Genomic DNA, 72089 nt, shown 5'->3' with positions numbered 1-72089 from the left:
CTTTGCATCATTTATCTCATATGCCATGCCATGACCACCTAGCTTCGGATATGCATTGTTTTGGATGTTGTCCATTTTCTCCATATGATGTTTCCAATATTGCTCATGAGGAGACCCCCATAGTTTCCTCATACATTTTAGGAGATTTTGATTCATCCTATCCATTGCATGATCCCAATACTTGTGTGCACAATATGCTTCCCGTGAATAAACATGCTATTGATGTGCCATATACTTCTATGCTAAATTTGCATCCCCATCGTGTCATACACAATAACTATTCTTTCATGATGGATGACATGTTCTTGTACCATGCATCAAATTTCTTTGAGCGATGCTTATCTTGTGCTAACTCACACGTGCACATACACATCATGATGGATGATGTGTACATTTACCACGCGCACAATTTCTTTGGTTTGTGTCTCTTTTGTGTAGGTACCCATGAATACTTGTCAACCTCGCAATCCCATGAGTTGACAAAACGAGCTCTAGAGAGCAATGATGACTTGGGATCCCATGGATTGCCTTTCCCACCGCTCACTTCGCGCAAACACTTCGCGCATTTCTTTTACATGGCCCTCACATGGTTATGGGTTGTTGTCCATTATATATCCTTTGCCCATCTTGCCATGTTCACTTTGCATGATATGCCCATTCCTATGCCTTTGCCATGCATTTGTGACCCATGCTTTGCATTACACATGATGATTGATTCTAGTACTTGTATGTGTATTTGCAAGCGTGGTGGAGATATTGTTCGTTATTGCCATGATTGCTTTGTGCCCCATGCCTATGATGATACTATGATCTTGATTTGTGTTCGTGCTTGCGATATGTCATGTACATTGCCTATGCCTATTCTTTGCTCACATGACATGATTTCCATGATTTCCTCTAGTGTGTTGCATCTTGGCTCCACTAGTTTGCACGACTTGATTACTATTGCTTGCCTTGTTGCATCACCGATGATTTATACTTGCTCACTTCATGCGGTTGATGACAACTATCTACATGCTTTGCACATGATTGTTATTGCTTCTTGTCACATCTCTCCATATGTTGCCTCCCTCATGCTAGATGATTTGCCATGTATTGAGTGCAACAATGCTATTAGTCTTGCTTATGAGTTTGCCCCCATAGCATTCTCACATATATTTGGAGATTTTGACATATTTCTTGTGAAGCATGCTTGTCTTACCTCTTTGCACCATATACCTCGTGCCATGAATATTGCCATTGTTGCATCATATTATTCATGCACTTGTGTTTCTAATGGTTATGTGCAAGAGAAGAGAACCATCATGATGGATGATGTGTTTATCTACCATGCGCATACGTTCTTTGTTTTGTTGTGTGCATGTGTAGGATACTTGGACTTTGTGTCGACTTCCGCTTCACGTGAGTTGACCATTCGAGCTCTTGAGAGCGAACCACCTTCTACCACGACGACTCTACATCACACTTGCTTGTACTTCGGCATTGTGAAGGACGCACAAGGACACGCTTTCACGGTGATATCCTTCTCTTTAGAGAACCCCCAAACCATGATCATGGATATTATGGATCATACTACTTGTGTTGCTTTCCCCATGAGAATTACTGTTCATCTTGGATCACTTGATTGCACACTTGTTAGAGATCTTGCTTCGACTTGTCAATTTAACCATTCCATGCATCATGATATATATGCCTTGTGTGTTGCATCCAATTCTTGGATTATTTGCTCCTCTCATATGTTTGGTTGCAACAATGTCATTCCTTCACATATGCCATGTCTCATTGATTGCTACATGCTTGACTTGATTGCCTCACACATGATGAACAATTGCTCTTTCTATTGTGTTGAGTGCCACACTATATTCACTACACGCCATGCACGTTATGCTTGGATTGTCTTGCACTTGACCCACGTGTTTAGACACTTCATTTTATTTGGTGTTGTGAATGATTCATATGCCTACCATAGACCTTTCATTGAGCAATTTGTGAATACTTGCTATGAACTTGAGGTAGATGCTTATTATCTTGACACACATATTTGCATCTCTACCTCCCATTTACATGCTTGTCCCCATGTATCTTTGCTTGTGCTCAATTAATATGCTTACATGCCATGTCACAATCCTTTGTCAAACCATATGCTTTGCATGATGACAACACTTATTTGGTGAATCACCTCTTGAATGCTTGGTTTTGCACTAACGCTAACCACATTTGTTTTTCCAAGTGTTTGTTGTCCTTACTCCTTTTGAAGGAATCACAAGACGGTGCGACATTGGAGAGTGCCCATTTCGAGCTTCAAGATGACAAGTACTTGGTGAACGTCCACTTCTACATGACGACGCCATCTCTTTCCCATGGTGATTTGGTTTTCGATCCGAGGTCGGATCTTTCCCAAGGGAGGGGAGATGATGCGGAGAATCCTATGGACATCACCATGTCAAGAGTCCGATTGGCAAGTGACACGTGCGACATCTACTTCACATATGCAAAGGCAAATCATCTCCTTTACACGTGCTCACTTGACCCCTTCGAGGATGGTACACTACTTGACACTCCACTCGTGTCCATGCATAGGTATTGTCGGAACACTATGGACGACGAGGAGGAGTGCAAGCGCCAAGGTACAACTACACCATCCGCAAGGGAGGCCTGATAGAGGCAAAGGTGTCCCGTCTTTCGATGAGATGATGGATATCGCTTTGATGGAAGTCGACTTTGACGATCCGACTACGAACGTGCGAGGACGTCGCGCCTTAGCAATCGCTAAACCAACTCCGAGAGGTTACTGACCACGCCGGAGCACGATCAACCTGACCACGAGGGTCTGTTTCCTGCGAGCAAACGAAGAACAAGCAAGAAACTGAGATTGCAATCTGGATATTGCGAATATAATATGAAAGCTTTATTGATCAAGGTGGGGTTCTGTGACGCCTTTGTCTGGTCGTTGAACACAAACGAAGTACGCGAAGTTGCAGCTATGGCGAACTTTTAATCTAAACAAAACCCAAAGTCTAAACGGTGCCCTAAGGGCTGTATATATGGAGGAAAAGGGGGGGGGGGATTTCGTGGCCCTTGGGGAAGGGGTCCGAAACCAACCCTATCTCTTGTTTCCCCACACATACGGACTCTAAAAACAGCCTATACTTATGTATTTCAAAATTACATGGACCTGGCCCAATAATAAGGTGACGCAGCACCTAGAATAGCCTCTGGACGAAATTTATGAAGTGGCACCTTGTATATTTCGTCCAAGGCTTCATTCACTCCTTATGGTGGCTTCAAAGTCCTGAAATCATCACTTGTAACTCCGTTCTTGTCCCCCTTGCGCATGCCATCAACTCCATGCTTGTTCTTGCTCCAATGTTCATCCTTCTCCAAGCTAGGCCCTTCATTTGTAAGCAAAACAAATGTATCCAATTTAGGCAGCATCTTATTCTCATGAACACTAGAATCATTACCAAGAAATGAAAGTACCTGGTAATTTAATTGGCGTGCGCGAGCTCTAGTAATTGGTCCATTATATGTAACAGTAGGGGCTGTGGGTGTAACAATGGTATTGATGTCCTCATCATCCTCCCCTTCTTGAAATGAAGTCGTCCTCGACGGAAGCTCATCTTCCTCACCCAAATAAGGCTTCAAATCTGCAATGTTAAAAGTGGGACTAACCCCAAAATCTGTAGGTAGCTCAAGTTTATATGCATTATCATTTTTTTTCTCTAACACCTGAAAAGGACCATCAGCACGTGGCATTAGCTTTGATTTGCGCAAATTAGGAAATCTATCCTTACGCAAATGTAACCAAACAAGATCTCCAGGTGCAAGCACAACATGTTTTCTACCCTTATCTCCAGCAAGTTTATATTTAGCATTCATACGCTCAATGTTTTCCTTAGTTAACTCATGCATTTTTAAAATCAATTCAGCACGTTCTTTAGCATCAAAATTAACCTTCTCCGAAGATGGAAGAGGCAACAAATCAATTGGTGCATGAGGTAGGAAACCATACACAATTTCAAAAGGGCACATCTTAGTAGTAGAATGCAATGAACGATTATAAGCAAATTCAATATGAGGCAAGCATTCTTCCCACATTTTCTTATTATTCTTCAAAACAGCCCTAAGCATAGTAGACAATGTTCTATTGACTACTTCAATTTGTCCAGCAGTTTGGGGGTGACAAGTAGTACTAAAAAGCAGTTTAGTCCCCAACTTAGCCCATAAACATCTCCAAAAGTGGCTAAGAAATTTAGTATCACGATCTGAAACAATAGTATTTGGCACACCATGCAAGCGAATAATTTCACGAAAGAACAAATCAGCAACATTAACAGCATCATCGCTTTTATGACATGGTATAAAGTGTGCCATTTTTGAGAATCTATCCACGACAACAAATATGCTATCCCTCCCCTTCTTTGTTCGAGGTAAACCTAAAACAAAGTCCATAGATATATCCTCCCAAGGAACACTAGGTACAGGCAAAGGCATATATAAACCATGAGGATTGAGTCGTGACTTAGCTTTTTGACATGTAGTGCACCGAGCAACAAAACGCTCAACATCCCGTCTCATCTTTGGCCAAAAGAAATGTGTAGCAAGTACGTCCTCCGTCTTCATCACGCCAAAGTGTCCCATTAATCCTCCTCCATGCGCCTCCCGCAACAACAAAAGACGAAGAGAGCTAGCTGGAATGCATAGCTTGTTAGCACGAAACACAAATCCATCATTAACGACAAAGTTGTTCCAGGTTCTTCCTTCTTTACAATTCTGCAAAACATCTTTAAAATCAGCAGCATGCACATATTGATCTTTGATGGTCTCCAAACCAAATATTTTGAAGTCAAGTTGTGAAATCATAGTATAACGACGAGACAATGCATCAGCAATAACATTTTCTTTACCCTTCTTGTGTTTGATGACATAAGGGAAAGTCTCAATGAATGCAACCCATTTAGCATGTCTACGGTTCAGTTTTGCTTGACTTTTAATATGTTTCAAAGATTCATGATTAGAATGTGTAACAAATTCTTTAGGCCATAAATAATGTTGCCATGTTTCTAAAGTCTGAACAAGAGCATATAATTCTTTATCATAAGTAGAATAGTTCAGACTAGGCCCACTCAATTTTTCAGAAAAGTATGCAACAGGTTTGCCATTTTGTAATAACACACCTCCTAATCCAATTCCACTAGCATCACATTCAAGCTCAAAAGTCTTATTAAAATCAGGAAGTTGGAGTAAAGGAGCATGTGTCAACTTATCTTTCAATACCGTGAAGGCTTCTTCCTGTGCGGTACCCCAAACAAAAGGCACATCCTTCTTTGTAAGCTCGTGGAGAGGTGCAGCAATGGTGCTAAAATCTCTCACAAAACGCCTATAGAAACCAGCGAGTCCAAGAAAACTCCGCACTTGTGTGACCGTTTTGGGCTGCGGCCAACTCTCAATAGCTTCAATCTTGGCTTTATCAACTTCAATTCCCTGTGGAGTAACAACATAGCCAAGAAAAGATACTCGGTCGGTGCAAAAGGTGCACTTCCCAAGGTTACCAAACAAACGTGCATCACGTAGAGCAATAAAAACAGCACGTAAATGTTCCAAATGTTCTTCCAAAGATTTGCTATAAATCAGTATATCATCAAAATAGACTACCACAAATCGTCCAATGAAAGCACGTAAAACTTCGTTCATTAGTCTCATGAAAGTACTAGGTGCATTAGTTAACCAAAAGGCATGACTAACCACTCATATAAACCGAATTAGTTTTGAATGCGGTTTTCCATTCATCTCCCAATTTCATACGAATTTGATGGTATCCACTACGCAAATCAACTTTGGAGAATATTGTAGAGCCACTCAATTCATCAAGCATATCATCTAGCCTAGGAATAGGATGACGATAACGAATAGTAATGATGAGGACATCAATACAATTATTACACCCACAGTCCCTGCTGCTATACATACTGGACCAATTACTAGAGCTCGCGCACGCCAATTAAATTACCAGGTACTTTCGTTTCTTGCTAATGATTCTAATGTTCATGAGAATATGATGCTGCCTAAATTGGATACATTTGTTTTGCTTACAAATGAAGGGCCTAGCTTTGAGAAGGATGAACATTGGAGCAAGAACAAGCATGGAGATGATGGCATGCGCATGGGGAACAAGAACGGAGTTACAAGTGATGATTTCAGGACGTTGAAGCCACCATAATGCGTGCATGAAGCCTTGGACGAAATATACAAGATGCTACTTCATAACTTTCGTCCAGAGGCTATTCTAGGTGCTGCGTCACCTTATTATTGGGCCAGGCCCATGTAATTTCGAAATACATAAGTATAGGCTGTTTTTAGAGTCCGTATGTGTGGGGAAACAAGAGATAGGGTTGGTTTCGGACCCCTTCCTCAAGGGCCACGAAATTCCCCCCCTCTTCCTCCATATATACAGCCCTTAGGGCGTCGTTTAGACTTTGGGTTTTGTTTAGATTAAAAGTTCGCCATAGCTGCAACTTCGCGTACTTCGTTTGTGTTCAGCGACCAGACAAAGGCGTCACAGAACCCCACCTTGATCAATAAAGCTTTCATCTTATATTCGCAATATCCAGATTGCAATCTCAGTTTCTTGCCTGTTCTTCGTTTGCTCGCAGGAAACAGACCCTCGTGGTCAGGTTGATCGTGCTCCGGCGTGGTCGATAACCTCTCGGAGTTGGTTTAGCGATTGCTAAGGCGCGACGTCCTCGCACGTTCGTAGTCGGATCGTCAAAGTCGACTTCCATCAAAGCGATATTCCTCATCTCATCGAAAGACGGGACACCTTTGCCTCTATCAAGTGGTATCAGATTTCCAGGTTGCTCGGTGAGATTTTACAGTTTTTCGTAGTTTAGATCGAGTCTGTTCTTCATACCTACAGTCCACGAAAAAGCCACAAAAAAAAATTAGGGTTAGTTCATCATATCCGAACCAATCTGAGCCTTTGCATAATCTTTTTAGGGTTTTTGCTTTGTTGAATTTGCGGTTGCATCGTCGTGTCAAGTTGCTGGTCTTAGAGTCTAGTCTTTTAGAGTTTCGAGTTCTGGTCATAAGTTGTCACGCCGCCGCCGCACCATCATCATCGCCTTGCCATCTACCACCATTGCTTATCCGCCACCGCTTTGAATCCGTATCCATATACCACCACCGCTGCCATATACTACCGCCATATATCCACCACCAATCCGAGTTCTTTTCATAGTCGGTTTGTTTTAGAGATCCATATATTTTCCGTTTCGTGTTTCCTTGCCTGAGTAGGTCTCGAAAAAAAGAGTCTGGAGACCCCCGGGCAGTTTTTAGGCCAAAATTTCGGCAACCCAAAATATTTTTTCCTTATCCTATTTTTAGGCCCCGGGTAGTGTTTTGAGACACTCGCCATCATAGTGATTTTTTGTCGCACTTTTTCGTCGTCGCTGCCCTGATTTCCGAAAAAAAAATAGTCAAAAAATTTTGCGCCCATCCTGTCAGTTTGACCTGGGAAGAGTTTTGAGACACTCGCCATTATAGTGATTTTTTCGCAAAAAAAAAAAAAAAGGAGGAGCGCAAAAAAAAAAAAGAGCGCAAAAAAAAAAAAGAGCGAAAAAAAAAATTCCTGAGTGTGCTTTTCCCTTGTTTACGTGCAGCGCCGTGATTTTGTTAGTGTTCTAGGCTCGCGTCTCTAGCACGGTCTAGCCTAGGACCAGCACAGTACCGTCGTTGAGCGTTTATTCAACTTTGCATCTCTGAATTGATTATTGCTTACCATTTTGCTACCATATTATAAGCCTTCCCAGCTCCACATAAGTCTACATCGTGCGTTTGACTCTCCCTGGTAATCGCTATATCCAAGCTTTGAGAGTTTTTGACTACAACGGTTGCCGATCACCACCTGCTGCTGGGTAAGAACTGGTAAGAATTTGAGATTCGCTTGAAGGTTTTGTGACACACCACCATCCCACCACTTCTAGTAGTCTGCAGGATCATATTCTTTTGTGTTTCTATTGCTGCTAACCATGGCAGGTTCACAAGCCGATGAGACTGATTGGGAGAACATGACGAACAAGGAGTTGCATGATAAATTTCAGCAAATGATGAGTGGCCAGGTGGGAGATGTGCTAAACAGATTTGAAGAGGCTATGGAGAAGATAGATGCCATGGAGAAGTCGTTTGAGACAAAGCTGGATGACAAGTTTACTGAATTACTCAAGCGTCTTCCCCAACCACCACCGGCTGCACATGTCGCACCTCTACAACAACAACAACCACATCTCCAACGCCGCCTTCCAAATCAAGTGGGACGGGCACAGCGCGTTCCAATTGAGATTGGTCAAAATTCGGGTGCTGCTGTCCCTACTGTTGATGCTTCTTTGGCTCCTGCTCCTGCGGCGGCTGAGGAGGATGACGATTATGCGGGCGATTATGAGGATGAGGTTGATCAAAATCAGAACTACGTGCAGCCACCAGCACCACCACCAGCAGGTCGACCTCAGGTATATATTCGCAACGGTAGGCCGGCACCACCACCTCAGGTACGAGATCATGACCATCTCCCTAAACTGAAATTGAATATTCCACCATTTGAGGGTAGATATGTTCCTGATATATATCTTACTTGGGAGTTAGAAACTGAACAACGATTTACATGTTTACAATATCCTGAGGAGAGACGTGTTCCTGCTGCTGTTTGTGCTTTCACTAGCTTTGCATGTGTTTGGTGGTCTGAACATTGTAGATTATATCCTGTTCCAGCTACTTGGGCTGCTTTGAAAACTGCTATGCGTACTCGTTGGGTTCCACCATATTATCAACGTGAATTACTTCAAAAATTGCAGCGTTTAAGACAAGGAAAAAATTCTGTAGAAGAATATTATCAGGAATTACAAACTGGCATGATTAGATGTGGTATTGTTGAGGAGAATGAAGCTATGCTTGCACGTTTTATGGGTGGATTAAATAAAGAGATTCAGACCATTCTAGAGTATAAGGATTATAATAATATCACTCGTTTATTCCATCTTGCTTGTAAAGCTGAACGTGAAGTGCAGGATCGACAGCCATTGGCGCGAACTAACTTTTCTGCAGGTCGACCTTCATCATGGACACCGCGTGCATCTTCTACTTCCACTTCACCATCACCTCCATCAGGTGCCACCTCCAGCCGTGATACAAGAAAGCAGGCACAACCACCACTCTCTGCCAAGAGCACACCTGCCGGGCCTGTGCAGAGCTCTTCTTCTTCCATGGCATCGACAGGGCACACAAGTGATATTATTTGTCGTCGTTGTAAGGGAAGAGGACATTTTGCGAGAGAATGCAAATCTCAGCGTGTCATGATTGCTACTGAGGATGGTGGGTATGAGTCCGCTAGTGACTATGATGAGGAGACTTTGGCTCTTATTACACGTGAAGAACATGGTGGAGATGATTCTGAAAATGAGACGCAATACATGGCTCCTGAAGACGCTGACAGGTATGAATGTTTAGTTGCTCAACGTGTTTTGAGTGTGCAGGTCACACAAGCAGAGCAAAATCAGAGGCATAATTTGTTCCATACAAAGGGAGTTGTGAAGGAACGTTCTGTTCGCGTCATCATAGATGGAGGGAGCTGTAACAACTTGGCTAGCATGGAGATGGTGGAGAAGCTATCTCTCACCACAAGACCACATCCACATCCTTACTACATCCAATGGTTCAACAACAGCGGCAAGGTTAAGGTAACACGTACTGTTCGTGTGCATTTTAGTATCTCTACATATGCTGATTATGTTGATTGTGATGTGGTACCCATGCAAGCATGTTCCTTATTACTAGGTAGACCATGGCAATTTGATAAAAATTCTGTACACCATGGTAGAAACAATCAGTATACTCTTGTTCATAAGGATAAAAATATTACTTTGCTTCCTATGACTCCTGATTCCATTTTGAAAGATGACATTAATAGAGCTAATAAAGCAAAACAGGAGAAAAATAAGAGTGAAAATCAGATTGTGGCAAAGGAATTTGAGCAACAAATGAAACCTAATAATAAACCATCTAGTGTTGTTTCTGAAATTAAATTGAAAAGTGCATGTTTACTTGCCACAAAATCTGATATTGATGAACTAGATTTCAGCAAATCTGTTTGCTATGCTTTTGTGTGCAAAGAGGCATTATTTTCATTCGAGGACGTGCCTTCCTCTTTGCCCCCTGCTGTCACTCACATTTTGCAGGAGTTCGCTGACGTCTTCCCACAAGACGTGCCACCGGGATTACCACCTATTCGAGGGATTGAGCATCAAATTGACTTAATTCCCGGTGCATCGCTACCCAACCGTGCACCATACCGTACCAATCCAGAGGAGACGAAGGAGATTATGCGTCAAGTACAGGAGCTGCTCGACAAAGGTTATATACGCGAATCTCTTAGTCCTTGTGCTGTTCCTATTATACTCGTGCCTAAAAAGGATGGTACGTCGCGTATGTGTGTTGATTGTAGAGGCATTAATAATATTACTATTCGTTATCGTCATCCTATTCCTAGGCTCGATGATATGCTTGATGAATTGAGTGGCTCTACAATATTCTCCAAAGTTGATTTGCGTAGTGGATACCATCAAATTCGTATGAAATTGGGAGATGAATGGAAAACTGCATTTAAAACTAAGTTTGGTTTATATGAGTGGTTAGTCATGCCTTTTGGGTTAACTAATGCACCTAGTACTTTCATGAGACTAATGAACGAAGTTTTACGTGCTTTCATTGGACGATTTGTGGTGGTCTATTTTGATGATATACTGATTTATAGCAAATCTTTGGAAGAACATTTGGAACATTTACGTGCTGTTTTTATTGCTCTACGTGATGCACGTTTGTTTGGTAACCTTGGGAAGTGCACCTTTTGCACCGACCGAGTATCTTTTCTTGGCTATGTTGTTACTCCACAGGGAATTGAAGTTGATAAAGCCAAGATTGAAGCTATTGAGAGTTGGCCGCAGCCCAAAACGGTCACACAAGTGCGGAGTTTTCTTGGACTCGCTGGTTTCTATAGGCGTTTTGTGAGAGATTTTAGCACCATTGCTGCACCTCTCAACGAGCTTACAAAGAAGGATGTGCCTTTTGTTTGGGGTACCGCACAGGAAGAAGCCTTCACGGTATTGAAAGATAAGTTGACACATGCTCCTTTACTCCAACTTCCTGATTTTAATAAGACTTTTGAGCTTGAATGTGATGCTAGTGGCATTGGATTAGGAGGTGTGTTATTACAAGATGGCAAACCTGTTGCATACTTTTCTGAAAAATTGAGTGGGCCTAGTCTGAATTATTCTACTTATGATAAAGAACTATATGCTCTTGTTCGGACTTTAGAAACATGGCAACATTATTTATGGCCCAAAGAATTTGTTATACATTCTGATCATGAATCTTTGAAACATATTAAAAGTCAAGCTAAACTGAATCGTAGACATGCTAAATGGGTTGAATTCATTGAAACTTTCCCTTATGTCATTAAACACAAGAAGGGTAAAGAAAATGTTATTGCTGATGCATTGTCTCGTCGCTATACTATGCTTTCACAACTTGACTTCAAAATATTTGGTTTGGAGACCATCAAAGATCAATATGTGCATGATGCTGATTTTAAAGATGTATTGCAGAATTGTAAAGAAGGAAGAACCTGGAACAAGTTTGTCGTTAATGATGGATTTGTGTTCCGTGCTAACAAGCTATGCATTCCAGCTAGCTCTCTTCGTCTTTTGTTGTTGCAGGAGGCGCATGGAGGAGGATTAATGGGACACTTTGGCGTGAAGAAGACGGAGGACGTACTTGCTACACATTTCTTTTGGCCAAAGATGAGACGGGATGTTGAGCGTTTTGTTGCTCGCTGCACTACATGTCAAAAAGCTAAGTCACGACTCAATCCTCATGGTTTATATATGCCTTTGCCTGTACCTAGTGTTCCTTGGGAGGATATATCTATGGACTTTGTTTTAGGTTTACCTCGAACAAAGAAGGGGAGGGATAGCATATTTGTTGTCGTGGATAGATTCTCGAAAATGGCGCACTTTATACCATGTCATAAAAGCGATGATGCTGTTAATGTTGCTGATTTGTTCTTTCGTGAAATTATTCGCTTGCATGGTGTGCCAAATACTATTGTTTCAGATCGTGATACTAAATTTCTTAGCCACTTTTGGAGATGTTTATGGGCTAAGTTGGGGACTAAACTGCTTTTTAGTACTACTTGTCACCCCCAAACTGATGGACAAACTGAAGTAGTCAATAGAACATTGTCTACTATGCTTAGGGCTGTTTTGAAGAATAATAAGAAAATGTGGGAAGACTGCTTGCCTCATATTGAGTTTGCTTATAATCGTTCATTGCATTCTACTACTAAGATGTGCCCTTTTGAAATTGTGTATGGTTTCCTACCTCGTGCACCTATTGATTTGTTGCCTCTTCCATCTTCGGAGAAGGTTAATTTTGATGCTAAACAACGTGCTGAATTGATCTTAAAAATGCATGAGTTAACTAAGGAAAACATTGAGCGTATGAATGCTAAATATAAACTTGCTGGAGATAAGGGTAGAAAACATGTTGTGTTTGCACCTGGAGATCTTGTTTGGTTACATTTGCGTAAGGATAGATTTCCTGATTTGCGCAAATCAAAGCTAATGCCACGTGCTGATGGTCCTTTTAAGGTGTTAGAGAAAATAAATGATAATGCATATAAACTTGAGCTGCCTGCAGATTTTGGGGTTAGTCCCACTTTTAATATTGCAGATTTGAAGCCTTATTTGGGTGAGGAAGATGAGCTTCCGTCGAGGACGACTTCATTTCAAGAAGGGGAGGATGATGAGGACATCAATACAATTATTACACCCACAGTCCCTGCTGCTATACATACTGGACCAATTACTAGAGCTCGCGCACGCCAATTAAATTACCAGGTACTTTCGTTTCTTGGTAATGATTCTAATGTTCATGAGAATATGATGCTGCCTAAATTGGATACATTTGTTTTGCTTACAAATGAAGGGCCTAGCTTTGAGAAGGATGAACATTGGAGCAAGAACAAGCATGGAGATGATGGCATGCGCATGGGGAACAAGAACGGAGTTACAAGTGATGATTTCAGGACGTTGAAGCCACCATAATGCGTGCATGAAGCCTTGGACGAAATATACAAGATGCTACTTCATAACTTTCGTCCAGAGGCTATTCTAGGTGCTGCGTCACCTTATTATTGGGCCAGGCCCATGTAATTTCGAAATACATAAGTATAGGCTGTTTTTAGAGTCCGTATGTGTGGGGAAACAAGAGATAGGGTTGGTTTCGGACCCCTCCCTCAAGGGCCACGAAATTCCCCCCCTCTTCCTCCATATATACAGCCCTTAGGGCGTCGTTTAGACTTTGGGTTTTGTTTAGATTAAAAGTTCGCCATAGCTGCAACTTCGCGTACTTCGTTTGTGTTCAGCGACCAGACAAAGGCGTCACAGAACCCCACCTTGATCAATAAAGCTTTCATCTTATATTCGCAATATCCAGATTGCAATCTCAGTTTCTTGCCTGTTCTTCGTTTGCTCGCAGGAAACAGACCCTCGTGGTCAGGTTGATCGTGCTCCGGCGTGGTCGATAACCTCTCGGAGTTGGTTTAGCGATTGCTAAGGCGCGACGTCCTCGCACGTTCGTAGTCGGATCGTCAAAGTCGACTTCCATCAAAGCGATATTCATCATCTCATCGAAAGACGGGACACCTTTGCCTCTATCAAGTAATATTGGACTGGTGGCGGAGATAAATCTGGTGGAACTCGGACTGGTGGCGGAGACAAATCTGGTGGAACTCGGACTGGTGGCGGAGATGAATCTGGTGGAACTCGGACTGGTGGCGGATATATGTTGCAGGTGGACTCGGATTGGCGTCATGGCGGCGGATATGTGGTGACGTAGATGGACTCGGATTGGCGGTGAATGTGTGGTGGTGGTAAATGGCAGCGGCGATGAAGTTGGTGCGGTGGTGGTATATGGTAGCAGCGATGATGATGATGCGGTGGTGATATATGGCAGCGGCGACGTGACAACCTATGAACAGAACTTGAAACTCTAAAGGACTAGAGGCTAAGACCAGCAACTTGACACGATGATGCAACCGCAAAGTCACCAAAGCAAATACAGAAAAGATTATGCAAAGGCTCAGATTGGTTCGGATAGGATGAACTAACCCTAAATTTTTTTGGCTTTTTCGTGGACTATAGGTATGACGAACAGACTCGATCTAAACTATGAAAAACTGTAAAATCTCACCGAGCAACCTGGAAGTCTGATACCACTTGATAGAGGCAAAGGTGTCCCGTCTTTCGATGAGATGGTGGCTATCGTTTTGGAGGAAGTCGACTTTGACGATCCGACTACGAACGTGCGAGGACGTCGCGCCTTAGCAATCGCTAAACCAACTCCGAGAGGTTATTGCCCACGCCGGAGCACGATCAACCTGACCACGAAGGTCTGTTTCCTGCAGGCAAACGAAGATCTGGATATTGCGAATACAAGAGGAAAGCTTTATTGATCAAGGTGGGGTTCTGTGACGCCTTTGTCTGGTCGTTGAACACAAACGAAATACGCGAAGTTGCGGCTATGGCGAACTTTTAATCTAAACAAAACCCCAAAGTCTAAACGACGCCCTAAGGGCTGTATATATGGAGGAAGAGGGGGGAATTTCTTGGCCCTTGGGGAAGGGGTCCGAAACCAACCCTATCTCTTGTTTCCCCACACATACGGACTCTAAAAACAGCCTATACTCAAGTATTTCGAAATTACATGGGCCCGGCCCAATAATAAGGTGACGCAGCATCTAGAATAGCCTCTAGACGAAAGTTATGAAGTAGCATCTTGTATATTTCGTCCGAGGCTTCATGCACGCATTATGGTGGCTTCAACGTCCTGAAATCATCACTTGTAACTCCGTTCTTGTTCCCCTTGTGCATGCCATCATCTCCATGCTTGTTCTTGCTCCAATGTTCGTCCTTCTCCAAGCTAGGCCCTTCATTTGTAAGCAAAACAAATGTATCCAATTTAGGCAGCATCATATTCTCATGAACATTAGAATCATTACCAAGAAACGAAAGTACCTGGTAATTTAATTGGCGTGCGTGAGCTCTAGTAATTGGTCCAGTATGTATAGCAGCAGGGGCTGTGGGTGTAACAATGGTATTGATGTCCTCATCAGTCATGATCTCGTACCTGAGGGGGAGCCCTAACATTGCCATTATTTGCATGTGGACGACCTGGTGGTTGTGGTGCTGGTGGTTGCACGTAGTTCTGATTTTGATCAACCTCATCCTCGTAATCTCCCGCATAATCATCCTCCTCCACATCAGCAGCAGGAGCCACAGAAGTATCAACAGCAGCACCAGCAGTTTGGCCAGGCTGAAGAGGGATACGGCTCGCTCGGCGGAGGGCTGTTTCCCGACGTGGAGGTAGTCGTTGTTCTTGTTGTTGTTGTTGTAGAGGCGCAGCTGGTGGTGGAAGACGCGCAGGCAGTTCATTAAATCTGTTATCAAGCTTTGTTGCGAACGTCTTCTCAAGGCCAGTGATCTTCTCCATGGCCTCTTCAAAATTGTTCAGCACATCTTGCACCTGTTCAGTCATCATTTGCTGAAACTTATCATGAAGCTCCTTGTTCGTTAAGTGCTCCCAGTCAATCTCGTCGGCTTGTGATCCTGGCATGGTTAGCAGTAATAGAAACACACAAAAATATGATCCTATAGACTACTAACAAGTGGTGGTGGTGGTGGGTGTCACAAATCCGTCAAGCAAATGTCAAATTCTTACCAGTTCTTACCCAGCAACAGGCGATGATCGGCAACCGATGTAGTCAAAACTCTCAAAGCTTGGATAGAGCGATTACCAGGGAGAGTCAAACGCACGATGTAGATGTATGTGGAGCTGGGAAGGCTTATAATATGGTAGCAAAAAGGGTCAGCAATAATCAATTCAGAGATGCAAAGTTGAATAAACGCTCAACGACGGTACTGTGCTGGTCCTAGGCTAGACCGTACTAGAGACGCGAGCCTAGAACACTAACAAAATCACGACGCTGCACGTAAACAGGAGGAGCACACTCTGAATTATTTTTTTCTTTTTTCACTTTTTTTGCACTTTTTTTCCTCTTTTATTTTGCTCCGCAACAATTTTTTTCGAAAAAGTCTACAAATGTCCTAAAAACTGCCTAGCCAGAATTTTCCAGACTTAGTTTTTTTTTAAACTGGAACTATTTTTCTTCTGCGGATGGCTCAGAAGTTGGGGAGTCCTATTCTGTCACGACTCGGAGTATCGCGTGATCTGGAAATCGAGAACAAAGCAATAATTACTGGACTCGGACTAGGACTGGTGGCGGAGATGAATCTGGTGGAAAATCGGACTGGTGGCAGATATTTGCAGGGCGATGGAACACGGACTGATGGCGAATCTGTGATGTAGGTGGACTCGGATTAGCGTGATGGCGGTGGATATGTGGTATATGGTAGCGGTGATGACGATGGTGGTATATGGCAGCGGTGATGACGCTGGTGCGGCGGCGGCGTGACAACTTGTGAACAGAACTCGAAACTCTAAAGTACTAGACGCTAGGACCAGCAACTTGACACGACGATGCAACCGCAAATTCAACAAAGCAAATACATAAAAGATTATGCAAAGGCTCCGATTGGTTCGGATAAGATGAACTAACCCTAATATTTTTTTGGCTTCTTCGTGGACTATAGGTATGAAGAACAGACTCGATCTAAACTACGAAAAACTATAAAATCTCACCGAGCAACCTGGAAATCTGATACCACTTGATAGAGGCAAAGGTGTCCCGTCTTTCGATGAGATGGTGGCTATCGTTTTGGAGGAGGTCGACTTTAACGATCCGACTACGAACGTGCGAGGACGTCGCGCCTTAGCAATCGCTAAACCAACTTCGAGAGGTTACTGACCATACCGGAGCACGATCAACCTGACCACGAAGGTCTGTTTCCTGCAGGCAAACGAAGAACAAGCAAGAAACTAAGATTGCAATCTGGATATTGCGAATATAAGAGGAAAGCTTTATTGATCAAGGTGGGGTTCTGTGACGCCTTTGTCTGATCGTTAAACACAAACGAAGTACGCGAAGTTGCAGCTATGGCGAACTTTTATTCTAAACAAAACCCAAAGTCTAAACGGTGCCCTAAGGGCTGTATATATGGAGGAAGAGGGGGGAATTTCGTGGCCCTTGGGGAAGGGGTCCGAAACCAACCCTATCTCTTGTTTCCCCACACATATGGACTCTAAAAACAGCCTATACTTATGTATTTCGAAATTACATGGGCCTGGCCAAATAATAAGGTGACGCAGCACCTAGAATAGCCTCTGGACGAAATTTATGAAGTGGCATCTTGTATATTTCGTCCAAGGCTTCATTCACTCCTTATGGTGGCTTCAAAGTCCTGAAATCATCACTTGTAACTCCGTTCTTGTTCCCCTTGCGCATGCCATCAACTCCATGCTTGTTCTTGCTCCAATGTTCATCCTTCTCCAAGCTAGGCCCTTCATTTGTAAGCAAAACAAAAGTATCCAATTTAGGCAGCATCATATTCTCATGAACATTAGAATCATTACCAAGAAACGAAAGTACCTGGTAATTTAATTGGCGTGCGCGAGCTCTAGTAATTGGTCCATTATATGTAACAGTAGGGGTTGTGGGTGTAACAATGGTATTGATGTCCTCATCACCTCTCCCCCGGAAATCCGACATCGACGACAGAACGCACCAGAAGCTCGTCCACTTCAGCCCGGACATCCGGCCGAGACCCCGGACGTCCGACTCGTCCCGAAGCCCCGGGCATCCGGCCCCCAGCCCGGACATCCGGCACCTGCGCGTGCACAACCGGGCCAAAGGCCCATGTATCCCCTCTTCACTTACCCCTTCGTGGACTAGCCTATATTTACTCCTTCCCCTTCCTCTAGTTTGGGTTAGCAAAGTGATAGCTCATTTGATAGAGAGCTTTGCTCCTTGTACCACTCTACTCTTGAGAGAGAGAGACTACTACTCCTTATGGAGGCCAAGACCTCCATCTAGGAGAAGATCCTGCGGGATATATCATCAAGACCCCCTCTTGGGCGGCCCCCCCCTTCAAGACCTCCTCATGGAGATGAACTTTACCTTGTATCTTTCCCTTTGTTGTTCATGTACCTTGTGGATCTTGTGTGTTTGATTGTCTAGTGGATGTGTGATTGGACTTGTTCTTGAGTCCCCTTGTGATTTCTCTCCGTTCTTCCCCGTGTTCATCGTGTTCTTCGAGGGAACCCACTCCAATCGTCAAAGATCGGCCTACACCGGGTTAGCCCCGTATCACACGGACGGAGCAGCAGCCGCGCTCGGCCGCTGCCCTACCCATGTCGCCCGGCAAGTTCCAAGCACCAGAGCCGCCGGGCACGCACCACCGGGTCGACACGCTGCCGGCCAACCCCGAACGTCATATCAGGCCTGCCAGCACGCACCACCTACGCCGCCGTACGCACCACCACACTTGCGCCGCCACCTCCACCAGCCAGGACGGCCACGGCAGAGGCGGCCGCCCGCAGTCCGCGCCGCCCACGGCCCGCTTGGCCAGGAGGGCCAGATCCGGCCAAGCTGCCACCGCATCCCGCCCCCAAGCACGCCCCCCCACACGACCGTCATGCCACCATGCCGCCGCGCTACCACGCCCGCCGTCAAGCGGGGCACCCCGATCCGCCAGCCCCGGCCCACCCCGAGATCGACGCGAGAGGGGACAGGGAATCCCCGCCTCCACCGGCGATGACTAGGCTTCGCCTGGCCTCGCCCTCTAGCGGCGGCGAGGGGAGAGGGGGAGAAGGAGGGGGGACCTGGCCGACGGCGGCTAGGGTTTCCTCCCGGTCGCGCGCGGGCGACTAGGGAGGGGAACGAGGAGGGAGCCCCGGCGGCGGATAGGGTTTCTCTTTCCGCCATTTCCAAACCTCTTCGGCACCGTGCATTGCCCTTTCCCACATCAAGAGTCGGTGCAAACTTCGCCGGTGCATCCAAACCCCATGATGTGATACACTCTATCAGCATAAGCCTCCTTATATCTTCCTCGAAACAGCCACCATACCTACCTATCATGGCATTTCCATAGCCATTCTGAGATATATTGCATGCAAATTCCACCGTTCCATTTTTATGACATACACCTTCATTGTCATATTGCTTTGCAAGATCATATAGCTGACATAGTATTTGTGGCTCAGCCACCATTCATCATTATCATACATGTTACGCTAGCATCATTGCACATCCTGGTACACTACCAGAGGCATACATATAGAGTCATATTGTTCTAGTATTAAGTTATAAGTAACTAAAAGTGTGATGATCATCATTATTAGAGCATTGTTCCGGTGAGGAAAGGATGATGGAGACTATGATTCTCTCACAGGTTGGGATGAGGAACCGAACAAAAAAGAAAAAAAGAGGCCAAAAAGGGCCCACCAAAAAGATGAGCCAATAAGGGCCCAACAAAAAATTAAGACAACAAGAGAGAAGGGACAATGTTACTATGCTTTTCCACACTTGTGCTTCAATGTAGCACCATGTTTTTCATATAGAGAGTCTCATATGTTGTCACTTTCATATGCTAGTGGGAATTTTTCATTATAGAACTTGGCTTGTATATTCCGATGATGGGCTTCCTCAAATGCCCGAGGTGATACGGGGTTGCCCGATCTTCACGGAGGATCTTCACTATGATGCGAATCAACGCCACCTGAAGGGTACGAAGGAAACTCTCAATCCCAGCCAACAAAGTTGTCGGGTAAAGGATAACTAGTGCGACCTGACAAGGCCGAAGCCAACTATTGCAAATGCAACAACCAGCGACAAGTATTCGCCCAACCACACTCTTAGTTTCCAATCCACGCAACCACGCACGAAGTTGGAAGCACGAACTGGTCGCTGCCTCAACGGCTACTGTTGTAAAATCACAAAGTGAGTTTACCCTCTCACAAGGCAAGATTACAAGAGCTAAGGAGGAAGTGAACTCTCAAACAAGATTCTGGTTGCACTCAGCTAACCTAAGTGAGTTTACCCTCTCACAAGGCAAGATTACAAGAGCTAAGGAGGAAGTGAACTCTCAAACAAGATTCTGGTTGCACTCAGCTAACCTATGCTGAAATCAAATTGCCAAAGAGTTGCGGATGAAGTGGGGTAAGGAGTATTTATACTAGGAACAACCCTCCTAGTTTAGGTGTGAAACCAGTCCAAACGAGGGGCTCAAATTCGTGCTAACGAACTGGTCAAGGGAGCAAACACATGGTGCCTCGCCCAGCAATTAATGCTCTGGACAGCTTGAATTGGAACTCTCATATCCTTTGACTCACGACTCCAAATGATGTGCCGTTTGATTTTCCTGAAACTAGACTTCATATGTTGTCCATTTTGTACTCCCATACGTGTTGGACACTCATATATTTGTGTTGCATGATGTAGCAAATTCTGGAACAAATTTTGGAACTGCGCAAGCAACAATAGAGTGTTGAGATGGCTTGCTATTCTTCCTTGAGGTGTAACAAGTTGCCCTTGTCACCAAAACATGGTTTACATCAGAGTTGAAACTTGTTCTCTTCAAACTTGTTGTATGGGCTTCAGAACTTGTTTCTTCATGAGTTGAACATGTTTCTTCATGTGCTGAAAGTTGTTGGTTGTCCTCAACATTGTACCTAAGTAAAATCAGCACACAAGATTTAGGTAGGATAAAGTTCTCATGTATAATTGAATTATGATCAGCTAGGAGCGCGTTCACCTATTATTCTATTTGTTTGGCACGGCTCCTTGTCATGGGATCTAAATAGGTGTTCTTTGTAGAAGCTTCATTTGATGGCTAAGATTTATCGTGAGGATAAGATGATAAACGAGGTGAACCTGGGATGTCCTCATCATCCTCCCCCTCTTCAAAAGGAGTCAACCTTGACTCTTGACCCTCTTGATCGATGCATGGAGACAAATCAGTAACACTGAATTTTGGACTCCCAACATAGTCTTCAGGAAGCTCGATCTTGTAAGCATTGTCATTGATCTTGGCCAAGACTTTGAATGGTCCATCTCCATGAGGCATTAGCTTGGATTTGCGCTTCTCTGGGAACCGATCTTTGCACAAATGTATCCAAACCCAGTCTCCAGGCTGAAATGTCACCTTCTTGCGATTTTTGTTTGCCTTAGCTGCATAATACTTGGACTTCCTTTCTATCTCTTCTCTGGTCTTCCCGTGAATCTTCTCACATATGCAGCACGCTTTGAAACCTCCATGTTACATCTCTCTTGCATTGGAAGTGGCAGCAAATCAAATGGTGCAACTGGTTTGAATCCATATACCACCTCAAATGGGCACATGCTTGTGCTAGAGTGGACTACTCTGTTGTAAGCAAACTCCACGTGCGGCAAACACTCTTCCCACTCCTTCAAATTCTTCTTGATCATTGTCCATGGCAAGGCTGAGAGGGTGCGGTTCACCACCTTTGTTTGCCCATCAGTTTGTGGGTGACACGTTGTTGAAAATAGTAGCTTGGTTCCCAACTTTGCACACAATGTTTTCCAAAAGTAGCTCATGAACTTCAAATCTTGTCATGGAAGTGTCACGACAGATGTCCTCATGGAAGGACTTAGTTGTTGAGCCATTGCGACAAGGTTAGCTTAAAGGGGTTAAACAGGATAAAAGGACACGAGGAGTTTATACTGGTTCGGCCCCTTGCGGTGAAGGTAAAAGCCTAATCCAGTCTGAGGTGGAATTGCTAGGGTTTCGATGACCAGGGAGCAAACACGCTTTGCCTGGCTCTCGATCTGATGTTTTCTTGCCCTAAGCCGTTGTCGGGTCGTCCCCTTATATACACGGGTTGACGCCCTGCGGCCTACAGAGTCCCGGACGGCTCATACAACGTGTCCGGCTCGGTGACTCATCTTACATGCCTTACAATACAAGTTTTCATATACATGGCGATTTGTACTTGTGGGCCTTAAGCCGTCTTCGGGTTTGGGCCCTCTAACAAGCCTGTCTATGAACCGCCACTTTAACACATTCTTGGGCTTCATTGAGATAAACCGCCATAGGGATGACCCGGCCCCTCCTGGGCGGGTCATATCCAATAGCCACATCCCCAACATTAGGCCCCAGGTTGATTTGAAATTGTTCATGTCAATCTTCAGCACTTGGGAAAAATCCTTCCTCGTCTTACTGTGAAATATTGTAACCCGCCATGACGTCATCTCCAGAATTTACAATAACCCATCGTGACGTCACCTGCCATTAATGTTTCACAGAACCCAAATCTTAATAAATCTCTTTCTTTACTGTCCTTCCGAAAATCGAGGCGCCCGCGCCGTCGCTTATCCATTTTCTGCACCTGCCGTTTGTCCTTCTAGCCCTATAAATAAGACCTCGGACTCTCCTCTCATTCTCCCCCTTTTCCTTCTCACCTTCTTCTTCCTCCTCGCGACGCACCAACCCGCACGAGCTCTGCCGCCGTCGACCTTCGCCTCCGACCTTAACTCCGGCCGCTGCATCACCCTGAACGGACTAGAAAACCGCGGCGCCTCTCCGCTGTCCCATCAGCATCAGTAAGCCCTCCTTTTCTTCGCCATAGATCTGTCATTAGGGTTTCAGTGTTCATCGGTGTTCGTCGCCGCCCTTCTTTGTTCTTGCTTAGATCCATGGATTAGATCCAAAATCCGCATAAATCTTGTGCAGTAGTAGTTTAGCACCTGTTTTTGATACTAGAGCATATCCTCATCGCGATAGATCTCCTCTGTGGCACCTCCGCTTTTCTGCTGCTGCTCTGTAGGTTTCGAATTTATTCCCTTTTTCTGAACAGTTGCAAATCCAAATTTATAACCTTAATCTGTGAAATCTGTTTGTCCAACACTTAGTAGAATTTTGCTCTTTGTCAAATTTTGAACACCTGTACATAACATGGCGGCTTATACGTCCGGCTTACAATTAAGCAACCATATGTCATTAGTCCTCACTTAAGCCGCCATTCTGAATGTATGCTATAACTGTTAACTTGTGATTTCACCAGCTAACTTGAACCGGCAAAAAAATTCCTTTCCTTTAGGCTTTCTTTCTTTCACAATGCCGCCAAAGATTGACATACATGCAATTGGGTCCCCTCCATCGTCACCGAGGGCACATTTAAGGACTTTTTCAAAACCGATGCATTACCGTGCTCCTGACCGGGCGAAGAAAGACCTCAGCCGAAAGATGGTGAAGTCATCGTTTTTACTGACCACATGAACCGGGGCTTCTCGCCGCCCAGCTCTAAATTCTTCCGAGACATTCTGCACTTTTTCCAGCTCCATCCTCAAGACATTGGACCCAATTCCGTGTCAAACATCTGCAACTTTCAAGTCTTCTGTGAAGTATACCTTCAAGAGGAGCCCAGTGCTGATCTCTTTAGAGAGTATTTTTACTTGAACCGCCAGACTGAGTTCACAAATGGTCTTAGCTTGGAGCTCGGTGGAATATCAATTCAACGCAGAAGAGATGCCATCTTTCCTTATGCCTGCTAGGAAATTGCTCCTACCATTGTGAAAGTCAAGGCTCTGCTAGGAAATGGGCTAACTGGTGTTATTTAGTCAGGTGCTGGGTTTCTTGGCGGATCATTCCCTTAAGTTGCCGCACCGGCTTAATGTGCAATTACACTGGTGGTGAAAAAGATTCACTGCGTCACATCTCTACACCATTAAATGATGCAGTAGTAACTGAAATGGTTAAGTCTCTTCTGAATGAAGATCCGGAAGATTGTGTTAAAGTGGGTCTGGCCCCTTTCTGCAAGCTTAACCCGCCACCAGATGTAAGTCTCTGAACTTACTTATGTTTACCTCATCATCGAATACCTTATTAACTCAACCTTTAATAACCTTTTCAGGCTAAGTCTGACTTTTGGAAAACGGAGTACGATCATGAGGCGGCTAAGAAGGCCAGGGCTGCCAAAAAAGCCGCTAGGAAAGCCGCCAAGAAGACCATCAAGAAAAAGAAGAAACCGAGCGCCTCTGACCTGCTCAAACTGGATGATACCTTTGAGTCAGAGGTAGCCCTTGACTCTCATGGCTCATTTTTGAATCATCTTATTAACACTGACTATTATCAGGCTGACACGGGAGCCAGCCAAGCAGCCGAACAAGAGGTAACTATTATTCCCTCCGGCTTAGACCCTTTGCCAAGACAGAAACTTCGACAAGTAACCCGGAAAGTAAGGTTTTCACACCCCCCTTGGCTTATTTAGATCCTCACTTTCTTTTCAAGCAACAGCAACATGAGAATCAACGTCAGACCCGGACGAGCGGCGTTGAAGAGTTGTCCTCCGGCTTACCCAACACCCCCGTTCCTTGAAAACGGCGAAACGAGGTTCTTTTTAAGTTACCTTTTTGACCCGTTATCAGGTCTTATTTATCTATCACTCAACTCTGTTGATGATCATCTGACCAGGAACTTGCCCGTTCTTCCTCTGGCGACTCATCACAAACTGAATTGCCGACTTTCAAAACTGCCCCTGGGTAATGATAATCACTTCTTACACTGCACCTCTTTATGTTCTGATAACTATACTGATTCATCATAATCCGTACAGGGGACAAGAAAAGCCTAACAAAAAGGCAAAGGCGACCAAGCCAACTGAGGCACCTGAAATCGCTGAGCCGGCGCAGCAAGTCCCTGTGCCCGAAGTCTCTAACAAACAACCGAAAGAAATTGTCACTGACACTCCGCCTGAGATTCCGGATCTCCGTGTTGATAACACTACTATTAATCCTTCAAATCCTGCCCCATCGAGCTCACCTAAGCCGTCAGAGACTCATAATGATGATGTGTTGATTACTGGCACCAACTTTGTTGAACCGGGAAATCCAATAGCCTTAGCTAAACATACTGCCAAGCAAGAGGTTATTGAGAGGCGGAAAATGAAGTTTGACATCTCCCATTATGCGCAACTGAGCAGCAATGAGATCCTCTCTGGTTACCTCAGTCAAGTCCACTCCAGCCGCGACCTTGAAGTTGATATGGTGAAACAGATGCACCAAAAATATGAGGTATGACTTCCGTTTTAAGCAATTTATATACATATCCTACCAGCCCCCAAGTCTACTGGCTATGACAAGATTGAAATAGGTTGTGGACATTTAGAAGAATCCATAAATTTCTGTCCTAGAATCCCTCCTTGTCCGGGTTAAATGTAAACCGGATGTTTATGCAGTATAACTTTGCATCCGTAGTCCCCAAGGGCCGGTTTAATCAGCATGAATGAGCCGGTCCTATTTATCATTTGTAAGAGAAAGAGAACTTAACTGCATAGCCCCCCATGAGTCGGTTGGGACTGTTTATAGCATAGACGGCTCATTATGAAGAAGATACCAGCGGTATGCATTAGCCCCCAAGTGCCAAGTAGCTTTGCTTGCAAAGTGCTTGGGACTTCAGTTATAAGATCTGTTTCCTTGAAAGATTTCTTTGACAGACATTAGCCCCCAAGTGTCAAGTGTTGTTGCTTGCAAAAGACTTGAGACTTATATCAACATTCGAGTCAAGGATGCAAGCACCTAAGTCTCAAAAGAGTGGCGAGGTTTCCTTATGCACAAGTTGTACCTTACAGAACACAAATGGACAAGAGGTAGAACTTATCTGTGTATCTTGCCGGGGATCGCAGTGCTGGGCAATCTTCTCAACTCCTTGTTGAAGCCAAGTTCATGGCAGGAATCTACAGCTTCATGCAAATGAGAATGAATGCAGGATGCGATCCTATCTATATAATATGCAAATGCTCATGAAATGCTTATGCAGTGATCTTGGAATGCTCATGCATGCATGCGATCTTGGTCGGGGGCCCCCTAGCGCTTCTTTATTTTCTCTTGCACGGGGTCATCGCCCTGGCTTTGTACAAGGGGTTACATGCAGCTGAGGCAAGGCCTATACAAAAGGGTGGCTGCCGGGCAGGGCCCCACAGCCGCGCCTTACGGGTAGAACTTGCGGAGATGCTCAATATTCCATGAGTTTTGCAATTTAATGCCATCTCTGGTCTCCAGACGGACTGCCATAGATCTGGTGACTCGCACTACCCGTTAAGGGCCTTCCATTTCGGTGACAACTTGTCTGTACCCTTGGCGGAATGAACGCGCCTAAGGACAAGGTCACCTTCCTCAAAACACCGGGCGAATCCTGCGTGATGAGGACATCAAGACCACTGTTACACCCACAGCCCCTGCTGCTATACATACTGGACCAATTACTAGAGCTCGCGCACGCCAATTAAATTACCAGGTACTTTCGTTTCTTGGTAATGATTCTAATGTTCATGAGAATATGATGCTGCCTAAATTGGATACATTTGTTTTGCTTACAAATGAAGGGCCTAGCTTTGAGAAGGATGAACATTGGAGCAAGAACAAGCATGGAGATGATGGCATGCGCATGGGGAACAAGAACGGAGTTATAAGTGATGATTTCAGGACGTTGAAGCCACCATAATGCGTGCATGAAGCCTTGGACGAAATATACAAGATGCTACTTCATAACTTTCGTCCAGAGGCTATTCTAGGTGCTGCGTCACCTTATTATTGGGCCAGGCCCATGTAATTTCGAAATACTTGAGTATAGGCTGTTTTTAGAGTCCGTATGTGTGGGGAAACAAGAGATAGGGTTGGTTTCGGACCCGTTCCCCAAGGGCCATGAAATTCCCCCCTCTTCCTCCATATATACAGCCCTTAGGGCGTCGTTTAGACTTTGGGTTTTGTTTAGATTAAAAGTTCGCCATAGCTGCAACTTAGCGTACTTCGTTTGTGTTCAACGACCAGACAAAGTGATAGAGGCAAAGGTGTCCCGTATTTCGATGAGATGATGGATACCGCTTTGGCGGAAGTCGACTTTGACGATCTGACTACGAACGTGCGATGACGTCGCGCCTTAGCAATCGCTAAACCAACTCCGAAAGGTTATTGACCACGCCGGAGCTCGATCAACCTGACCACGAGGGTCTGTTTCCTGCGAGCAAACGAAGAACAAGCAAGAAACTGAGATTGCAATCTGGATATTGCGAATATAAGATGAAAGCTTTATTGATCAAGGTGGGGTTCTGTGACACCTTTGTCTGGTCGTTGAACACAAACAAAGTACGCGAAGTTGCAGCTATGGCGAACTTTTAATCTAAACAAAACCCAAAGTCTAAACAACGCCCTAAGGGCAATGGAGGAAGAGGGGGGAATTTCGTGGCCCTTGGGGAAGGGGTCTGAAACCAACCCTATCTCTTGTTTCCCCACACATACGGACTCTAAAAACAGCCTATACTCAAGTATTTCGAAATTACATGGGCCTGGCCCAATAATAAGGTGACGCAGCACCTAGAATAGCCTCTGGACGAAAGTTATGAAGTAGCATCTTGTATATTTCGTCCAAGGCTTCATGCACGCATTATGGTGGCTTCAACGTCCTGAAATCATCACTTGTAACTCCGTTCTTGTTCCCCATGCGCATGCCATCATCTCCATGCTTGTTCTTGCTCCAATGTTCATCCTTCTCAAAGCTAGGCCCTTCATTTGTAAGCAAAACAAATGTATCCAATTTAGGCAGCATCATATCTCATGAACATTAGAATCATTACCAAGAAACGAAAGTACCTGGTAATTTAATTGGCGTGCGTGAGCTCTAGTAATTGGTCCAGTATGTATAGCAGCAGGGGCTGTGGGTGTAACAATGGTATTGATGTCCTCATCATCCTCCCCTTCTTGAAATGAAGTCGTCCTCGACGGAAGCTCATCTCCCTCACCCAAATAAGGCTTCAAATCTGCAATGTTAAAAGTGGGACTAACCCCAAAATCTGCAGGCAGCTCAAGTTTATATGCATTATCATTTATTTTCTCTAACACCTTAAAAGGACCATCAGCACGTGGCATTAGCTTTGATTTGCGCAAATCAGGAAATCTATCCTTACGCAAATGTAACCAAACAAGATCTCCAGGTGCAAACACAACATGTTTTCTACCCTTATCTCCAGCAAGTTTATATTTAGCATTCATACGCTCAATGTTTTCCTTAGTTAACTTATGCATCTTTAAGATCAATTCAGCACGTTGTGTAGTATCAAAATTAACCTTCTCTGAAGATGGAAGAGGCAACAAATCAATAGGTGCACGAGGTAGGAAGGTCACATCTTAGTAGTAGAATGCAATGAACGATTATAAGCAAACTCAATATGAGGCAAGCATTCTTCCCACATTTTCTTATTATTCTTCAAAACAGCCCTAAGCATAGTAGACAATGTTCTATTGACTACTTCAGTTTGTCCATCAGTTTGGGGGTGACAAGTAGTACTAAAAAGCAGTTTAGTCCCCAACTTAGCCCATAAACATCTCCAAAAGTGGCTAAGAAATTTAGTATCACGATCTGAAACAATAGTATTTGGCACACCATGCAAACGAATAATTTCACGGAAGAACAAATCAGCAACATTAACAGCATCATCGCTTTTATGACATGGTATAAAGTGTGCCATTTTTGAGAATCTATCCACGACAACAAATATGCTATCCCTCCCCTTCTTTGTTCGAGGTAAACCTAAAACAAAGTCCATAGATATATCCTCCCAAGGAACACTAGGTACAGGCAAAGGCATATATAAACCATGAGGATTGAGTCGTGACTTAGCTTTTTGACATGTAGTGCAGCGAGCAAGAAACGCTCAACATCCCGTCTCATCTTTGGCCAAAAGAAATGTGTAGCAAGTACGTCCTCCGTCTTCTTCACGCCAAAGTGTCCCATTAATCCTCCTCCATGCGCCTCCTGCAACAACAAAAGACGAAGAGAGCTAGCTGGAATGCATAGCTTGTTAGCACGGAACACAAATCCATCATTAACGACAAACTTGTTCCAGGTTCTTCCTTCTTTACAATTCTGCAAAACATCTTTAAAATCACCATCATGCACATATTGATCTTTGATGGTCTCCAAACCAAATATTTTGAAGTCAAGTTGTGACAGCATAGTATAGCGACGAGACAATGCATCAGCAATAACATTTTCTTTACCCTTCTTGTGTTTAATGACATAAGGGAAAGTTTCAATGAATTCAACCCATTTAGCATGTCTACGATTCAGTTTAGCTTGACTTTTAATATGTTTCAAAGATTCATGATCAGAATGTATAACAAATTCTTTGGGCCATAAATAAAGTTGCCATGTTTCTAAAGTACGAACAAGAGCATATAGTTCTTTATCATAAGAAGAATAATTCAGACTAGGCCCACTCAATTTTTCAGAAAAGTATGCAACAGGTTTACCATCTTGTAATAACACACCTCCTAATCCAATTCCACTAGCATCACATTCAAGCTCGAAAGTCTTATTAAAATCTGGAAGTTGGAGTAAAGGAGCATGTGTCAACTTATCTTTCAATACCGTGAAGGCTTCTTCCTGTGCGGTACCCCAAACAAAAGGCACATCCTTCTTTGTAAGCTCGTGGAGAGGTGCAGCAATGGTGCTAAAATCTCTCACAAAACGCCTATAGAAACCAGCGAGTCCAAGAAAACTCCGCACTTGTGTGACCGTTTTGGGCTGCGGCCCGCTCTCAATAGGTTCAATCTTGGCTTTATCAACTTCAATTCCCTGTGGAGTAACAAGATAGCCAAGAAAAGATACTCGGTCGATGCAAAAGGTGCACTTCCCAAGGTTACCAAACAAACGTGCATCACGTAGAGCAATAAAAACAACACGTAAATGTTCCAAATGTTCTTCCAAAGATTTGCTATAAATCAGTATATCATCAAAATAGACTACCACAAATCGTCCAATGAAAGCACGTAAAACTTCGTTCATTAGTCTCATGAAAGTACTAGGTGCATTAGTTAACCCAAAAGGCATGACTAACCACTCATATAAACCAAACTTAGTTTTAAATGCAGTTTTCCATTCATCTCCCAATTTCATACGAATTTGATGGTATCCACTACGCAAATCAACTTTGGAGAATATTGTAGAGCCACTCAATTCATCAAGCATATCATCTAGCCTAGGAATAGGATGACGATAACGAATAGTAATATTATTAATGCCTCTACAATCAACACACATACGCGACGTACCATCCTTTTTAGGCACTAGTATAATAGGAACAGCACAAGGACTAAGAGATTCGCGTATATAACCTTTGTCGAGCAGCTCCTGTACTTGACGCATAATCTCCTTCGTCTCCTCTGGATTGGTACGGTATGGTGCACGGTTGGGTAGCGATGCACCGGGAATTAAGTCAATTTGATGCTCAATCCCTCGAATAGGTGGTAATCCCGGTGGCACGTCTTGTGGGAAGACGTCAGCGAACTCCTGCAAAATGTTAGTGACAGCGGGGGGCAAACAGGAAGGCACGTCCTCGAATGAAAATAATGCCTCTTTGCACACAAAAGCATAGCAAACAGATTTGCTGAAATCTAGCTCATCAATATCAGATTTTGTGGCAAGTAAACATGCACTTTTCAATTTAATTTCAGAAACAACACTAGATGGTTTATTATTAGGTTTCATTTGTTGCTCAAATTCTTTTGCCACAATCTGATTTTCACTCTTATTTTTCTCCTGTTTTGCTTTATTAGCTCTATTAATGTCATCTTTCAAAATGGAATCAGGAGTCATAGGAAGCAAAGTAATATTTTTATCCTTATGAACAAGAGTATACTGATTGTTTCTACCATGGTGTACCGAATTTTTATCAAATTGCCATGGTCTACCAAGTAATAAGGAACATGCTTGCATGGGTACCACATCACAATCAACATAATCAGCATATGTAGAGATACTAAAATGCACACGAACAGTACGTGTTACCTTAACCTTGCCGCTGTTTTTGAACCATTGGATGTAGTAAGGATGTGGATGTGGTCTTGTGGTGAGAGATAGCTTCTCCACCATCTCCATGCTAGCCAAGTTGTTACAGCTCCCTCCATCTATGATGACGCGAACAGAACGTTCCTTCACAACTCCCTTTGTATGGAACAAATTATGCCTCTGATTTTGCTCTGCTTGTGTGACCTGCACACTCAAAACACGTTGAGCAACTAAACATTCATACCTATCAGCGTCTTCAGGAGCCATGTATTGCGTCTCATTTTCAGAATCATCTCCACCATGTTCTTCACGTGTAATAAGAGCCAAAGTTTCCTCATCATAGTCACTAGCGGACTCATACCCACCATCCTCAGTAGCAATCATTACACGCTGAGATTTGCATTCTCTCGCATAATGTCCTCTTCCCTTACAACGACGATAAATAATATCACTTGTGTGCCCTGTCGACGCCATGGAAGAAGAAGAGCTCTGTGCAGGCCCGGCAGGTGCGCTCTTGGCAGATAGTGGTGGTTGTGCCTGCTTTCTTGTATCACGGCTGGAGGTGGAACCTGATGGAGGTGCTGGTGCTGTGGAAGTAGAAGATGCACGCGGTGTCCATGATGAAGGTCGACCTGCAGAAAAGTTAGTTCGCGCCAATGGCTGTCGATCCTGCACTTCACGTTCAGCTTTACAAGCAAGATGGAATAAAAGAGTGATATTATTATAATCCTTATACTCTAGAATGGTCTGAATCTCTTTATTTAATCCACCCATAAAACGTGCAAGCATAGCTTCATTCTCCTCAACAATACCCACATCTAATCATGCCAGTTTGTAATTCCTGATAATATTCTTCTACAGAATTTTTCCCTTGTCTTAAGTGCTGCAATTTTTGAAGTAATTCACGTTGATAATATGGTGGAACCCGACGAGTACGCATAGCAGTTTTCAAAGCAGCCCAAGTAGCTGGAACAGGATATAATCTACAATGTTCAGACCACCAAACACATGCAAAGCTAGTGAAAGCACAAACAGCAGCAGGAACCCGTCTCTCCTCAGGATATTGTAAACATGTAAATCGTTGTTCAGTTTCTAACTCCCAAGTAAGATATAAATCCGGAACATATCTACCCTCAAATGGTGGAATATTCAATTTCAGTTTAGGGAGATGGTCATGATCTCGTACCTGAGGTGGTGGTGCCGGCCTACCGTTGCGAATATATACCTGAGGTCGACCTGCTGGTGGTGGTGGTGGTGGCTACACGTAGTTCTGATTTTGATCAACCTCATCCTCATAATCGCCCGCATAATCGTCATCCTCCTCAGCCGCCGCAGTAGCAGGAGCCAAAGAAGCATCAACAGTAGGTGCAGCGGCACCCGAATTTTGACCAGTCTCAATTGGAACGCGTTGTGCTCGTCCCACTTGATTTGGAAGGCGGCGTTGGAGATGTGGTTGTTGTTGTTGTAGAGGTGCGACATCTGAAGCCGGTGGTGGTTGGGGAAGACGCTTGAGTAATTCAGTAAACTTGTTATCCAGCTTTGTCTCGAACGACTTCTCCACGGCATCTATCTTCTCCATAGCCTCTTCAAATCTGTTTAGCACATCTCCCACCTGGCCACTCATCATTTGCTGAAATTTATCATGCAACTCCTTGTTCGTCATGTTCTCCCAATCAGTCTCATCGGCTTGTGATCCTGCCATAGTTAGCAGCAATAGAAACACAAAAGAATATGATCCTGCAGACTACTAGGAAGTGGTGGTGATGGTGGTGTGTCACAAAACTTTCAAGCGAATCTCAAATTCTTACCAATTCTTACCCAGCAGTAGGTGGTGATCGGCAACCGTTGTAGTCAAAACTCTCAAAGCTTGGATAGAGCGTTTACCAGGGAGAGTCAAACGCACGATGTAGATGTATGTGGAGCTGGGAAGGCTTATAATATGGTAGCAAAAATGGTCTGCAATAATCAATTCAGAGATGCAAAGTTGAAGAAACGCTCAACGACGGTATGCTGGTCCTAGGCTAGACCGTGCTAGAGATGCGAGCCTAGAACACTAACAAAAATCACGGCGCTGCACGTAAACAAGGGAAAAGCACACTCTGGAAAAAAAAAATTTGCTCTTTTTTTTCGCTCTCTATTTTTTTTTGCGCTCCTTTTTTTTGCGAAAAATCACTATAATGGCGACTGTCTCAAAACTTTTCCCAGGTCAAACTGACAGGATGGGCACAAATTTTTTTTGACTATTTTTTCGGAAATCAGGGCAGCGACGACGAAAAAGTGCGACAAAAAATCACTATGATGGCGAGTGTCTCAAAACACTCCCCGGGACCTAAAAATAGGATAGGGAAAAAATATTTTTGGTTGCCGAAATTTTGGCCTAAAAACTGCCCGGGGGTCTCCAGACTCTTTTTTTCGAGACCTACTCAGGCAAGGAAACACGAAACGGAAAATAGATGGATCTCTAAAACAAACCGAATATGAAAAGAACTCAGATTGGTGGTGGATATATGGTGGTAGGATATGGCAGCGGTGGTGGTATATGGTAGCGGTGGTGGTATATGGATACGGATCGGTGGTGGTATATGGTAGCGGTGGTGGTATATAGATACGGATCGGTGGTGGTATATGGATACGGATTGGTGGTGGTATATGGATACGGATTCAGAGCGGTGGCGGATAAGCAATAGTGGTAGATGGCAAGGCGATGATGATGGTGCGGCGGCGGCGTGACAACTTATGACCAGAACTCGAAACTCTAAAAGACTAGACTCTAAGACCAGCAACTTGACACGACGATGCAACCGCAAATTCAACAAAGCAAAAACCCTAAAAAGATTATGCAAATGCTCAGATTGGTTCGGATATACTGAACTAACCCTAATTTTTTTGTGGCTTTTTGTGGACTGTAGGTATGAAGAACAGACTCGATCTAAACTACGAAAAACTGTGAAATCTCACCGAGCAACCTGGAAATCTGATACCACTTGATAGAGGCAAAGGTGTCCCGTCTTTCGATGAGATGATGGCTATCGCTTTGGTGGAAGTCGACTTTGACGATCCGACTACGAACGTGCGATGACGTCGCGCCTTAGCAATCGCTAAACCAACTCCGATAGGTTATTGACCACGCCGGAGCTCGATCAACCTGACGAGGGTCTGTTTCCTGCGAGCAAACGAAGAACAAGCAAGAAACTGAGATTGCAATCTGGATATTGCGAATATAAGATGAAAGCTTTATTGATCAAGGTGGGGTTCTGTGACGCCTTTGTCTGGTCGTTGAACACAAACGAAGTACGCGAAGTTGCAGCTGTGGTGAACTTTTAATCTAAACAAAACCCAAAGTCTAAACGACGCCCTAAGGGCTGTATATATGGAGGAAGAGGGAGGAATTTCGTGGCCCTTGGGGAAGGGGTCCGAAACCAACCCTATCTCTTGTTTCCCCACACATACGGACTCTAAAAACAGCCTATACTCAAGTATTTCGAAATTACATGGGCCTGGCCCAATAATAAGGTGACGCAGCACCTAGAATAGCCTCTGGACGAAAGTTATGAAGTTGCATCTTGTATATTTCGTCCAAGGCTTCATGCACGCATTATGGTGGCTTCAACGTCCTGAAATCATCACTTGTAACTCCGTTCTTGTTCCCCATGCGCATGCCATCATCTCCATGCTTGTTCTTGCTCTAATGTTCATCCTTCTCAAAGCTAGGCCCTTCATTTGTAAGCAAAACAAATGTATCCAATTTAGGCAGCATCATATTCTCATGAACATTAGAATCATTACCAAGAAACGAAAGTACCTGGTAATTTAATTGGCGTGCGCGAGGTCTAGTAATTGGTCCAGTATGTATAGCAGCAGGGGCTGTGGGTGTAATAATTGTATTGATGTCCTCATCATCCTCCCCTTCTTGAAATGAAGTCGTCCTCGACGGAAGCTCATCTTCCTCACCCAAATAAGGCTTCAAATCTGCAATATTAAAAGTGGGACTAACCCCAAAATCTGCAGGCAGCTCAAGTTTATATGCATTATCATTTATTTTCTCTAACACCTTAAAAGGACCATCAGCACGTGGCATTAGCTTTGATTTGCGCAAATCAGGAAATCTATCCTTACGCAAATGTAACCAAACAAGATCTCCAGGTGCAAACACAACATGTTTTCTACCCTTATCTCCAGCAAGTTTATATTTAGCATTCATACGCTCAATGTTTTCCTTAGTTAACTCATGCATTTTTAAGATCAATTCAGCACGTTGTTTAGCATCAAAATTAACCTTCTCCGAAGATGGAAGAGGCAACAAATCAATAGGTGCACAAGGTAGGAAACCATACACAATTTCAAAAGGGCACATCTTAGTAGTAGAATGCAATGAACGATTATAAGCAAACTCAATATGAGGCAAGCAGTCTTCCCACATTTTCTTATTATTCTTCAAAACAGCCCTAAGCATAGTAGACAATGTTCTATTGACTACTTCAGTTTGTCCATCAGTTTGGGGGTGACAAGTAGTACTAAAAAGCAGTTTAGTCCCCAACTTAGCCCATAAACATCTCCAAAAGTGGCTAAGAAATTTAGTATCACGATCTGAAACAATAGTATTTGGCACACCATGCAAGCGAATAATTTCACGAAAGAACAAATCAGCAACATTAACAGCATCATCGCTTTTATGACATGGTATAAAGTGCGCCATTTTCGAGAATCTATCCACGACAACAAATATGCTATCCCTCCCCTTCTTTGTTCGAGGTAAACCTAAAACAAAGTCCATAGAGATATCCTCCCAAGGAACACTAGGTACAGGCAAAGGCATATATAAACCATGAGGATTGAGTCGTGACTTAGCTTTTTGACATGTAGTGCAGCGAGCAACAAAACGCTCAACATCCCGTCTCATCTTTGGCCAAAAGAAATGTGTAGCAAGTACGTCCTCCGTCTTCTTCACGCCAAAGTGTCCCATTAATCCTCCTCCATGCGCCTCCTGCAACAACAAAAGACGAAGAGAGCTAGCTGGAATGCATAGCTTGTTAGCACGGAACACAAATCCATCATTAACGACAAACTTGTTCCAGGTTCTTCCTTCTTTACAATTCTGCAAAACATCTTTAAAATCACCATCATGCACATATTGATCTTTGATGGTCTCCAAACCAAATATTTTGAAGTCAAGTTGTGACAGCATAGTATAGCGACGAGACAATGCATCAGCAATAACATTTTCTTTACCCTTCTTGTGTTTAATGACATAAGGGAAAGTTTCAATGAATTCAACCCATTTAGCATGTCTACGATTCAGTTTAGCTTGACTTTTAATATGTTTCAAAGATTCATGATCAGAATGTATAACAAATTCTTTGGGCCATAAATAAAGTTGCCATGTTTCTAAAGTACGAACAAGAGCATATAGTTCTTTATCATAAGAAGAATAATTCAGACTAGGCCCACTCAATTTTTCAGAAAAGTATGCAACAGGTTTACCATCTTGTAATAACACACCTCCTAATCCAATTCCACTAGCATCACATTCAAGCTCGAAAGTCTTATTAAAATCTGGAAGTTGGAGTAAAGGAGCATGTGTCAACTTATCTTTCAATACCGTGAAGGCTTCTTCCTGTGCGGTACCCCAAACAAAAGGCACATCCTTCTTTGTAAGCTCGTTGAGAGGTGCAGCAATGGTGCTAAAATCTCTCACAAAACGCCTATAGAAACCAGCGAGTCCAAGAAAACTCCGCACTTGTGTGACCGTTTTGGGCTGCGGCCAACTCTCAATAGCTTCAATCTTGGCTTTATCAACTTCAATTCCCTGTGGAGTAACAACATAGCCAAGAAAAGATACTCGGTCGGTGCAAAAGGTGCACTTCCCAAGGTTACCAAACAAACGTGCATCACGTAGAGCAATAAAAACAGCACGTAAATGTTCCAAATGTTCTTCCAAAGATTTGCTATAAATCAGTATATCATCAAAATAGACCACCACAAATCGTCCAAGGAAAGCACGTAAAACTTCGTTCATTAGTCTCATGAAAGTACTAGGTGCATTAGTTAACCCAAAAGGCATGACTAACCACTCATATAAACCAAACTTAGTTTTAAATGCAGTTTTCCATTCATCTCCCAATTTCATACGAATTTGATGGTATCCACTACGCAAATCAACTTTGGAGAATATTGTAGAGCCACTCAATTCATCAAGCATATCATCGAGCCTAGGAATAGGATGACGATAACGAATAGTAATATTATTAATGCCTCTACAATCAACACACATACGCGACGTACCATCCTTTTTAGGCACGAGTATAATAGGAACAGCACAAGGACTAAGAGATTCGCGTATATAACCTTTGTCGAGCAGCTCCTGTACTTGACGCATAATCTCCTTCGTCTCCTCTGGATTGGTACGGTATGGTGCACGGTTGGGTAGCGATGCACCGGGAATTAAGTCAATTTGATGCTCAATCCCTCGAATAGGTGGTAATCCCGGTGGCACGTCTTGTGGGAAGACGTCAGCGAACTCCTGCAAAATGTGAGTGACAACAGGGGGCAAAGAGGAAGGCACGTCCTCGAATGAAAATAATGCCTCTTTGCACACAAAAGCATAGCAAACAGATTTGCTGAAATCTAGTTCATCAATATCAGATTTTGTGGCAAGTAAACATGCACTTTTCAATTTAATTTCAGAAACAACACTAGATGGTTTATTATTAGGTTTCATTTGTTGCTCAAATTCCTTTGCCACAATCTGATTTTCACTCTTATTTTTCTCCTGTTTTGCTTTATTAGCTCTATTAATGTCATCTTTCAAAATGGAATCAGGAGTCATAGGAAGCAAAGTAATATTTTTATCCTTATGAACAAGAGTATACTGATTGCTTCTACCATGGTGTACAGAATTTTTATCAAATTGCCATGGTCTACCTAGTAATAAGGAACATGCTTGCATGGGTACCACATCACAATCAACATAATCAGCATATGTAGAGATACTAAAATGCACACGAACAGTACGTGTTACCTTAACCTTGCCGCTGTTGTTGAACCATTGGATGTAGTAAGGATGTGGATGTGGTCTTGTGGTGAGAGATAGCTTCTCCACCATCTCCATGCTAGCCAAGTTGTTACAGCTCCCTCCATCTATGATGACGCGAACAGAACGTTCCTTCACAACTCCCTTTGTATGGAACAAATTATGCCTCTGATTTTGCTCTGCTTGTGTGACCTGCACACTCAAAACACGTTGAGCAACTAAACATTCATACCTGTCAGCGTCTTCAGGAGCCATGTATTGCGTCTCATTTTCAGAATCATCTCCACCATGTTCTTCACGTGTAATAAGAGCCAAAGTCTCCTCATCATAGTCACTAGCGGACTCATACCCACCATCCTCAGTAGCAATCATGACACGCTGAGATTTGCATTCTCTCGCAAAATGTCCTCTTCCCTTACAACGACGACAAATAATATCACTTGTGTGCCCTGTCGATGCCATGGAAGAAGAAGAGCTCTGCACAGGCCCGGCAGGTGTGCTCTTGGCAGAGAGTGGTGGTTGTGCCTGCTTTCTTGTATCACGGCTGGAGGTGGCACCTGATGGAGGTGATGGTGAAGTGGAAGTAGAAGATGCACGCGGTGTCCATGATGAAGGTCGACCTGCAGAAAAGTTAGTTCGCGCCAATGGCTGTCGATCCTGCACTTCACGTTCAGCTTTACAAGCAAGATGGAATAAACGAGTGATATTATTATAATCCTTATACTCTAGAATGGTCTGAATCTCTTTATTTAATCCACCCATAAAACGTGCAAGCATAGCTTCATTCTCCTCAACAATACCACATCTAATCATGCCAGTTTGTAATTCCTGATAATATTCTTCTACAGAATTTTTTCCTTGTCTTAAACGCTGCAATTTTTGAAGTAATTCACGTTGATAATATGGTGGAACCCAACGAGTACGCATAGCAGTTTTCAAAGCAGCCCAAGTAGCTGGAACAGGATATAATCTACAATGTTCAGACCACCAAACACATGCAAAGCTAGTGAAAGCACAAACAGCAGCAGGAACACGTCTCTCCTCAGGATATTGTAAACATGTAAATCGTTGTTCAGTTTCTAACTCCCAAGTAAGATATATATCAGGAACATATCTACCCTCAAATGGTGGAATATTCAATTTTAGTTTAGGGAGATGGTCATGATCTCGTACCTGAGGTGGTGGTGCCGGCCTACCGTTGCGAATATATACCTGAGGTCGACCTGCTGGTGGTGGTGCTGGTGGCTGCACGTAGTTCTGATTTTGATCAACCTCATCCTCATAATCGCCCGCATAATCGTCATCCTCCTCAGCCGCCGCAGGAGCAGGAGCCAAAGAAGCATCAACAGTAGGGACAGCAGCACCCGAATTTTGACCAATCTCAATTGGAACGCGCTGTGCCCGTCCCACTTGATTTGGAAGGCGGCGTTGGAGATGTGGTTGTTGTTGTTGTAGAGGTGCGACATGTGCAGCCGGTGGTGGTTGGGGAAGACGCTTTAGTAATTCAGTAAACTTGTTATCCAGCTTTGTCTCAAACGACTTCTCCACGGCATCTATCTTCTCCATAGCCTCTTCAAATCTGTTTAGCACATCTCCCACCTGGCCACTCATCATTTGCTGAAATTTATCATGCAACTCCTTGTTCGTCATGTTCGCCCAATCAGTCTCATCGGCTTGTGAACCTGCCATGGTTAGCAGCAATAGAAACACAAAAGAATATGATCCTGCAGACTACTAGAAGTGGTGGGATGGTGGTGTGTCACAAAACCTTCAAGCGAATCTCAAATTCTTACCAGTTCTTACCCAGCAGCAGGTGGTGATCGGCAACCGTTGTAGTCAAAAACTCTCAAAGCTTGGATATAGCGATTACCAGGGAGAGTCAAACGCACGATGTAGACTTATGTGGAGCTGGGAAGGCTTATAATATGGTAGCAAAATGGTAAGCAATAATCAATTCAGAGATGCAAAGTTGAATAAACGCTCAACGACGGTACTGTGCTGGTCCTAGGCTAGACCGTGCTAGAGACGCGAGCCTAGAACACTAACAAAATCACGGCGCTGCACGTAAACAAGGGAAAAGCACACTCAGGAATTTTTTTTTTCGCTCTTTTTTTTTTTTGCGCTCTTTTTTTTTTTTGCGCTCCTCCTTTTTTTTTTTTTTTGCGAAAAAATCACTATAATGGCGAGTGTCTCAAAACTCTTCCCAGGTCAAACTGACAGGATGGGCGCAAAATTTTTTGACTATTTTTTTTTCGGAAATCAGGGCAGCGACGACGAAAAAGTGCGACAAAAAATCACTATGATGGCGAGTGTCTCAAAACACTACCCGGGGCCTAAAAATAGGATAGGGAAAAAATATTTTGGGTTGCCGAAATTTTGGCCTAAAAACTGCCCGGGGGTCTCCAGACTCTTTTTTTCGAGACCTACTCAGGCAAGGAAACACGAAACGGAAAATATATGGATCTCTAAAACAAACCGACTATGAAAAGAACTCGGATTGGTGGTGGATATATGGCGGTAGTATATGGCAGCGGTGGTGGTATATGGATACGGATTCAAAGCGGTGGCGGATAAGCAATGGTGGTAGATGGCAAGGCGATGATGATGGTGCGGCGGCGGCGTGACAACTTATGACCAGAACTCGAAACTCTAAAAGACTAGACTCTAAGACCAGCAACTTGACACGACGATGCAACCGCAAATTCAACAAAGCAAAAACCCTAAAAAGATTATGCAAAGGCTCAGATTGGTTCGGATATGATGAACTAACCCTAATTTTTTTTTGTGGCTTTTTCGTGGACTGTAGGTATGAAGAACAGACTCGATCTAAACTACGAAAAACTGTAAAATCTCACCGAGCAACCTGGAAATCTGATACCACTTGATAGAGGCAAAGGTGTCCCGTCTTTCGATGAGATGATGAATATCGCTTTGATGGAAGTCGACTTTGACGATCCGACTACGAACGTGCGAGGACGTCGCGCCTTAGCAATCGCTAAACCAACTCCGAGAGGTTATCGACCACGCCGGAGCACGATCAACCTGACCACGAGGGTCTGTTTCCTGCGAGCAAACGAAGAACAGGCAAGAAACTGAGATTGCAATCTGGATATTGCGAATATAAGATGAAAGCTTTATTGATCAAGGTGGGGTTCTGTGACGCCTTTGTCTGGTCGCTGAACACAAACGAAGTACGCGAAGTTGCAGCTATGGCGAACTTTTAATCTAAACAAAACCCAAAGTCTAAACGACGCCCTAAGGGCTGTATATATGGAGGAAGAGGGGGGGAATTTCGTGGCCCTTGAGGAAGGGGTCCGAAACCAACCCTATCTCTTGTTTCCCCACACATACGGACTCTAAAAACAGCCTATACTTATGTATTTCGAAATTACATGGGCCTGGCCCAATAATAAGGTGGCGCAGCACCTAGAATAGCCTCTGGACGAAAGTTATGAAGTAGCATCTTGTATATTTCGTCCAAGGCTTCATGCACGCATTATGGTGGCTTCAACGTCCTGAAATCATCACTTGTAACTCCGTTCTTGTTCCCCATGCGCATGCCATCATCTCCATGCTTGTTCTTGCTCCAATGTTCATCCTTCTCAAAGCTAGGCCCTTCATTTGTAAGCAAAACAAATGTATCCAATTTAGGCAGCATCATATTCTCATGAACATTAGAATCATTAGCAAGAAACGAAAGTACCTGGTAATTTAATTGGCGTGCGCGAGCTCTAGTAATTGGTCCAGTATGTATAGCAGCAGGGACTGTGGGTGTAATAATTGTATTGATGTCCTCATCATGTAACAATGGTATTGATGTCCTCATCACAAAGGCGTCAAAGAACCCCACCTTGATCAATAAAGCTTTCATCTAATATTCGCAATATCCAGATTGCAATCTCAGTTTCTTGCTTGTTCTTCGTTTGCTCGCAGGAAACAGACCCTCGTGGTCAGGTTGATCATGCTCCGGCATGGTCAATAACCTCTCGGAGTTGGTTTAGCGATTGCTAAGGCGTGACGTCATCGCACGTTCATAGTTGGATCGTCAAAGTCGACTTCCACCAAAGCGATATCCATCATCTCATCGAAAGACGGGACACCTTTGCCTCTATCAAGTGGTATCAGATTTCCAGGTTGCTCGGTGAGATTTTACAGTTTTTCGTAGTTTAGATCGAGTTCGTTCTTCATACCTATAGTCCACGAAAAAGCCAAAAAAAATTTAGGGTTAGTTCATCCTATCCGAACCAATCTGAGCCTTTGCATAATCTTTTCTGTGTTTGCTTTGTTGAATTTGCGGTTGCATCATCGTGTCAAGTTGCTGGTCTTAGCGTCTAGTCCTTTAGAGTTTCGAGTTCTGTTCACAGGTTGTCACGTCGCCGCTGCCATATATCACCACCGCATCATCATCATCGCTGCTGCCATATACCACCACCGCACCAACTTCATCGCCGCTGCCATATACCACCACCACATATTCACCGCCAATCCGAGTCCATATACGCCACCACATATCCGCCGCCATCACGCCAATCCGAGTACACCTGCAACATATATCCGCCACCAGTCCGAGTTCCACCAGATTCATCTGCGCCACCAATCCGAGTTCCACCAGATTCATCTACGCCACCAGTCCGAGTTCCACCAGATTCATCTCCGCAACCAGTCCTAGTCCAAGTCCAGTATTTTGTTACTCTGTTTTGGATTTCCAGATCACGCCATACTCCGAGTCATGACAGAGGACTCCCAAACTTTTGTGTTACCCGCAGTAGAAAAATAGTTCTAGTTTCAAAAAAAACTATTTCCGGAAAATTCTGGCTAGGCAGTTTTTAGACCATTTGTAGACTTTTTCGAAAAAAAATTGTTGCGGAGCAAAAAAAAGAGGAAAAAAAGTGAATTTTTTTTCAGAGTGTGCTCCTCCCTTGTTTACGTGCAGCGCCGTGATTTTGTTAGTGTTCTAGGCTCGCGTCTCTAGCACGGTCTAGCCTAGGACCAGCACAGTACCGTCGTTGAGCGTTTATTCAACTTTGCATATCTCAATTGATTATTGCTGACCCTTTTTGCTACCATATTATAAGCCTTCCCAGCTCCACACACATCTACGTCGTGCGTTTGACTCTCCCTGGTAATCGCTCTATCCAAGCTTTGAGAGTTTTTACTACAACGGTTGCCGATCACCACCTGCTGCTGGGTAAGAACTGGTAAGAATTTGAGATTCGCTTGAAGGATTTGTGACACACCACCATCACCACCACTTCCTAGTAGTCTGTAGGATCATATTCTTTTGTGTTTCTATTGCTGCTAACCATGGCAGGATCACAAGCCGATGAGACTGATTGGGAGAACATGATGAACAAGGGGTTGCATGATAAATTTCAGCAAATGATGAGTGGCCAGGTGGGAGATGTGCTAAACAGATTTGAAGAGGCTATGGAGAAGATAGATGCCGTGGAGGAAGTCGTTTGAGACAAAGCTGGATAACAGGTTTAATGAATTGCTCAAGCGTCTTCCCCAACCACCACCGGCTGCACCTGTCGCACCTCTACAACAACAACAACCACATCTCCAACGCCGCCTTCCAAATCAAGTGGGACGAGCACAGCGCGTTCCAATTGAGACTGGTCAAAATTCGGGTGCCGTTGCACCTACTGTTGATGCTTCTTTGGCTCCTGCTGATAGAGGCAAAGGTGTCCCGTCTTTCGATGAGATGATGAATATCGCTTTGATGGAAGTCGACTTTGACGATCCGACTACGAACGTGCGAGGACGTCGCGCCTTAGCAATCGCTAAACCAACTCCGAGAGGTTATCGACCACGCCGGAGCACGATCAACCTGACCACGAGGGTCTGTTTCCTGCGAGCAAACGAAGAACAGGCAAGAAACTGAGATTGCAATCTGGATATTGCGAATATAAGATGAAAGCTTTATTGATCAAGGTGGGGTTCTGTGACGCCTTTGTCTGGTCGCTGAACACAAACGAAGTACGCGAAGTTGCAGCTATGGCGAACTTTTAATCTAAACAAAACCCAAAGTCTAAACGACGCCCTAAGGGCTGTATATATGGAGGAAGGGGGGGGGGGATTTCGTGGCCCTTGAGGAAGGGGTCCGAAACCAACCCTATCTCTTGTTTCCCCACACATACGGACTCTAAAAACAGCCTATACTTATGTATTTCGAAATTACATGGGCCGGCCCAATAATAAGGTGACGCAGCACCTAGAATAGCCTCTGGACGAAAGTTATGAAGTAGCATCTTGTATATTTCGTCCAAGGCTTCATGCACGCATTATGGTGGCTTCAACGTCCTGAAATCATCACTTGTAACTCCGTTCTTGTTCCCCATGCGCATGCCATCATCTCCATGCTTGTTCTTGCTCCAATGTTCATCCTTCTCAAAGCTAGGCCCTTCATTTGTAAGCAAAACAAATGTATCCAATTTAGGCAGCATCATATTCTCATGAACATTAGAATCATTAGCAAGAAACGAAAGTACCTGGTAATTTAATTGGCGTGCGCGAGCTCTAGTAATTGGTCCAGTATGTATAGCAGCAGGGACTGTGGGTGTAATAATTGTATTGATGTCCTCATCATCCTCCCCTTCTTGGAATGAAGTCGTCCTCGACGGAAGCTCATCTTCCTCACCCAAATAAGGCTTCAAATCTGCAATATTAAAAGTGGGACTAACCCCAAAATCTGCAGGCACCTCAAGTTTATATGCATTATCATTTATTTTCTCTAACACCTTAAAAGGACCATCAGCACGTGGCATTAGCTTTGATTTGCGCAAATCAGGAAATCTATCCTTACGCAAATGTAACCAAACAAGATCTCCAGGTGCAAACACAACATGTTTTCTACCCTTATCTCCAGCAAGTTTATATTTAGCATTCATACGCTCAATGTTTTCCTTAGTTAACTCATGCATTTTTAAGATCAATTCAGCACGTTGTTTAGCATCAAAATTAACCTTCTCCGAAGATGGAAGAGGCAACAAATCAATAGGTGCACGAGGTAGGAAACCATACACAATTTCAAAAGGGCACATCTTAGTAGTAGAATGCAATGAACGATTATAAGCAAACTCAATATGAGGCAAGCAGTCTTCCCACATTTTCTTATTATTCTTCAAAACAGCCCTAAGCATAGTAGACAATGTTCTATTGACTACTTCAGTTTGTCCATCAGTTTGGGGGTGACAAGTAGTACTAAAAAGCAGTTTAGTCCCCAACTTAGCCCATAAACATCTCCAAAAGTGGCTAAGAAATTTAGTATCACGATCTGAAACAATAGTATTTGGCACACCATGCAAGCGAATAATTTCACGAAAGAACAAATCAGCAACATTAACAGCATCATCGCTTTTATGACATGGTATAAAGTGCGCCATTTTCGAGAATCTATCCACGACAACAAATATGCTATCCCTCCCCTTCTTTGTTCGAGGTAAACCTAAAACAAAGTCCATAGATATATCCTCCCAAGGAACACTAGGTACAGGCAAAGGCATATATAAACCATGAGGATTGAGTCGTGACTTAGCTTTTTGACATGTAGTGCAGCGAGCAACAAAACGCTCAACATCCCGTCTCATCTTTGGCCAAAAGAAATGTGTAGCAAGTACGTCCTCCGTCTTCTTCACGCCAAAGTGTCCCATTAATCCTCCTCCATGCGCCTCCTGCAACAACAAAAGACGAAGAGAGCTAGCTGGAATGCATAGCTTGTTAGCACGGAACACAAATCCATCATTAACGACAAACTTGTTCCAGGTTCTTCCTTCTTTACAATTCTGCAATACATCTTTAAAATCAGCATCATGCACATATTGATCTTTGATGGTCTCCAAACCAAATATTTTGAAGTCAAGTTGTGAAAGCATAGTATAGCGACGAGACAATGCATCAGCAATAACATTTTCTTTACCCTTCTTGTGTTTAATGACATAAGGGAAAGTTTCAATGAATTCAACCCATTTAGCATGTCTACGATTCAGTTTAGCTTGACTTTTAATATGTTTCAAAGATTCATGATCAGAATGTATAACAAATTCTTTGGGCCATAAATAATGTTGCCATGTTTCTAAAGTCCGAACAAGAGCATATAGTTCTTTATCATAAGTAGAATAATTCAGACTAGGCCCACTCAATTTTTCAGAAAAGTATGCAACAGGTTTGCCATCTTGTAATAACACACCTCCTAATCCAATGCCACTAGCATCACATTCAAGCTCAAAAGTCTTATTAAAATCAGGAAGTTGGAGTAAAGGAGCATGTGTCAACTTATCTTTCAATACCGTGAAGGCTTCTTCCTGTGCGGTACCCCAAACAAAAGGCACATCCTTCTTTGTAAGCTCGTTGAGAGGTGCAGCAATGGTGCTAAAATCTCTCACAAAACGCCTATAGAAACCAGCGAGTCCAAGAAAACTCCGCACTTGTGTGACCGTTTTGGGCTGCGGCCAACTCTCAATAGCTTCAATCTTGGCTTTATCAACTTCAATTCCCTGTGGAGTAACAACATAGCCAAGAAAAGATACTCGGTCGGTGCAAAAGGTGCACTTCCCAAGGTTACCAAACAAACGTGCATCACGTAGAGCAATAAAAACAGCACGTAAATGTTCCAAATGTTCTTCCAAAGATTTGCTATAAATCAGTATATCATCAAAATAGACCACCACAAATCGTCCAATGAAAGCACGTAAAACTTCGTTCATTAGTCTCATGAAAGTACTAGGTGCATTAGTTAACCCAAAAGGCATGACTAACCACTCATATAAACCAAACTTAGTTTTAAATGCAGTTTTCCATTCATCTCCCAATTTCATACGAATTTGATGGTATCCACTACGCAAATCAACTTTGGAGAATATTGTAGAGCCACTCAATTCATCAAGCATATCATCGAGCCTAGGAATAGGATGACGATAACGAATAGTAATATTATTAATGCCTCTACAATCAACACACATACGCGACGTACCATCCTTTTTAGGCACGAGTATAATAGGAACAGCACAAGGACTAAGAGATTCGCGTATATAACCTTTGTCGAGCAGCTCCTGTACTTGACGCATAATCTCCTTCGTCTCCTCTGGATTGGTACGGTATGGTGCACGGTTGGGTAGCGATGCACCGGGAATTAAGTCAATTTGATGCTCAATCCCTCGAATAGGTGGTAATCCCGGTGGCACGTCTTGTGGGAAGACGTCAGCGAACTCCTGCAAAATGTGAGTGACAGCAGGGGGCAAAGAGGAAGGCACGTCCTCGAATGAAAATAATGCCTCTTTGCACACAAAAGCATAGCAAACAGATTTGCTGAAATCTAGTTCATCAATATCAGATTTTGTGGCAAGTAAACATGCACTTTTCAATTTAATTTCAGAAACAACACTAGATGGTTTATTATTAGGTTTCATTTGTTGCTCAAATTCCTTTGCCACAATCTGATTTTCACTCTTATTTTTCTCCTGTTTTGCTTTATTAGCTCTATTAATGTCATCTTTCAAAATGGAATCAGGAGTCATAGGAAGCAAAGTAATATTTTTATCCTTATGAACAAGAGTATACTGATTGTTTCTACCATGGTGTACAGAATTTTTATCAAATTGCCATGGTCTACCTAGTAATAAGGAACATGCTTGCATGGGTACCACATCACAATCAACATAATCAGCATATGTAGAGATACTAAAATGCACACGAACAGTACGTGTTACCTTAACCTTGCCGCTGTTGTTGAACCATTGGATGTAGTAAGGATGTGGATGTGGTCTTGTGGTGAGAGATAGCTTCTCCACCATCTCCATGCTAGCCAAGTTGTTACAGCTCCCTCCATCTATGATGACGCGAACAGAACGTTCCTTCACAACTCCCTTTGTATGGAACAAATTATGCCTCTGATTTTGCTCTGCTTGTGTGACCTGCACACTCAAAACACGTTGAGCAACTAAACATTCATACCTGTCAGCGTCTTCAGGAGCCATGTATTGCGTCTCATTTTCAGAATCATCTCCACCATGTTCTTCACGTGTAATAAGAGCCAAAGTCTCCTCATCATAGTCACTAGCGGACTCATACCCACCATCCTCAGTAGCAATCATGACACGCTGAGATTTGCATTCTCTCGCAAAATGTCCTCTTCCCTTACAACGACGACAAATAATATCACTTGTGTGCCCTGTCGATGCCATGGAAGAAGAAGAGCTCTGCACAGGCCCGGCAGGTGTGCTCTTGGCAGAGAGTGGTGGTTGTGCCTGCTTTCTTGTATCACGGCTGGAGGTGGCACCTGATGGAGGGGATGGTGAAGTGGAAGTAGAAGATGCACGCGGTGTCCATGATGAAGGTCGACCTGCAGAAAAGTTAGTTCGCGCCAATGGCTGTCGATCCTGCACTTCACGTTCAGCTTTACAAGCAAGATGGAATAAACGAGTGATATTATTATAATCCTTATACTCTAGAATGGTCTGAATCTCTTTATTTAATCCACCCATAAAACGTGCAAGCATAGCTTCATTCTCCTCAACAATACCACATCTAATCATGCCAGTTTGTAATTCCTGATAATATTCTTCTACAGAATTTTTTCCTTGTCTTAAACGCTGCAATTTTTGAAGTAATTCACGTTGATAATATGGTGGAACCCAACGAGTACGCATAGCAGTTTTCAAAGCAGCCCAAGTAGCTGGAACAGGATATAATCTACAATGTTCAGACCACCAAACACATGCAAAGCTAGTGAAAGCACAAACAGCAGCAGGAACACGTCTCTCCTCAGGATATTGTAAACATGTAAATCGTTGTTCAGTTTCTAACTCCCAAGTAAGATATATATCAGGAACATATCTACCCTCAAATGGTGGAATATTCAATTTCAGTTTAGGGAGATGGTCATGATCTCGTACCTGAGGTGGTGGTGCCGGCCTACCGTTGCGAATATATACCTGAGGTCGACCTGCTGGTGGTGGTGCTGGTGGCTGCACGTAGTTCTGATTTGGATCAACCTCATCCTCATAATCGCCCGCATAATCGTCATCCTCCTCAGCCGCCGCAGGAGCAGGAGCCAAAGAAGCATCAACAGTAGGGACAGCAGCACCCGAATTTTGACCAATCTCAATTGGAACGCGCTGTGCCCGTCCCACTTGATTTGGAAGGCGGCGTTGGAGATGTGGTTGTTGTTGTTGTAGAGGTGCGACATGTGCAGCCGGTGGTGGTTGGGGAAGACGCTTTAGTAATTCAGTAAACTTGTTATCCAGCTTTGTCTCAAACGACTTCTCCACGGCATCTATCTTCTCCATAGCCTCTTCAAATCTGTTTAGCACATCTCCCACCTGGCCACTCATCATTTGCTGAAATTTATCATGCAACTCCTTGTTCGTCATGTTCGCCCAATCAGTCTCATCGGCTTGTGAACCTGCCATGGTTAGCAGCAATAGAAACACAAAAGAATATGATCCTGCAGACTACTAGAAGTGGTGGGATGGTGGTGTGTCACAAAACCTTCAAGCGAATCTCAAATTCTTACCAGTTCTTACCCAGCAGCAGGTGGTGATCGGCAACCGTTGTAGTCAAAAACTCTCAAAGCTTGGATATAGCGATTACCAGGGAGAGTCAAACGCACGATGTAGACTTATGTGGAGCTGGGAAGGCTTATAATATGGTAGCAAAATGGTAAGCAATAATCAATTCAGAGATGCAAAGTTGAATAAACGCTCAACGACGGTACTGTGCTGGTCCTAGGCTAGACCGTGCTAGAGACGCGAGCCTAGAACACTAACAAAATCACGGCGCTGCACGTAAACAAGGGAAAAGCACACTCAGGAAATTTTTTTTTTCGCTCTTTTTTTTTTGCGCTCTTTTTTTTTTTTTTTTTTGCGCTCCTCTTTTTTTTTTTTTTTTTTTTGCGAAAAAATCACTATAATGGCGAGTGTCTCAAAACTCTTCCCAGGTCAAACTGACAGGATGGGCGCAAAATTTTTTGACTATTTTTTTTTTTCGGAAATCAGGGCAGCGACGACGAAAAAGTGCGACAAAAAATCACTATGATGGCGAGTGTCTCAAAACACTACCCGGGGCCTAAAAATAGGATAGGGAAAAAATATTTTGGGTTGCCGAAATTTTGGCCTAAAAACTGCCCGGGGGTCTCCAGACTCTTTTTTTTTTTTTTTTTTTCCGAGACCTACTCAGGCAAGGAAACACGAAACGGAAAATATATGGATCTCTAAAACAAACCGACTATGAAAAGAACTCGGATTGGTGGTGGTATATGGATACGGATTCAAAGCGGTGGCGGATAAGCAATGGTGGTAGATGGCAAGGCGATGATGATGGTGCGGCGGCGGCGTGACAACTTATGACCAGAACTCGAAACTCTAAAAGACTAGACTCTAAGACCAGCAACTTGACACGACGATGCAACCGCAAATTCAACAAAGCAAAAACCCTAAAAAGATTATGCAAAGGCTCAGATTGGTTCGGATATGATGAACTAACCCTAATTTTTTTTGTGGCTTTTTCGTGGACTGTAGGTATGAAGAACAGACTCGATCTAAACTACGAAAAACTGTAAAATCTCACCGAGCAACCTGGAAATCTGATACCACTTGATAGAGGCAAAGGTGTCCCGTCTTTCGATGAGATGATGAATATCGCTTTGATGGAAGTCGACTTTGACGATCCGACTACGAACGTGCGAGGACGTCGCGCCTTAGCAATCGCTAAACCAACTCCGAGAGGTTATCGACCACGCCGGAGCACGATCAACCTGACCACGAGGGTCTGTTTCCTGCGAGCAAACGAAGAACAGGCAAGAAACTGAGATTGCAATCTGGATATTGCGAATATAAGATGAAAGCTTTATTGATCAAGGTGGGGTTCTGTGACGCCTTTGTCTGGTCGCTGAACACAAACGAAGTACGCGAAGTTGCAGCTATGGCGAACTTTTAATCTAAACAAAACCCAAAGTCTAAACGACGCCCTAAGGGCTGTATATATGGAGGAAGGGGGGGGGAATTTCGTGGCCCTTGAGGAAGGGGTCCGAAACCAACCCTATCTCTTGTTTCCCCACACATACGGACTCTAAAAACAGCCTATACTTATGTATTTCGAAATTACATGGGCCTGGCCCAATAATAAGGTGACGCAGCACCTAGAATAGCCTCTGGACGAAAGTTATGAAGTAGCATCTTGTATATTTCGTCCAAGGCTTCATGCACGCATTATGGTGGCTTCAACGTCCTGAAATCATCACTTGTAACTCCGTTCTTGTTCCCCATGCGCATGCCATCATCTCCATGCTTGTTCTTGCTCCAATGTTCATCCTTCTCAAAGCTAGGCCCTTCATTTGTAAGCAAAACAAATGTATCCAATTTAGGCAGCATCATATTCTCATGAACATTAGAATCATTAGCAAGAAACGAAAGTACCTGGTAATTTAATTGGCGTGCGCGAGCTCTAGTAATTGGTCCAGTATGTATAGCAGCAGGGACTGTGGGTGTAATAATTGTATTGATGTCCTCATCACCTGCTACTGCGGCGGCTGAGGAGGATGACGATTATGCGGGCGATTATGAGGATGAGGTTGATCAAAATCAGAACTACGTGCAGCCACCAGCACCACCTCCAGCAGGTCGACCTCAGGTATATATTCGCAACGGTAGGCCTGCACCACCACCTCAGGTACGAGATCATGACCATGTTCCTAAACTGAAATTGAATATTCCACCGTTTGAGAGTAGATACATTCCTGATGTATATCTTACTTGGGAGTTAGAAACTGAACAACGTTTTACATGTTTACAATATTCCGAGGAGAGACGGGTTGCTGCTGCTGTTTGTGCTTTCACTAGTTTTGCATGTGTATGGTGGTCTGAACATTGTAAATTATATCCTATTCCAGCTACTTGGGCTGCTTTGAAAATTGCTATGCGTACTCGTTGGGTTCCACCATATTATCAACGTGAATTGCTTCAAAAACTGCAGCGTTTACGACAAGGGAAAAATTCTGTAGAAGAATATTATCAGGAATTACAAACTGGCATGATTAGATGTGGTATTGTTGAGGAGAATGAAGCTATGCTTGCACGTTTTATGGGTGGTTTAAATAGAGAGATTCAGACCATTCTAGAGTATAGGAGTATACTAATATCACTCGTTTATTCCATCTTGCTTGTAAAGCTGAACGTGAAGTGCAGGATCGACAAGCATTGGCGCAAACTAACTTTTCTGCAGGTCGACCTTCATCATGGACACCGCGTGCATCTTCTACTTCCACTGCACCAACACCTCCATCAGGTTCCACCTCCAGCCGTGATACAAGAAAGCAGGCACAACCACCACTATCTGCCAAGAGCGCACCTACCGGGCCTGCACAGAGCTCTTCTTCTTCCATGGCATCAACAGGGCACACAAGTGATATTATTTGTCGTCGTTGTAAGGGAAGAGGACATTATGCGAGAGAATGCAAATCTCAGCGTGTAATGATTGCTACTGAGGATGGTGGGTATGAGTCCGCTAGTGACTATGATGAGGAGACTTTGGCTCTTATTACACGTGAAGAACATGGTGGAGATGATTCTGAAAATGAGACGCAATACATGGCTCCTGAAGACGCTGACAGGTATGAATGTTTAGTTGCTCAACGTGTTTTGAGTGTGCAGGTCACACAAGCAGAGCAAAATCAGAGGCATAATTTGTTCCACACAAAGGGAGTTGTGAAGGAACGTTCTGTTCGCGTCATCATAGATGGAGGGAGCTGTAACAACTTGGCTAGCATGGAGATGGTGGAGAAACTATCTCTCACCAAAAGACCACATCCACATCCTTACTACATCCAATGGTTCAACAACAGCGGCAAGGTTAAGACCACATCTACATATGCTGATTATGTTGATTGTGATGTGGTACCCATGCAAGCATGTTCCTTATTACTTGGTAGACCATGGCAATTTGATAAAAACTCTGTACACCATGGTAGAAACAATCAATATACTCTTGTTCATAAGGATAAAAATATTACTTTGCTTCCTATGACTGCTGATTCCATTTTGAAAGATGACATTAATAGAGCTAATAAAGCGAAACAGGAGAAAAATATGAGTGAAAATCAGATTGTGGCAAAAGAATTTGAGCAACAAATTAAACCTAATAATAAACCATCTAGTGTTGTTTCTGAAATTAAATTGAAAAGTGCATGTTTACTTGCCACAAAATCTGATATTGATGAGCTAGATTTCAACAAATCTGTTTGCTATGCTTTTGTGTGCAAAGAGGCATTATTTTCATTCGAGGACGTGCCTACCTCTTTGCCCCCTGCTGTCACTAACATTTTGCAGGAGTTCGCTGACGTCTTTCCACAAGACGTGCCACCGGGATTACCACCTATTCGAGGGATTGAGCGTCAAATTGACTTAATTCCCGGTGCATCGCTACCCAACCGTGCACCATACCGTACCAATCTAGAGGAGACGAAGGAGATTATGCGTCAATTTGATCGAGGCAAAGGTGTCCCGTCTTTCGATGAGATGATGGATATCGCTTTGGTGGAAGTCGACTTTGACGATCCGACTACGAACGTGCGATGACGTCGCGCCTTAGCAATCGCTAAACCAACTCTGAGAGGTTATTGACCACGCCGGAGCACGATCAACCTGACCACGAGGGTCTGTTTCCTGCGAGCAAACGAAGAACAAGCAAGAAACTGAGATTGCAATCTGGATATTGCGAATATAAGATGAAAGCTTTATTGATCAAGGTGGGGTTCTGTGACGCCTTTGTCTGGTCGTTGAACACAAACGAAGTACGCGAAGTTGCAGCTATGGCGAACTTTTAATCTAAACAAAACCCAAAGTCTAAACGACGCCCTAAGGGCTGTATATATGGAGGAAGAGGGCGGAATTTCGTGGCCCTTGGGGAAGGGGTCCGAAACCAACCCTATCTCTTGTTTCCCCACACATACGGACTCTAAAAATAGCCTATACTCAAGTATTTCGAAATTACATGGGCCTGGCCCAATAATAAGGTGACGCAGCACCTAGAATAGCATCTGGACGAAAGTTATGAAGTAGCATCTTGTATATTTCGTCCAAGGCTTCATGCACGCATTATAGTGGCTTCAATGTCCTGAAATCATCACTTGTAACTCCGTTCTTGTCCCCCATGCGCATGCCATCATCTCCATGCTTGTTCTTGCTCCAATGTTCATCCTTCTCAAAGCTAGGCCCTTCATTTGTAAGCAAAACAAATGTATCCAATTTAGGCAGCATCATATTCTCATGAACATTAGAATCATTACCAAGAAACGAAAGTACCTGGTAATTTAATTGGCATGCGCGAGCTCTAGTAATTGGTCCAGTATGTATAGCAGCAGGGGCTGTGGGTGTAACAATGGTATTGATGTCCTCATCACAAGTACAAGAGCTGCTCGAGAAAGGTTATATACGCGAATCTCTTAGTCCTTGTGCTGTTCCTATTATACTTGTGCCTAAAAAGGATGGTACATCGCGTATGTGTGTTGATTGTAGAGGCATTAATAACATTACTATTCGTTATCGTCATCCTATTCCTAGGCTAGATGATATGCTTGATGAATTGAGTGGCTCTACAATATTTTCCAAAGTTGATTTGCGTAGTGGATACCATCAAATTCGTATGAAACTGGGAGATGAATGGAAAACAGCATTTAAAACTAAGTTTGGTTTATATGAGTGGTTAGTCATGCCTTTTGGGTTAACTAATGCACCTAGTACTTTCATGAGACTAATGAACGAAGTTTTACGTGCTTTTATTGGACGATTTGTGGTAGTCCATTTTGATGATATACTGATTTATAGCAAATCTTTGGAAGAACATTTGGAACATTTACGTGCTGTTTTTATTGCTCTACGTGATGCACGTTTGTTTGGTAACCTTGGGAAGTGCACCTTTTGCACCGACCGAGTATCTTTTCTTGGCTATGTTGTTACTCCACAGGGAATTGAAGTTGATAAAGCCAAGATTGAAGCTATTGAGAGTTGGCCGCAGCCCAAAACGGTCACACAAGTGAGGAGTTTCCTTGGCCTCGCTGGTTTCTATAGGCGTTTTGTGAGAGATTTCAGCACCATTGTTGCACCTCTCAACGAGCTTACAAAGAAGGATGTGCCTTTTGTTGGGGTACCGCACAGGAAGAAGCCTTCACGGTATTGAAAGATAAGTTGACACATGCTCCTTTACTCCAACTTCCTGATTTTAATAAGACTTTTGAGCTTGAATGTGATGCTAGTGGAATTGGATTAGGAGGTGTGTTATTACAAGATGGTAAACCTGTTGCATACTTTTCTGAAAAATTGAGTGGGCCTAGTCTGAATTATTCTACTTATGATAAAGAACTATATGCTCTTGTTCGGACTTTAGAAACATGGCAACATTATTTATGGCCCAAAGAATTTGTTATACATTCTGATCATGAATCTTTGAAACATTAAAAGTCAAGCTAAGCTGAATCGTAGACATGCTAAATGGGTTGAATTCATTGAAACTTTCCCTTATGTCATTAAACACGAGAAGGGTAAAGAAAATGTTATTGCTGATGCATTGTCTCGTCGCTATACTATGCTGTCACAACTTGACTTCAAAATATTTGGTTTGGAGACCATCAAAGATCAATATGTGCATGATGGTGATTTTAAAGATGTTTTGCAGAATTGTAAAGAAGGAAGAACCTGGAACAAGTTTGTCGTTAATGATGGATTTGTGTTCCGTGCTAACAAGCTATGCATTCCAGCTAGCTCTCTTCGTCTTTTGTTGTTGCAGGAGGCGCATGGAGGAGGATTAATGGGACACTTTGGCGTGAAGAAGACGGAGGACGTACTTGCTACACATTTCTTTTGGCCAAAGATGAGACGGGATGTTGAGCGTTTTGTTGCTCGCTGCACTACATGTCAAAAAGCTAAGTCACGACTCAATCCTCATGGTTTATATATGCCTTTGCATGTACCTAGTGTTCCTTGGGAGGATATATCTATGGACTTTGTTTTAGGTTTACCTCGAACAAAGAAGGGGAGGGATAGCATATTTGTTGTCGTGGATAGATTCTCAAAAATGGCACAGTTTATACCATGTCATAAAAGCGATGATGCTGTTAATGTTGCTGATTTGTTCTTCCGTGAAATTATTCGTTTGCATGGTGTGCCAAATACTATTGTTTCAGATCGTGATACTAAATTTCTTAGCCACTTTTGGAGATGTTTATGGGCTAAGTTGGGGACTAAACTGCTTTTTAGTACTACTTGTCACCCCCAAACTGATGGACAAACTGAACTAGTCAATAGAACATTGTCTACTATGCTTAGGGCTGTTTTGAAGAATACTAAGAAAATGTGGGAAGAATGCTTGCCTCATATTGAGTTTGCTTATAATCGTTCATTGCATTCTACTACTAAGATGTGCCCTTTTGAAATTGTGTATGGTTTCCTACCTCGTGCACCTATTGATTTGTTGCCTCTTCCATCTTCGGAGAAGGTTAATTTTGATGCTAAACAACGTGCTGAATTGATCTTAAAAATGCATGAGTTAACTAAGGAAAACATTGAGCGTATGAATGCTAAATATAAACTTGCTGGAGATAAGGGTAGAAAACATGTTGTGTTTGCACCTGGAGATCTTGTTTGGTTACATTTGCGTAAGGATAGATTTCCTGATTTGCGCAAATCAAAGCTAATGCCACGTGCTGATGGTCCTTTTAAGGTGTTAGAGAAAATAAATGATAATGCATATAAACTTGAGCTGCCTGCAGATTTTGGGGTTAGTCCCACTTTTAACATTGCAGATTTGAAGCCTTATTTGGGTGAGGGAGATGAGCTTCCGTCGAGGAAGACTTCATTTCAAGAAGGGGAGGATGATGAGGACATCAATACCATTGTTACACCCACAGCCCCTGCTGCTATACATACTGGACCAATTACTAGAGCTCGCGCACGCCAATTAAATTACCAGGTACTTTTGTTTCTTGGTAATGATTCTAATGTTCATGAGAATATGATGCTGCCTAAATTGGATACATTTGTTTTGCTTACAAATGAAGGGCCTAGCTTTGAGAAGGATGAACATTGGAGCAAGAACAAGCATGGAGATGATGGCATGCGCATGGGGAACAAGAACGGAGTTACAAGTGATGATTTCAGGACGTTGAAGCCACCATAATGCGTGCATGAAGCCTTGGACGAAATATACAAGATGCTACTTCATAACTTTCGTCCAGAGGCTATTCTAGGTGTTGCGTCACCTTATTATTGGGCCAGGCCCATGTAATTTCGAAATACTTGAGTATAGGCTATTTTTAGAGTCCGTATGTGTGGGGAAACAAGAGATAGGGTTGGTTTCGGACCCCTTCCCCAAGGGCCGCCACGAAATTCCCCCCTCTTCCTCCATATATACAGCCCTTAGGGCGTCGTTTAGACTTTGGGTTTTGTTTAGATTAAAAGTTCGCCATAGCTGCAACTTAGCGTACTTCGTTTGTGTTCAACGACCAGACAAAGGCGTCACAGAACCCCACCTTGATCAATAAAGCTTTCATCTTATATTCGCAATATCCAGATTGCAATCTCAGTTTCTTGCTTGTTCTTCGTTTGCTCGCAGGAAACAGACCCTCGTGGTCAGGTTGATCGTGCTCCGGCGTGGTCAATAACCTCTCGGAGTTGGTTTAGCGATTGCTAAGGCGCGACGTCATCGCACGTTCGTAGTTGGATCGTCAAAGTCGACTTCCACCAAAGTGATATCCATCATCTTATCGAAAGACGGGACACCTTTGCCTCTATCACTGCGGCTATGGTAGCGACGCAGGGCTTGCTGATAGCGTGCAGCACGCGTAGCAGCCCGGAGATGGTTCTCCTCGATAAGCAGAGCGTCGTCACACCGGTGCTGATCTATCGCTACTTAATCGTAGGCAAGCACTCGAGGCGACCCGCAAATGAGTTCCGTGGGGATAACTGCTCCTGCCCCATAGACCGGGGAGAAGGGAGTCTGCCCGGTAGCTGCGTTTGGTGTCGTTCCGAGGGACCAGAGAACTACCGGCAGCTCCTCGATCCACCACCTACCGTGCTTCTACAGCGTGTCAAAGGTTCTTGTCTTGAGTCCACGCAGCACTTCAGCGTTCGCCCTCTCAGCTTGTCCATTGCTCCGGGGGTGTGCCATAGAGGCAAATGAGATCTTGCATGCGAGGGCATGAACATATTGCATGAAGGCGCGACACGTGAACTGGGTGCCGTTTGTCGGTAATGATCCTTGCCGGAACTCCAAAACGACAAACCAATTCTTTCAAGAACTTGATAGCTGACTGAGCAGTCACCTTTCTCACGGTAGTCACTTCCGGCCACTTTGTAAACTTGTCGATAGCAACGGACAATAATTCAAAGCCCCCGATTGCTCGGGGGAAGCGGCCGAGGATATCGAGCCCCCATACCGAAAATGGCAAGGATAGAGGGATTGTTTGAAGAGCTTGGGCATGCAGGTGGGTTTTCTTGGAATGGAACTGGTTGGCTTCACATTTGGTGACTAGCTCGACCGCATCTTGGAGGGTTGTGGGCCAATCGAATCCTTGCCGGAATGCTTTCCTAACTAATGCCCTTGATCCAATGTGGGAGCCACACATGCCTTTGTGGATCTCAGCCAGTAGTTCCTTTCCTTCTTCCCGGCAGACACACTTCAGTTTTACGCCGTTGGGCCTCCTTCTGTACAGAGTGTCATCGACAAACTAACACATACTGGCCCTCCGGGCTACTTTTTCAGCTTCATCTTGGTCGCTGGGAAGCTCTCCAGTTTGGAGGAAGTGGACAATGTGCCTTGCCCAAGTTGGATCCTGGGGCTCGGCAACAAGGACTAGCGGCACCTCCTCTGCTGCGGGAGCACATGCCGCGTTCGCAGGGCCCATGGGCCTGGCTGGAGGGTGCGGTCTCGCAGGCTCCGAGGAGTTGTTTCCGGCAGGGTCTCTGCCAGGAGCGGACGACTTTACCAGGAGAGGCTTACCGGAGTCCAACTTTCTCCTTTTCTGGGCCATTGTTGCTACGGATACGGAGGGCTAAGTGAGATGGAGAACAAAAGTCCCTGGTTCCACAGGAAGCTTCTGCGCAGCACACTTTGACAGATTATCATCTATGTTGTCTTCCGCACGAGGTACGTGCTCTGTTTGCAATCTGTCAAAGCGCTCCTCCAATCTCCTCACTTCCTCGACGTATGCCTCCATCAATGGACTTTGGTAATCCTTGTTGACTGGTCTCACCACAAGCTGTGAGTCTCCTCGAATGATCAGCTTCTTAATTCCCAATTCTGCTGCGATCCTAAGCCTGGCAAGGAGCCCTTCATATTCTATTGTATTGTTGGTTGCTTCTTCCCGGGCAAAATGCATTTGGACGATGTACTTCAAGTGCTCCCTGGAGGGGGCGAAAAGAAGCACGCCAGCTCCTGCACCTTGTAGGGAAAAAGCACCATCAAAATACATAATCCATTCTTGGGGCGATTCCTTGCCGGGGATAACTGTCTCTGTCACTTCCTCATCAGGGGTTGGCGTCCATTCTGCAATAAATTCTGCCAAGGCCCTGCTCTGAATAGTTGATGTGCTCTCAAACTTCAAACAAACTAGATAACTCCAAAGCCCACTCCACTATTCTGCCGGTAGCCACAGGGTTTCGGAGTATCCTTTGCAACGGGAAACGAGTGACAACCGTGATCTCATGGGCTTGGAAGCAGTGGCGCAGTTTCCTTGAACCCATGATGAGACCAAAGATCAACTTTTGCACGCCAGAGTACCTCAATCTAGCCCCCTGTAACAGGGAGCTGACGAAGTACACTGGGCGCTGCACCACTTTCTTCCTTGCCGCGTCCTTGGGGTTGCTCTTGCTGTTGTGCTCATTACGGTCCTGATCCTTCTCTGACTCTACCGGTCCTTGCTCACTCTCTGCCTCATCCACTTCTCGCTGCGCTACCAAGGCTGCACTGACCACTTGGTTGGTTTCCGCTAAGTACAACAACAACGCCTCTTGGCGTTTGGGAGCAACCAGGGGAGGCACAGAGGACAAGTAGGCCTTCAACTCTTGCAAAGCTGCATCTGCTTCCGGGGTCCACTTCATGGGCCCTGCCTTCTTCAAAATTTTGAGGAACGACAGGGGGCGCTCGGCAGACTTGGAAATGAATCTGCTTAGCGTGGCAAAACATCCTGTTAGACGCCTCACATCCTTAACCGTCCTCGGTGCTTGGATCTGCTCTATAGCTTTGATCTTGTCGGGGTTGGCTTCGATCCCGCGATGGGACACAAAGAACTCGAGCAATTTGCCGGAGGGAACACCAAATACACACTTCTCCAGGTTGAGCTTCAAATTGATCTTGCGCAGATTAGCAAATGTCTCCTCCAGATCCTGAATAAGGGTGGCTCTATCCTTTGTCTTGACCACAATATCATCCAGATAAGCTTCTATTTTTCTGTGCAATTGTGGCTCAAAACCAAGCTGGACTGCCCTTGCAAATGGACTAGACACTCCTTAATTCGAATGGCATGAGGACAAAACAGTACGTACCACATGGAGTAATGAACGACTTCTCTTCATCTTCCTTGGACATGAAGATTTGGTGATACCCAGAATATGCATCCAGAAAGGAGAGCAAATTACAACCTGAAGTGGAATCCACAATCTGATCGATACGCGGCAAGGGAAACGGGTCCTTTGGGCAAGCCTTGTTGAGATCTGTGAAATCTATGCAAAGCCTCCACTTCCCGTTAGCCTTCTAGACTACCACTGGATTTGCCAACCCTGTGGGATGCAGCACTCCTCTGACCAAACCAGTTGCCTCAAGTTTCTTGATCTCTTCCGCAATGAACTGTTGTCTCTCCAAGGCCTGCTTCCGGACTTTCTGCTTGACAGGTCGGGCATGTGGGCAGACAACAACGTGGTGCTCAATTACCTCCTTGGGAACACCGGGGATATCAGATGGTTGCCAGGGAAACACATCGATATTTGCCCGCAGGAAGGCAACAAGCGCGCTTTCCTATTTGTCATCGAGGGCGGCGCTGATAGTAAAGGTATCATCAGCGCCGGCCAGCCATGCCAGGACCTTCTTCACCTGGGGTGTAGCGACCTTGGATCTCTTACTGTTGGAACACTCCGGCACGTCGTCAACGGGTGCCGTGCACTCGGTGGGGGCACGCTTCCCGGACTCTTTGCCGGAATCCCTACAACCCTTCTTCTTTTCCTTGCTTTCCTTGGCGGGAACTACTGCTGCCGCTGCCTCTACCGCGACTGCGTCCCGGTACATCTTGTCCACACAAATGATTGCATCCTTCTCATCTGATGGGATGGTAATGACTCCCAGTGGCCCAAGCATCTTTCAGGTGTTGTAGGCATAGTGGGATGCCGCCATGAATTTAGCCAGGGCCGAGCGTCCAAGAATCCCATTGTATGGCAGGGGGAGATCGACCACATCAAACACAATCCTCTCAGTCCGGTGGTTCAGTTCTCCCCCAAACATTACCGGCAACGTGATCTTCCCCTTGGGATGACTCCTGCCGGGATTAACTCCTTGAAACATGCCGGTAACCTCTAGCTCTTCCTCTGCTATCTGAAGCTTGCTAATAACTGCCGGGGAGATCAGATTCAACCCGGCCCCGCCGTCCACCAACACCTTTGTGACCTTGAGGTTGCGAATTGTTGGAGAGACCAACAATGGCAAACACCCTACCGCAGTGGTACGGCTAGGATGATCCTCCTCGTCAAAGATGATGGGCGTGCGTGACCACTTGAGCGGCTTCCGGGCCTCTGGCGCTGGTTCCGCGGCATTGACTTCTCGCGCCCACCGCTTGAGCTGGCAGTGAGAGGTGTGCAGAGACGCAACCCCATCAATGCATAGGGCGTTAGTGGTCTTCTGAAACTCTTGCTCACTGGCTTCCTCTTCATCCCCTCCATCACTCTCATCATCACAGGCTTCCTTCTCTCGACCTCTGGCGGGCTTTCCTTGGTTCCGAAAGGGTTTGCCGGGGCGATTTACTTCACCGCCTCGGCCCTTACCGCCAGCAACATTCTGACCCTTTTCCTTGTCATGCTTCTCATACTCTGCTCTCTGTCTCTTAACAAGCTGCTCAACCTGATAACACTCTTGAAGGTCGTGGCCTTTGGTCCGATGAATCTTGCAGTACGGCCCATCACCTTTCCCGGCCTTCTCGGGAGCTGCGGCTTCCCGAAAGTCAGTGCACACGGCAGCTTCCTTGCCGGGGACCTCAGCTTGGGCCTTCTTGCCGGTACTAGGCGTACCCGATCATTCAACAGTCATCACTGCCTTATCCTTCCACTTCTTACTACGCTTCTTGCTCTTCTTCTGACTGGTTGATTCATCATCAATCTCCGAATCGACATTGGCACAATCTTCCTCTTCGGTTAACTTCCTTCCCTCCTCCATCTGAGCACACTTATCCACCAAGGTGTAGAGCTCCTTCATAGTCTTGGGCAACCGCACGTTCATATTGGAACGAATCCAGCGGTTGCGCACATTAGACTGGAAGGCAGCTATTACAGCTGTTGGATGGATATTTGGGATGTTTCTATGAACTTTGCCGAATCTCTGTAAATACTTACGGAGGGTCTCTCCTCCCTTCCGCTGAAGAAGCTGCAGATCGCTGGGCCTGCCGGGCTCTTGATGACCGCCAGTGAAGGCGCCAATGAACACATTGCACAGGTCAGCCAATGATGAAATGGAGCTCTCCGGTAGGTGCATTAGCCAAGACCTCACATTGGACTTGAGGGCCAAAGGGAAGTAGTTGGCAAACACCTTCTCATCTCTTCCCCCGGCAGCCTGAACAGCGATGGTGTAAATACTCAGGAACTCTGCCCGGTTTAGCCTCCCATCATATTTCTTGGGTATCCCTAGCTTGAACGAGCGAACAGACGGCCAACGGACTTTCACAGCTCATGAGTAAAGGCAGGGCACCCACCTCAAAAGGTAGGCATCCACCAATACCGAGCGCGGGTTCGTCGACATCGGAGCCGTCGCACACATCGGTCCGTCAGGGGTGAAAGTGTAACTATCCCTGGGTGGTTTTGGTAATTACTAACAACATATAGCTCATTGAACTAATGCTCTTTCAAGATGATCATTTCAGAAAGTTCAATGATTGGCATGGCATGGATCAGGAATGTGGACCCCTCAAAATGCTAAGGACACATATTGGCTCAAGCTCAAGGCTCTACATTTTCATTTTAGTGATCCAAGATCACATTGAGTCCATAGGAAAAGCCAATACTATTAAAAGGGGATGAGGTGTTGCTTAATGGCTTGCTTGCTCAAAATGCTTAGTGATATGCTCCAAAAACCCTCAACCACTTTCTCATATCCACATATGTCCTAAACCAAAAGTCAAACTCAGCCCTACCGATTTGATCTATCCGGCGCCACCGAGTTCACTTAACATAGCCACTGCCAGAAACCCTAGTCACTTCGGTCTCATCGATAGGGATCTCGGTGATGAGGACATCAACACCATTGTTACACCCATAGCCCCTGCTGATATACATACTTGACCAATTACTAGAGCTCGCGCACGCCAATTGAATTACCAGGTACTTTCGTTTCTTGGTAATGACTCTAATGTTAATGAGAATATGATGCTGCCTACATTGGATACAGTTGTTTTGCTTACAAATGAAGGGCCTGGCATGGATAAGAGGGATGAACACTGGAGCAAGACCAAGCAGGAAAATGATGGCATGCGCAAGGGGATCAAGAACGGAGTTACAAGTGATGATTTCAGGACTTTGAAGCCACCATAAGGAGTGCATGAAGCCTTGGACGAAATATACAAGATGCCACTTCATAAATTTCGTCCAGAGGCTATTCTAGGTGCTGCATCACCTTATTATTGGGCCAGGCCCATGTATTTTCGAAATACTTAAGTATAGGCTGTTTTTAGAGTCCGTATGTGTGGGGAAACAAGAGTTAGGGTTGGTTTCGGACCCCTCCTCCAAGGGCCACGAAATCCCCCCCCCCCTCTTCCTCCATATATACAGCCCTTAGGGCATCGTTTAGACTTTGGGTTTTGTTTAGATTAAAAGTTCGCCATAGCTGCAACTTCGCGTACTTCGTTTGTGTTCAACGACCAGACCAAGGAGTCACAGAACCCCACCTTCATTAATAAAGCTTTCCTCTTATATTCGCAATATCCAGATTGCAATCTCAGTTTCTTGCTTGTTCTTCGTTTGCTCACAGGAAACAGGCCCTCGTGGTCAGGTTGATCGTGCTCCGCGTGGTCAATAACCCTCGGAAGTTGGTTTAGCAATTGCTAAGGCGCGACGTCTCGCACGTTCGTAGTCGGATCGTCAAGGTCGACTCCCACAGAAAACGATAGCCACCATCTCATCGAAACATCGGGACACCTATGCCTCTATCACTCGGTCTCACCGAGATGGGATTGCAAACTCTCTGTTTCCCTTCGTAATATTTCAGTCGAACCGAGATGAGTGATCGGTCCCACCGAGTTCACAATGCAAACTCTTTATTTCCCTTTAGTAACATTTCGGTCTCACCGAAATGAGCGAATCGGTCCCACCGAGTTTGCCTGACCAACTCTCTGTTTGCCTATTGCAGAAATCGGTCCTACCGAGTTTATGTGATCGGTCTCACCGAGATTAATGCCCTAACCCCAATGAAATCGGTCCCATGAGTTGACATGTCGGTCCCACTGAAAAGCCTAACGTTCACATTTTGAACTAAATCAGTCTGACCGAGATTTAGGATTCGGTCCCACCGAGTTTGATAAATTGTGTGTAACGGTTAGATTTTGTGTGGCTATATATACCCTCCACCCTTCCTTCATTTGCGAGGAGAGCCATCAGAACATGCCTACACTTCCAGCATACATTTTCTGAGAGAGAACCACCTACTCATGTGTTGAGACCAAGATATTCCATTCCAACCACAAGAATCTTGATCTCTAGCCTTCCCCAGGTTCCTTTCCACTCAAATCATCTTTCCACCAAATCCAAATCTGTGAGAGCGAGTTGAGTGTTGGGGAGACTATCATTTGAAGCACAAGAGCAAGGAGTTCATCATCAACACACCACCTATTACCTTTTGGAGAGTGGTGTCTCCTAGATTGGTTAGGTGTCACTTGGGAGCCTCCGTCAAGATTGTGGAGTTGAAGCAAGGAGTTTGTACGGACAAGGAGATCGCCTACTTTGTGAAGATCTACCCTAGTGAGGCAAGTCCTTCGTGGGCGATGGCCATGGTGGGATAGACAAGGTTGCTTCTTCGTGGACCCTTCGTGGGTGGAGCCCTCCATGGACTCGCGCAACCGTTACCCTTCGTGGGTTGAAGTATCCATCAACGTGGATGTATGATACCACCACCTATTGGAACCACGGGAAAAAATCTCCGCGTCTACATTGCGTTTGCTCCCTTCAAACTCCTCCCTTTACCTTCATATGCAAATTCTTTACATTCCGCTGCTACACTCTTAGACTTGCATGTGTAGGTTGATTGCTTGACTTGTTCTAAGTTACTAAAATATGCCAAAACTGAAAATTGGGAAAAGGCTAGATTTTTATTTGGTCAAGTAGTCTAATCACCCCCCCTGTAGACATACTTTCGATCCTACAAGTGGTATCAGAGCTTTGGTCTCCATTTGCCTTGATTTCCATAGCTTTTGGTGATCATAGCCTTGGTTTCACAACCTAGGAGAGTATGGCGTCTAGCGAGGGAAATTACCACCGTAGAGGTCCTTACTTTGATGGTACTAATTTTGCTAGTTGGAAGCATAAGATGAAAATGCATATTCTTGGACATAACCCCGTCGTTGGGCTATTGTGTGTATTGGCTTGCTAGGTGAATTCTCTGATGGGAGAGAACCGAACCGTGAAGCTACCGCGGAAGAGTTGAAGATGCTACAATACAATGCTCAAGCTTGCGATATCCTCTTCAACGGATTGTGCCCCGAAGAATTCAACAAAATCAGCCGTCTTGAGAATGCAAAGGAAATTTGGGATACTTTGATTGATATGCACGAAGGTACCGACTCCGTCAAGGAATCCAAATTGGATGTGCTTCAAAGTCAACTTGAAAAGTTCAAAATGAAGGATGGTGAAGGTGTTGCAGAAATGTACTCTAGGCTTGCTCTCATCACAAATGAGATTGTCGGCTTAGGAAGTGAGGAAATGACCGATAGATTCATCATCAAGAAGATCCTAAGAGCCTTGGATGGAAAATATGATACCGTGTGCACATTGATCCAAATGATGCCCAATTACGAAGATCTCAAGCCAATGGAAGTCACTGGAAGAATTGTTGCTCATGAGATGTCACTGAAGGATAAGGAAGAGCTTCACAACAAGTCAAGTGGTGCTTACAAAGCCTCATGTGATGCTCCTACATCATCAAGTGAGAAACAAACCTTCAATGAGGAATTGAGCCTAATGGTGAATAATTTCAACAAGTTCTACAAGAGTAGAAGCAAGGAAAGGAGTTCCAAGTCAAGGTCCTACAATGACAAAAGATCTTCGAGTCGCGAGCGCAATTGCTACAGTTGTGGAAGACCCGCACACTACTCCAATGAGTGTACGGCCCCCTACAAACGAAGAGAAGATTCACCCAAAAGGAGAAGTAGAAGAGAAGAATCACCACCTAGAGAGAGGAGGAGTAGAGATGATCGTTATGAACGAAGAACCTCTCGGAGAAGCAAGGATTCGGAAAGGAAGGACAAGTCATCAAGAAGCTACACAAAATGAAGACATCAAGCTCATGTTGGTGAATGGTTATCTGGCTCCGACTCCGACCATCACTCTGAAAGAAGTTATCACTCTGACTCCGAATATACTCAAGAAGGTGTTGCTGGTCTAGCACTTGTGTCAACCAACTCCTACGACATATTGACTCACCAAATGAAGGAATTGGGAGATGCTTCATGGCTAAACGCCCAAAGGTATCACACCCCGAGTATGTTGATTTCAATAGTGATGAAGATGATTTGCTAGGTGATGATGATTTACTTGTTGACAACTCTAGTATTGAAAACTATGATGAATTTGCTGTTAATCATGCTAATCAAGATAAAACGAATGATGATGATAAGTAGGAGATTGAGCGTCTAACTAAATAACTAAACACTCTTAAGTTAGCTCATGAAACTACCTTGGAAGATCATCGAGAACTTTTAAAGACTCATGAGAAGTTATGCTTTGAAAAGCTCAATCTTGAGCAAGAGCATGGGTTCTTAAAAGCAATCAATGATGGTCTTCGCAAGAAAAGTTCTTCTTACATTGCCAAGCATTTACTCTTGTCTACTTACATGCCACAAGTTAACTCTAGCAACAAGAGTAAGAAAGATTCTTCTTCTAGTAGTAACAACAACAATCATGATAAATCCAATATTGTTGCTTCTAGTAGTTGATAGAGGCGAGGGTGTCCCGATCTTTCGATGAGATGGTAACTATCGATTTGGTGGAGTCGACTTTGACGATCCGACTACAAACGTGCACGACGTTGCGCCTTAGCAATCGCTAAACCAACTTCGAGAGGTTATTGACCACGCCGGAGCACGATCAACCTGACCACGAAGGTCTATTCCTGCACGCAATCGAAGAACAAGCAAGAATATGATAATGCAATCTGAATATTGCGAATATAGATGAAGTATTGATAAAGGTGGGGATCCGTAAGCGGTCTTGATCTGGTCGTTGGACACAAACGAAGTACACGAAGTTGCAATGGCTAACTTTTAACTAAACAAATCCCAAGGGATAGAGGCAAAGGTGTCCCGTCTTTCGATGAGATGATGGATATCGCTTTGATGGAAGTCGACTTTGACGATCCGACTACGAACGTGCGAGGACGTCGCGCCTTAGCAATCGCTAAACCAACTCCGAGAGGTTATTGACCACGCCGGAGCACGATCAACCTGACCACGAGGGTCTGTTTCCTGCGAGCAAACGAAGAACAAGCAAGAAACTGAGATTGCAATCTGGATATTGCGAATATAAGATGAAAGCTTTATTGATCAAGGTGGGGTTCTGTGACGCCTTTGTCTGGTCGTTGAACACAAACGAAGTACGCGAAGTTGCAGCTATGGCGAACTTTTAATCTAAACAAAACCCAAAGTCTAAACGACGCCCTAAGGGCTGTATATATGGAGGAAGAGGGGGGAATTTCGTGGCCCTTGGCGAAGGGGTCCGAAACCAACCCTATGTCTTGTTTCCCCACACATACGGACTCTAAAAATAGCCTATACTCAAGTATTTCGAAATTACATGGGCCTGGCCCAATAATAAGGTGACGCAGCACCTAGAAAGCCTCTGGACGAAAGTTATGAAGTAGCATCTTGTATATTTCGTCCAAGGCTTCATGCATGCATTATGGTGCCTTCAACGTCCTGAAATCATCACTTGTAACTCCGTTCTTGTTCCCCATGCGCATGCCATCATCTCCATGCTTGTTCTTGCTCCAATGTTCATCCTTCTCAAAGCTAGGCCCTTCATTTGTAAGCAAAACAAATGTATCCAATTTAGGCAGCATCATATTCTCATGAACATTAGAATCATTACCAAGAAATGGAAGTACCTGGTAATTTAATTGGCGTGCGCGAGCTCTAGTAATTGGTCCAGTATGTATAGCAGCAGGGGCTGTGGGTGTAACAATGGTATTGATGTCCTCATCATCCTCCCCTTCTTGAAATGAAGTCATCCTCGACGGAAGCTCATCTCCCTCACCCAAATAAGGCTTCAAATCTGCAATGTTAAAAGTGGGACTAACCCCAAAATCTGCAGGCAGCTCAAGTTTATATGCATTATCATTTATTTTCTCTAACACCTTAAAAGGACCATCAGCACGTGGCATTAGCTTTGATTTGCGCAAATCAGGAAATCTATCCTTACGCAAATGTAACCAAACAAGATCTCCAGGTGCAAACACAACATGTTTTCTACCCTTATCTCCAGCAAGTTTATATTTAGCATTCATACGCTCAATGTTTTCCTTAGTTAACTCATGCATTTTTATGATCAATTCAGCACGTTGTTTAGCATCAAAATTAACCTTCTCCGAAGATGGAAGAGGCAACAAAGCAATAGGTCCACGAGGTAGGAAACCATACACAATTTCAAAAGGGCACATCTTAGTAGTAGAATGCAATGAACGATTATAAGCAAACTCAATATGAGGCAAGCTTTCTTCCCACATTTTCTTATTATTCTTCAAAACAGCCCTAAGCATAGTAGACAATGTTCTATTGACTACTTCAGTTTGTCCATCAGTTTGGGGGTGACAAGTAGTTCTAAAAAGCAGTTTAGTCCCCAACTTAGCCCATAAACATCTCCAGAAGTGGCTAAGAAATTTAGTATCACGATCTGAAACAATAGTATTTGGCACACCATGCAAACGAATAATTTCACGAAAGAACAAATCAGCAACATTAACAACATCATCGCTTTTATGACATGGTATAAAGTGTGCCGTTTTTGAGAATCTATCCACGACAACAATTATGCTATCCCTCCCCTTCTTTGTTCGAGGTAAACCTAAAACAAAGTCCATAGATATATCCTCCCAAGGAACACTAGGTACAGGCAAAGGCATATATAAACCATGAGGATTGAGTCGTGACTTAGCTTTTTGACATGTAGTGCAGCGAGCAACAAAACGCTCAACATCCCGTCTCATCTTTGGCCAAAAGAAATGTGTAGCAAGTACGTCCTCCGTCTTCTTCACGCCAAAGTGTCCCATTAATCCTCCTCCATGCGCCTCCTGCAACAACAAAAGACGAAGAGAGCTAGCTGGAATGCATAGCTTGTTAGCACGGAACACAAATACATCATTAACGACAAACTTGTTCCAGGTTCTTCCTTCTTTACAATTCTGCAAAACATCTTTAAAATCAGCATCATGCACATATTGATCTTTGATGGTCTCCAAACCAAATATTTTGAAGTCAAGTTGTGAAAGCATAGTATAGCGACGAGACAATGCATCAGCAATAACATTTTCTTTACCCTTCTTGTGTTTAATGACATAAGGGAAAGTTTCAATGAATTCAACCCATTTAGCATGTCTACGATTCAGTTTAGCTTGACTTTTAATATGTTTCAAAGATTCATGATCAGAATGTATAACAAATTCTTTGGGCCATAAATAATGTTGCCATGTTTCTAAAGTCCGAACAAGAGCATATAGTTCTTTATCATAAGTAGAATAATTCAGACTAGGCCCACTCAATTTTTCAGAAAAGTATGCAACAGGTTTACCATCTTGTAATAACACACCTCCTAATCCAATTCCACTAGCATCACATTCAAGCTCAAAAGTCTTATTAAAATCAGGAAGTTGGAGTAAAGGAGCATGTGTCAACTTATCTTTCAATACCGTGAAGGCTTCTTCCTGTGCGGTACCCCAAACAAAAGGCACATCCTTCTTTGTAAGCTCGTTGAGAGGTGCAGCAATGGTGCTGAAATCTCTCACAAAACGCCTATAGAAACCAGCGAGGCCAAGGAAACTCCTAACTTGTGTGACCGTTTTGGGCTGCGGCCAACTCTCAATAGCTTCAATCTTGGCTTTATCAACTTCAATTCCCTGTGGAGTAACAACATAGCCAAGAAAAGATACTCGGTCGGTGCAAAAGGTGCACTTCCCAAGGTTACCAAACAAACGTGCATCACGTAGAGCAATAAAAACGGCACGTAAATGTTCCAAATGTTCTTCCAAAGATTTGTTATAAATCAGTATATCATCAAAATAGACTACCACAAATCGTCCAATAAAAGCACGTAAAACTTCGTTCATTAGTCTCATGAAAGTACTAGGTGCATTAGTTAACCCAAAAGGCATGACTAACCACTCATATAAACCAAACTTAGTTTTAAATGCTGTTTTCCATTCATCTCCCTGTTTCATACGAATTTGATGGTATCCACTACGCAAATCAACTTTGGAAAATATTGCAGAGCCACTCAATTCATCAAGCATATCATCTAGCCTAGGAATAGGATGACGATAACGAATAGTAATGTTATTAATGCCTCTACAATCAACACACATACGCGATGTACCATCCTTTTTAGGCACAAGTATAATAGGAAAAGCAAAAGGACTAAGAGATTCGCGTATATAACCTTTGTTGAGCAGCTCCTGTACTTGACGCATAATCTCCTTCGTCTCCTCTGGATTGGTACGGTATGGTGCACGGTTGGGTAGCGATGCACCGGGAATTAAGTCAATTTGATGCTCAATCCCTCGAATAGGTGGTAATCCCGGTGGCACGTCTTGTGGAAAGACGTCAGCGAACTCCTGCAAAATGTTAGTGACAGCAGGAGGCAAAGAGGAAGGCACGTCCTCGAATGAAAATAATGCCTCTTTGCACACAAAAGCATAGCAAACAGATTTGTTGAAATCTAGCTCATCAATATTAGATTTTGTGGCAAGTAAACATGGACTTTTCAATTTAATTTCAGAAACAACACTAGATGGTTTATTATTAGGTTTCATTTGTTGCTCAAATTCTTTTGCCACAATCTGATTTTCACTCTTATTTTTCTCCTGTTTTGCTTTACTAGCTCTATTAATGTCATCTTTCAAAATGGAATCAGGAGTCATAGGAAGCAAAGTAATATTTTTATCCTTATGAAGAAGAGTATACTGATTGTTTCTACCATGGTGTATAGAATTTTTATCAAATTGCCATGGTATACCAACTAATAAGGAACATGCTTGCATGGGTACCACATCACAATCAACATAATCAGCATATGTAGAGATACTAAAATGCACACGAACAGTACGTGTTACCTTAACCTTGTCGTTGTTGTTGAACCATTGGATGTAGTAAGGATGTGGATGTGGTCTGGTGGTGAGAGATAGTTTCTCCACCATCTCCATGCTAGCCAAGTTGTTACAGCTCCCTCCATCTATGATGACGCGAACAGAACGTTCCTTCACAACTCCCTTTGTATGGAACAAATTATGCCTCTGATTTTGCTCTGCTTGTGTGACCTGCACACTCAAAACACGTTCAGCAGCTAAACATTCATACCTGTCAGCGTCCTCATGAGCCATGTATTGCGTCTCATTTTCAGAATCATCTCCACCATGTTCTTCACGTGTAATAAGAGCCAAAGTCTCCTCATCATAGTCACTAGCGGACTCATACCCACCATCCTCAGTAGCAATCATTACACGCTGAGATTTGCATTCTCGCGCATAATGTCCTCTTCCCTTACAAC

General features: G+C 44.0%; 2 pseudogenes; one reads left to right on the top strand and one right to left on the bottom strand.

Annotated features, from left to right (window-relative positions):
• Positions 1–11722: 11722 nt before the first annotated feature.
• On the top strand, positions 11723–25099 carry LOC141040936 (uncharacterized; annotated as a pseudogene).
• Positions 25100–34003: 8904 nt separating this feature from the next.
• On the bottom strand, positions 34004–60465 carry LOC141040935 (uncharacterized; annotated as a pseudogene).
• Between the last annotated feature and the right edge of the window lie 11624 nt (positions 60466–72089).

This window comes from Aegilops tauschii, chromosome 2 (genome assembly GCF_002575655.3).
Source record: "Aegilops tauschii subsp. strangulata cultivar AL8/78 chromosome 2, Aet v6.0, whole genome shotgun sequence".
Classification (NCBI taxonomy): Eukaryota; Viridiplantae; Streptophyta; class Magnoliopsida; order Poales; family Poaceae; genus Aegilops; species Aegilops tauschii.
This window is presented reverse-complemented; position numbering and strand designations above follow the sequence as displayed.